Below are 72,089 nucleotides of genomic sequence, written 5' to 3'. Positions count from 1 at the left end.
ATTTAAAGAGAGAACAAGCTCAAGATCAAGATTCGGGTAAGGTCATAAGGCAGCTTCTCTTTTGGAGAGAATCATAACCGGTATGACTATACACATTTGGTCACACAATGCATCATGTATACTGGCACTAAATCTACATTTGAGATCCTTAATTTGGTATATATAGTTCCTTAAATATACACCAGTCCCATACTAAACATAGTTAAGTCAAAACATATATAGAGGGTTATTAGCCAAAAACCAAAATCCAAAAATCGTTGAAAATTCAATACCAACGGTCATAAGGCTATGGTGCCGATAAATGGATAATGTTGTGACGACAGATGAATTAAAGCTCAATGTAAATTCAGTTGGCCTTCGGGGTTAAATTGATGTGAAGCGGATGGACTAATTTGTTAGGGGAACTAGGTTTATCACCCTAGCCGCGTTGCGGCGAACTTATTTTGTTATTTAGTCTGTGTTTACATGTGTTTTGAAATCACTACGAGCACGGTGCACGCAGAACCACTAACAAGAATAAAAAGAAAATGTAAAAAACAGTAAAAAATAATCGAAAGAAAATCAACCAAAAAAGTTGTATGTTAATGATGTTGTTCATATGAAACCCGTGGTCAGAGATGAGCAAATAATACTGGGTACCGGTACCGAATTTCTCAAACCGAAGGATCCTAACTACCAATTCGGTACCGGATTTTGGCGTTCCTAGTACCGGTTCGCTACCGATTTTTACCTTCATATGCCGGTACCGTAACCGGTATTTTCGGTATCGGTTGCCACCGAGCTCATCCCTACCCCTGAAACTAAAAAAAGAAATCATTAAAAGTTGAAGAAAATCAACAAGAAAAAGTTGTACGATACCGTTGTTGTTTGTACGGCACCCGTGATCAGGGATGATCAAATGGTACCGTGTAGCAGTATCGAATTTCCCGAACTAAAAGATTTTCGAACTCAATCTGGTACCGACTTTTGGCGTTTTCTGTATCAGGCTGGTGCCGATTTTTACCTTCATGTACCGATAATGAACTGGACTGTACCTGTATTTTCGATACAAGTATTGGTTGACACTAAGCTTATCCAACTCAGAAAGTAAAGAAAATAATAATAATAATTATAAATTTAAGTATTGTTTTAATATTATAAATTTACTGTTCATTTCAATTGGGAAATTAATATATAGTAATAATAATAATAATAATATAGAAGATGATGGAGAGAAGTTTACGTGATTAGCATCCAAGTGGGAGACTGTTAAGTTTGGAGGCTGAAAATTTAATTTTATCAGCAAGTGGGGACTAATCACTACTAGAAAAAGGGATAATTTCCTACAGAAATTTCCTACACAATTTTTTTCGTCACAGATTACTACACTTTTATGACGAATTTCCTACAAAAAAAAATTTCAAGATTTTGTTACAAATTTTCGATGCATCCATGACGAAAAATAAGAAAACTCTAATTAATTGACAGTTGCGTAATAAATCTATCGGAAATAACCTACAAAACAAAAAAATAAGGGAAAATGATATCGTTTCCTACAAATTTATGACGAAAAATAAGAAAACCCTAATTAATTGACAATTGCGTCACAAATCTGTAGGAAATAATCTACAAAAGGTTAATTATTATTTTTTACCGAATAAATATTTATATAAGCCAAAAAAATAAGGGAAAATAATATCGTTTCCTACACATTTATGACGAAATAGTTATAACTTAAGCCATCCGTAGGAATTCCGTCACAACTTGTGACAAGTTTCTGACAAAAAATAAGAAAATCCTAATTAATTGACAGTTACGTCACAGATCTGTCACAAATGATCTAAAAAAGGTTAAATAATAATAAAACTAGTATATAATAATTATAAAATAAACATATTTCTATACATTTATGACAAAATGCTTATTTTTAAATATAATTGTCACAAAGGCGTAGGAAACAATCCATGTAAGAATACAATTTCCTACGCATTTATGACAAAATGCTTAAATCCATTGCACGTTGTGACACATTTGTTACGACATTTAAGAATTTGTCACAAATGTGTAAGAAACAACCTATATAATTATTTTTATTTTAAATATTAAATATACGTAACTATGTGGACAAATGGATATGAGTATAATCTGAGTATGTATGTATATATGTATTTGTGTATGTGGGTATGTATGTATGTATGTATGTGTACGTATATGCATGTTTGTATCTATATGTGTATGTGGGTATGTATGTGTGCGTATATGCATGTTTGTATCTATATGTGTATGTGGATGTGATTATATTTGTTATTAAGTGTGCATTTGTATGTATGTATGTATGTATGTATGTACGTATGTACGTACGTACGTACGTACGTACGTACGTACGTATGTACGTATGTACGTATGTACGTATGTATGTATGTATGTATGTATGTATGTATGTATGTATGTATGTATGTATGTATGTATGTATGTATGTATGTATGTATGTATGTATGTATGTATGTATGTATGTATGTATGTATGTATGTATGTATGTATGTATGTATGTATGTATGTATGTATGTATGTATGTATGTATGTATGTATAGGTTGACATATATAACTTGAAGGAATTGAAGTTTTGTACGAAACGAGCCGAAAAAGTATATGTAAGTTATCTTTATTATTTGAGTATTATTTTGCTGTTATAGTTAACTCTTATTATTTTGGGAGTCTTACATATATTCCCTTATGTAATAAATGATCTTAGTAGGGGAAAATATGTAAATGATCGTATTATTTTTATATAATTTCCGTATCGATTGCAGTTACAATCACGTTGTTTTGATAAATTGTAGGGGGATTATTTGAGTGCGATGGAAAATGTTTACGGGCCGAACTTCAGTGAGTATCCAGATGACCCTGTGGTATGGGCACGTGTGATTGGAGAAGGTCGCACGCGTCGTGTATACGGGATAGGATCTTCGGATCTAAATTACTTGGTGACCGGGACATCTTCTTCTGCCGGGTCTGCACCATCGCAAGCAGAGTACCAACGGTCTCAAGAAGACGTATCTTTATTACCATTTGGCATTACTAAATGTTAAAAATGTTGGTTCTTGTCACTAAGCCGACCCAACCATTTGATAGTTCAACTTTCACATACTAAGATCTCACTAAGCAGACGACCCATTGTGATGGTTGTGTTTTGCAAGATCTAACAATTTGGTTCGCGGTTTTACCAAACCGTGAATACCCTAGTATGTATGTATATAGAATGTATGCATGCATTATTATCTTTGGAAATTAAACTAATAAACACCTTATCTTTTGCCTCAAAACATTTTTTTATATAATATATTTACTAACTATAACTATATATATTTTAACAACTTTTTAGGCTCAAGTTATGCGAACCCGAATGGTTGATCTTGAAGCTATGGTTGAAGCTAGGGTTGAAGAACAAAGGAATCTAATTGTATCTCGTCTTGAAGAAGAAAGGAATCTACTTGCAACTCGTCTTGATGACGAAAGGAAAGCAAGGGAAGAACTTCAAAAACAACTTCAAGAGTTTATGAAGAATTGGCGTCCTCCCTCTAATTAGTTGTAGTTTTTTATATCTTTTTGGAATTACGCTGAATTGTATTAGCTTACGGTTTAAACATATTGGAACTTGCGTTGTAACGCATGATTTTTGAATTTACGTCATTGTAACTTCGGTGAATTTTGTAAAACAGGTTTTGGTATTGCAGATTATTTCTGAAATTTTTCACTAGAAATATGCAGAAATATTATTTATTTTTTTGCAGTTTTTTTAATTTAATAAATTTAGTGGTTGGAAATGTGTCACAATATAAATAGCTTTTGTCGGAAAACGGTCAAAAATAGTAGACTTTTTTTCTTTATTTTGTCAGAAATTTGTCACAAAACATACTCAGTTTCCTCGGAAATTTGTAACAACACTTCTTATTTATTTGTTGGAAATGGGTCACAAAAAATACTCAGTTTCCTCGGAAATTTGTAACAACACTTCCAATTTATTTGTAGAAAATGGGTCACAAAAAATACTCAGTTTCCTCGGAAATTTGTAACAACACTTCTAATTTATTTGTAGGAAGTGGGTCACAAAAAAACTTAGTTTCCTCGGAAATTTTTAACAACACTTCTAATTTATTTGTAGGAAGTGGGTCACAAAAAATACTCAGTTTCCTGGGAAATTTGTAACAACCCTTCTAATTTATTTGTAGGAAGTGGGTCACAAAAAATACTCAGTTTCCTAGGAAATTTGTAACAACACTTCTAATCTTTTTGTAGGAAGTGGGTCACAAAAAATACTCAGTTTCCTAGGAAATTTGTAACAACACTTCTAATCTTTTTGTAGGAAGTGGGTCACAAATAATGTTGTATTAAAATTTGTTAATTTTTTTGTTTTTTTATTTTGGTCGGAAATGTGTAGCAAAAAAAAAATAAATGCTGAAAGATAATAATAATTAAATATATTGTAGGAGATTCGTAGCAATTTGCGATGTACTAGTTTCGTAGAAAATGTGTAGGAATTTGCGTAGGAAATGCGTTGGAAACAGGTTTCCTACGAGCTGTTTTCCTACCTCAAGTGTTTGTCACAAATGCGTAGAAAAGCCAGTTTTATGACGCATTTTCTAGGAAAACTAGTGTAAGAAATTTCAGATTTTCTAGTAGTGAATGAGATCTTAGAACCATTATGAAAGAAACGATATGACCATCCGATACCATATAAGTAACATCTATACTCGGTTACCAAAATTTAATTTTATCGGCAATTCGAAGACAAAACTAATATTCTGTAGAATCAAGTCAATATTCTTGGGATATATGCTAAAAACCAAATCATCTTGGTTTGCTTTAACAAAGTATGCTTGTCATGTATATTTTTTTCTAATCCAATGGTTGAAGAAATTTCAAAACCTTTAGGTCAAAGTCTTTTCACCCTTCTTGTGATTCTCCAGCAAATTTAGTTTAAAAGTAATATGGTTGGCTCTTTGCAACTTTTCTTGCATCTGTCTATGGTTGGAAGAAACCCTTTAAGAATCCTTGGGGCTCTCAAAAGCCATATAAAGAGTTAAAAGACTTAGATAGGGAGGTTCACTTAGCTTACAGGGTAAAATGGTCTTTTCATAAATAACCAAAAGACAAAACTTCTAAAACTCACCCTACTACTGCTTCTCTGCAAAAGGCCAAAAGAATGATTTTAGATTTTTAGCTTGGGATAAGCTATTGCGATGAAAGTTAAGTTGCACGACAACGACAAACATGTGAAATACCGGTTATCTTTATAAACATATAAATTAATATAACAAAGTTGTATCATTTGCGTTATTAAAAACTTGTATAAGATGAATATATTTGTAAACGTAATAAATAATAATATGTATACTTTCTTGAACATGCTTATGAGAACTTTTATAATTCAGTATTTTATACTCCTTTATATATAACTAAGTTGTTTGCATATTTCTATGAGTATTTAACACATTTTTATAACATAGAGAAAAGAGTGTTTACGTATATATGTTATAGTGATACGATATCTTTTTTTATGTTTAACTTGTGATAGTGATGACATTTGCCCTCCTATTGCCCTCCTATAATGCTGTCATTATGCATCCAAATTCTATAAATCCACAAAGGAATGATGTGTGGAAAATCATATATGAAAGTGGGCATATCATTGATACCAAAAAAGAAAACAAACCATTATATTCTTCAACGCATATTTAAGACCACCCTTCTCCAAACCCAAGACACACAAATTAACAATGGCAGCCATTCATAACAATCAAACAACAACTCCTACAAACTTATGCTTTCTCTCTTCTTACTTCCACACACTTTCCAAAACCCCAGAAAGGCTAAGAAAGAGGGTTCTAGCCACATGGACACCAGACCAGGAGATAAACCAAATGAGACTAAGGTCTGGTGCTGACATGAAGAGAAAACTCACATGGTATGACCTTATTGCCCTTGGTATTGGTGGTATGCTTGGCGTTGGCGTTTTCGTGACAACCGGACCTGTTGCTAAAGATAAAGCCGGGCCTGCGGTTCTTGTGTCATATATCATTGCTGGAATATCAGCTCTTTTCTCTTCTTTGTGTTACACTGAATTCTCCATCCAAATTCCAGTTGCTGGCGGTGCTTTTAGTTATCTAAGAGTCACTTTTGGTATGATATGGGAAAATTAAATATAATGCACCCATTTATTTTAATAGATTAATTAAATATATTTCCACCTTTTAAGTCTGTAAACACTAAACATCCATGTTCAACATACAATATTCTTTTTTAGAAAGAATATAATCATTCTTCACCGCTGGTGTTTTTCTTTTACTATAGTAAGAAAATGACTGGTTGATTATATATAGCTGATATTCATTGTTGCAGGAGAATTTGTGGGCTATTTTGCTGGGGCAAATATATTAATGGAGTATGTGTTGTCGAATGCCGCGGTTGCAAGAAGTTTCACAGAATATTTGTGTACTGCTTTTGGGCAGGAAGACCCAAACGCATGGCGAGTCGAAGTAGATGGCTTGTTGAAAGGTTACAACATGATGGATTTTCCAGCTGTTGCTCTCATTGTTCTTCTAACTCTTTGCCTATGTCGGAGGTTCGATTCTAAAAAATGCTATCAAGTAAATTAAGGCTTAAATTTATTCCCATTTTTACTATAATTTATTTTTTGTAGTTTTGATGGGCCTTGTATAAATTTTTGCTTGATTAAACATTTGTTTCATGTGAATAGGGAATGTGTTTTGAGTATAAATTCTTAGGAAGAGAACAAAAAAAACTTAGGAAGATGTATGTACGTGTTGTGATTATTAGTTTTTTTTTATCATTTAAGTTAACCTAATTAAGACCAATGCAAAGTTCAAACCATCCATATTGATTACATTTATTCCCACTCTTTCTAGTTCCTTTTTATATATTTTTTTTGTTCTTAAAGGTATTGTGTATGAACCGGTATATATATTTTCGTCGGAGATCTGTCGGAATTTTCCTACACTTTTCCTACGCAAACCAATTTGTCGTTTTTTTGTCGCTTTTTTGTCACAAAACTAAGTCCCTTTCTAATACGTCCGAATTTCGTAGAAAATGTGTCGCCATTTTCGTTCGTAGGAAATGCGTAGGAAATTTTAGTAGGAATAATAACAGTTTTCTAGTAGAGTAGTAGTGGTATGAATTTGGAGGGTTTTGTAAATGTTGTTTAGGGTGTAAAGTTGAATTGCTTAAAGGCATATATATAATATGATCCAAATTAGAAGAAAGAGAATAATTAAAACGAAAAAAGGTATCTCATTTCGCTCTCATGGCTAATACTTAATTCTTTTGTGTTATTAAATAATCAAATACTATATGATTATTTCACAAGACAGAGACCTAGTGGATCTTGTGATATTGGCTTGTGAAAATGACACAAACATTATATATCTTTATCATTTTGATTTAACTAATTTTTTTTAACTTGTGTTAATTTATTGAATTTCAGCACCAAGGAGAGCTCCATGCTAAACATTATAATGACAATATTTCATGTAGTATTCTTTGGATTCATTATAGTCTCTGGTATATGCTATGGGAAGACAGAAAACTTAATCCAGCCAGAAGGGTTAGCTCCTAATGGTGTCAAAGGGGTCATCGATGGAGCGGCCATCGTTTATTTTAGCTACATAGGCTATGATTCAGTCTCTACAATGGCTGAAGAGATCAGAAACCCATCAAAGAGCCTTCCACTGGGCATAGTTGGTTCAGTTCTTATTGTTTCGGTGGTCTATTGTCTTATGGCTTTGTCTTTGTGCATGATGGTTCCCTATAACAAGGTATCTGATTCTTGTTTTCTTAATATAGTGAATATAATAAATTAGTGGAGCTTAAATACTGAAAGAAAAACAAAAGAATGATTAGTCTAAGTTATTCTAGTTGGATTTTGTGTCTTATAAATAGGAATTCTTCAAATGGTTATTCATAGATATCGAGTAGTGCATCTTTTTCGGTTGCTTTCCAAAACATTGGATGGAAATGGGCTAGCAACATTGTCGGAGCAGGCGCTAGTTTGGGAATTGTGGCATCTCTTTTGGTAGCAATGCTTGGCCAAGCTAGGTATTTGTGTGTCATTGGTAGAGCCCGACTAGTGCCATCTTGGTTCGCTAAGGTACACCCTAAAACGGGTACCCCTGTTAATGCAACAATCTTTTTAGGTAAGTGTCCTTCGTTTTCATTCTTTATGTAAGATTTTTATCGTTAGAGGAATTTCATTAAAAACATATTTGATGGGGCTCCATCTATGCAAACAAAAACAAAAAGAATTAAAGTACCGTAACATAAAATGAAGATATTATGTGTCACATTTTATTTTATTAAAACTGCCTAAATATCTTTTTTGTAAGAATCTTGAATGTTTCTTGATAATTGTCATCAAATAGGATTCTGTCAAGCTTCCATAGCATTGTTCACAGAGCTTAGCATTGTCTTAGAGATGATCTCAATTGGTACCCTCTTGGTGTTCTACCTTGTGGCCAATGCGCTAATCTACCACCGCTATACCATCAAGACCAACAACCCACCAATTTATACAATTGGTTTCCTCTTGATCCTCTCAAGTGCCTCCATTGGTTTCTCCATATCTTGGAACTTCACCCATCTACAAAAATGGGGATTGCCAGTATTTGGCGGTGTTGTGATCGCCACCACTGCAATTTTCCAGCATTTGATGCCATTTAGTGGTAGCCTTGACAGGCCAGATCATGAGTGGCAAGTGCCATTCATGCCATGGCCCGCTGCGCTTTCCATATTTTTGAATGTATTTCTAATGGCCACTTTGAGAAAGTTGTCATATGAGAGATTTGGTGTGTGGACGTGTTTAATAACTTTGGTGTATATGTTGTACGGAGTTCATTCGGCATATCAAGGTGAAGAAATGGAAACGGTGGGTGATGATATGAGAGCACATTGTCCGAATTCCAACGGGGAACAACCTAAGGTTGATATTCAAGTGCTTTAATGAAAGAATGAGGTTTTTTGCACTTGTTACTTTTTTTGTTATTTTCATATTAGTTAGATTTTATTTCTTGAATTAACTGAAGGAACATGAATTGTGAAAATAGTTTCTAGAGGCAATTGTGTAGCGTTAAGGAGCCAAGTCTCAGTCTCTACTGTAGGTTTTATAGTTGGAAATTTTATGCATATCTCTCTAAACTGTGTTGGATAAAAGTACTTTGAAAATAACTCTCTTAGTTCTTAGTCATATCATTCAAAAAGAAAACAACAAACATGCTTTATATGTTTTGTTGGAACATTACAAACTCTTAGTTGAAAAGTATGTTAGTTGCAGTTAAACAGTTGTAAGTTATTTGGTACATTAGAAGCAAAAATCATCATAATGAACTCCTTCAGCACTAACCTATTTATTGTAGTGATTAGCTTAACAGTAACTCAATTACCGTTGATCGTTAAAGTTCCTGTTGTTGGACTGATACTCCCAAATAATGACATTTGACAATAATGCTACAAATATAAGATCCAAAGGGTTATACCAAAAGCAATGACTAGGTAAGAAAGTTTATAGAGTTAAAGGATCAAACACGAAATTTGAAAGCAAAAGGTTGTGGTATCTATACATATAATAAAGTAAACCAATGTGTGACACGTGTCATTCATTGGATGCACCTATTTTTGGGTTTTCCCGCTTTTCTTTCATATTTATTTTCTAATAATTTATCTTCTAATTTGTAGATAATATTAAATAGAAAAATGTTTATCTGATAATTATCCCTTTGAAATTTGAAAAGGATTTCACGCTTTTTTAGATTTTATTAAAATTCATGACTACATTATATAATTATAAGTTTGAATATATATATCAAAATTAAAAATTATTCTTCAAAAATTCAGTAACATCCATACTCTATATATACATTTAGAAAAATGTTAATAATTGCAAATAATACTAAATAGAAAAATGTTAATTGAATACAAAAAAAAATATAGGATATCATCAAATGTATATCGATTACTTAAATGAGTATACACATGCATGGGCGGTGATAAGGGTGTGCGAGGAGGACCACCGCACAGGGTCTGTGATTTCGAGGGGCACGTGTTTTTTATAAAAAAAAAAAAAAAAAAAAAAAAAAAAAAAAACCCGATATCTATGTTAATTTTTTTAAAATAGCATACCAAACATGCTCTTAGTGAGCCCAATACCCATTGGCATTAGCTTTAGGGCATGTTTGGCTAAGCTTTCTGAAAAAATTTATTGACTTATTGGCTTTTTGAAAAGTCATAATCTACAAAATGATGTTTGACAATATGGGTGTATGTGAGGAAAAAACCAATAAGTTAATAAGTCACTCCATACTGATTTTTCCAAAACCCCAATAAGTCTATAAGTTGTTTTAAAAAACATAACCAAACATTCTCTTACTAAGCCCAATACCCATTTTATTTTAAAATTAAATTATAATATTAAAACATTACGAAAGAACATATGTTTTCGAGCTCAAACAGTGTAAATGAATTATTACAGATGACTCTGTACACATGTATGAGATTTTTTTACTATTATTATTAGTTTCATTATTTATCAAATATATATAAATGTCTCCGTCTTTGATTTGCATTTACAAGAAGTATTTATTATATAGTTTAAATTGTTCAACCCGTGTAACACACGGGGAACTAACCTAGTTAAGAAATAATTGACTCTATGTAATTAGTTATTGTTATTTGAAAAATTATAATGATAATCATTTAAAATACATTGAGATTATATAAAGGGTTATTTAATTAATTTTTAAATGGTTTTATAGATTAATTGCAGTAAAGTGTTTGTAATTTTCGAATTACAAAGTAAATTTATATATATACTAGGTCAGAACCTCATCTATTACACAGGTTTAATAAATGTAATTTTATATACTAAATGATAAAACAATATATCTTTAAAAAAACACAGGTTGAATAAATGTAATTTTATATACTAAATGATAAAACAATATATCTTTAAAAAACTTGTTTATTATACGGGTTGAATAAATGTAATTTTATATATTAAATAATAAAAAGTTATATATTTAAGAACCTCATGTAATGTACGGGTTGGATAAATTTAATTTTATATACCAAATAATAAAAAGATTGTATCTTTAAAACCCTGTGTATTACACATGTTGAATGAATGTAATTTTGTATACTAAATAGTAAAAAGTTATATCTTTAAAAAGCCATGTGTATCGTACAGGTTGAATAAATCTAATTTTATATATAAAATAATAAAAAAGTTATATCTTTAACAACCTCATGTATTACACGTGTTGAGTAAATGTAATTTTGTATAGAAAATAATAAAATAATATATCTTTAGAAAAAACCATGTGTATTACATGGGTTGAATAAATCTAACTATATATACCAAATAAAAAAGTTATATCTTTAAATATGCTAACGAATATACTCGATACGCTATGGATAGGGTGATTATAGAGATAGTTCTTCAAAATTATATATGTTATTCAACAAGTAAATCAATAGTTATTTGAGTGATAAAATGTTGATACTAATTCCGACAATTTGATTTATAAAGTATGTAATAAAATCGATATAATAATTTTTAATAGTGAAAATAAAAAGCAATTTGAGTGAAAAATTTTGGTACCAATTCCAACAATTTGATTTACAAATTATGTAACAAAATAAATATAATAATTTTTTTAATAATGAAAATAAAAATAAATAATATATTAATACAAATTTGGTTTTGTGATAAATAATTTGTTTAATTAAAAATAGAAGGATTTATTTGAAATTCAAAGTAGTATAAGATTTAATATTAACTTATTATTTATTTAGTGAAAGTGTAATGTACAATGTCTTATCATACGAGCGTACGCAACGTCAAGTTCGCACGTTATAACCCCTATAAAGAAATCTCGGATGTTGAAAAAAAACAAAAGTAGCATGTTCAAAAAAAATTTGCATGTTAAAAAAATAAAAAAAAATCGCATGTTAAAAAAAATAAAAAATCGCATGTTGTTCAAAAAAACTAAACAAGCATGTTATGAACCATTATTCGCATGTTGATACCACATCTCGTACGCATCGTACGTTAAGACAATTTGTACAATAACCGGTCACTACTTATTTATTTATGTATTTATTTAATATAGGATAGGGTAAATTACTTTTTGAGTCCCTGTGTTTTATGGGTTTTAACCACTTGAGTCCAAAAGCAAAAAGTTTAACGACCTGAGTCCCCATAAGCATTTTCTTTAACCATTTGAGTCCAAATTTCTAACACTGTTAGAATTTTTTGGTTAAGTATTGTTAAATGACCAAAATACCCTTATATTTAAAAATAAATAAAAAAACTCTCTCTCTCTCTCTCTTTCTCTTTCTTTCACCCTTATATTTACAGATCTTCCTTCCTTTGCAATAGATCTCAACTCCTTCACCTTCTACTTTCTACTGATTCAAACCTAGGGCTCAGATAACCATCGCGTCACCGGTTCAGACCACCTTCAACCTCCGTCTTCAAACACCCCGTCGCCGCTCTTCATCAACACCACCTCCACTTCGCCGGTCACCCACCTCATCAACACCGGTCGTCGCCTACCTCCACCCGTTTCGAAGTTCTACCGCTGAATCGTTGATTTCTTATAATGAATTTGAAGTTTTATTTTATTTTTACAGTTAATAATTTTTGATGATTTTGAATTTTTTGTGATTATTATTAATTTTGATTTCGTTGATTTTGAAGTTTTTGTGATTATTATTAATTTTTGATGATTTTGAAGTTTTTGTGATTATTATCAAATACAACAAGAACAGAAGATCACAAATGAGTGGATGTGATAAAAGCAGAAGAAAAACATTGATTTGTTGAAGGTGAGAGTGATGGTGATCAATCAAAAACAATAGCCGTAGTAGCAGAGGAAGAGATCATCGTATGAAAAAGGGAAGCCATGTGGAACAAGCTACGAGAAGAAGAACAAGCTGCTATACTGTTAATGGTAATCTCTTGTGGTGGATCTCTGTATTGAGTTTTTCAATTTAGGGGAAATTTTCAATGTTTATGTTTTGGTTAACAACTCATATCTCTACTGTTTACGGTATTTTCATTGCAATCTAGCTTACCATGCTTTATTATGGTGGGTGTTGTGGTGGTAACAGTGTAGTGGTGGTGGTGACGGTGACGGTGGAGGTGCAGGTGCAGTGGCGACAGTGGTGTTGATGGTGGAGGTGTGGTGGTGGGATGGAGGTGGTTTAGGTTTAGAGAGAGAGAGAGAGAGAGAGAGAGAGAGAGAACGAAAGATGAGAGAACAGGTGTTTAGAGAGAAATGAGAGAGAGAAAAAAATAGTTTCTTTATTTATTTTTAATTATAGGGGTAATTTGGTCATTTAACAAAATTTAACAAAAAAAATCTAACAGTGTTAGAAATTTGGACTCAAATGGTTAAAGAAAATGCTTATGGGGACTTAGGTCGTTAAACTTTTTGCTTTTGGACTCAAGTGGTTAAAACCCATAAAATACAGGGACTCAAAAAGTAATTTACCCTATAGGATAAGTACGAAAGAAAGGCGTGAAAGTCAAAAAAAATTGATGCCTCTACTAAATGACATGTGTCACATATCAATTTCTTTTATGAGTAAATTACAAGTTTTGTCCTTTATATTTACACAAAATTGTAGGCGGCGTCCTTTACCGCAAAAGTTGACAAATTATGTACTTAATGTTCCAAAATCTTGCATGTTGTCCTTTAGGCCAAATCCAGTTAGATTTTTTGGTTAAATTTGGTCATCTGCCTTGCACATGAGGGTATTGTTGTCATTTCATCTCTTCAGGGACTATTGTGTAAAAGAACTTATGTTTAGAGAGTAGTTTGTAAAAAATAAAAAGATTTATAAATAAAAAAGAATTTTCCCTCTCCTTCTCTATCTCACGTTCTTTCTCTTTTCTCTCTGTATCTCCGACATGACGGTGAATCCAATGGTTATGGTGGAGTTGTTTGAAAACGACGGCGATGATGGAGGTGTTTGAGAAGGACTGAATCCGAAGGTGATGGTGGAGGTGTTTGAGAACGTCGGTGATTGTGGAGGTGTTTGAGAACGACGGTGATGGTGGAGGTGTTTGAGAAGGATTGAATCCAACAGTGTTGGTGGAGGTGTTTGAGAAGGACTGGATTTGTTTTTGTAGATCTGGATTTTTGTTGGTTGGGAGGCTGAAGAGAGTGGCAGTGGTGAAGATTTGTGTGGTGACGGGATTGGTGGTGGTGGTGGATTAAATTGAAGGTGGGTGGGTAGATGAGTGGTTGATGGTGGTTGTTAGCGATGGTGGAAGTGGGTGGTGGTGTATTAAATTGAAGGCGGGTGGATGGGTGGGTCGTTGATGGTGGTTGTTAGTGGCGGTGGAAGTGGGAGGTTGCCGGGTGGTGGTGGTGCGATGGCAGATGGTGGTTGTTGGGTGGTGGTGTTGCGATGGCAGGTGGTGGTGGTGGGTTGATGGTAGTGGTGGTGGGAGGTGGTGGGGTATTTGTCAGGTATCGGGTATACCCTGTGGATATACCCATTAGTTTATTAAAAGATATACGTTGGGATTTCCAAATCCATTTTTTTTACTATTTTAGTTATTATATAATTTTATTTATACAACAACTGTTATAAATTATAAATGTACATTACATACATATAAGTTTTATCATAAATTAATAATAACTTTATTATATATGTAAAATAACTCACTAATAGACAAGGTTTAATAAAAAAATATAAATATAAATTAAAAAATTCGGGTATATGATCGGGTATATAGTTCGGGTAAACGGGTGTATGGTTTCGGGTAATCGGGTCGGGTATCACCTAATCCCATACCCAACCCATACCCATGAAAATTTTAAAACTAATCACATACCCGGCCCAATATCCGTCGGGTATCGGGTATACCCATCGGGCTAGGGTATTTTGTCATCCCTAGCCATCATTAAATATCGGTTAATGATCTATTTATTTCCAGTCGACGAGCCTTGCCTAGTTTGCTGCAAGGTTGATTTGGATAACTTTGGGGAGCATGCGATCCATTGTAAGGAGCTTCTGGGTTTCAAATACAGACATGACTTGGTCAAAGATGTCCTATGTGATGTGCTCAAGTGGGCTGGAATCTCTGCAAAAAAGAAGGCTCTTGTGAATTTCCTGACAAACCCACTTGAAGAGAGGTCCACTCTACTACTGGCAGATGTTCTTGTTTTCGAGTGGGCAGGAGGGAAACACGCTTGTGTGGGCCTTAACGGAGTATCCCCTTGTTGGGCTCAGGGAAAACCGCTTCGTGGCTGGTCGAGCTATGTTGAAGACAGAATCAGGGAAAGTTGCTAAGCATGAAAAAGCTTGTGCTAAGAATCAACATGTCTTCATTCCCTTTTCCTTTGATACCGTTGGTTCCCTTGCTCCTGAAGTTGTTAGGTTTTTTAACAGGGTGTAGGGGGTCGTGCACAGCAATTTCTCGACACTAAAGAACCAAAGTTTTATTTTCGGTAGAATTAGATTTGCTATTCAAAGGGGGTTGCAGCATAGCTTGTTGCCCGTTTACCTGCCATACTTATGTAATTTTTCTATCGAAAAGAAATTAGAATACATATCAAGTTTCTCACAATGTTGATAAAAACCGAAGACTTACTGTGGTTTTGTTTGGTACAGGATTGTTCACGAGTCGAACCGAACCGAAACGATCGGACCTTTACTCATGCTAAGTTCGTTTACAAACCGAACCGAACTTTTTTTCAACCAAGCCAAAGTCAGACGAGCACCTTTCGATCCGAGTATTTTTCGAACGGACGTCGAGCGAGTATTGAGCATCACATAACAAATAGAAAAGTGATGATGGGGTTGTTACTTTTTAGAGTAACGTGCAGTTTTCGTCCAATTAGAATACAAGTATAAATTTATGAAATAACAAGGAATAGAAAAACCACTCAAGTGGTTCTACCGAGATCATCTAAGCGGAAAGATGAAGCGTCGATCGATTGAAGCAGACTTTTGATCTATGAGAAGTTTGAAATCAAATGAACCGAGTAAAGCAAAACCTTAGGGAGTTGGCGTCTTGGCAACAAATAATTTGAATAATGATGGTTGATGCGAGGTTTTAATTAGGATTATGTACTTCTGAATTGAAAGACCCGTTGACACTTGAGTATCTATCGATGCTTCACATTTTGGTATTTTGACATTTTGACTCAATTACTCTGGATTATTAGACAATAAACTATTGGTATCAACCTTCAATTCTATAATTAAATGGGCTCTAGTTGGATTTTGGACAAAACATTGTTAATAGGCACCTCTAGTTATTTTATTAATAGGGGGAGGTTTATTTGAGAAGAAAATTTTATTGAGAAGAAAAGAACAAATGATACAATTGTAAAACATTAAGTAGTTTTCCTTTCATCTATTTTATTACTGTCTTTAAGTAATTAATTACTCATAAACACTATTATTCTCTACACTAATTTTTTTTTCCTACACACATAAAAAAATTATCCTACACATTTCGAAAATTATCCTACACATATCTAAATTTATCATACACAACTCGTAATTTATACTACACACTTAGTAATTTGTCCTACACTCTAAATTAATTTTTTTTCATTTTTAAAATATATATATATATTGAAAATAAGTTACAAATTTAATTTAGTTAGCTATTAAAGAGGAATACTAAAAATTAATGATCTATGTAAGTTTACAAATATATCATTACATTAAAATTAAATGCAAATATTAAATGAAGTAAAATAAAGCATTCTTATTGGTTGAAACTTCTTCTTTTTTATTCGTACAAAAAATTTCTTCTCATTTGAACCCTCCAGTTTATTAATATATACATATATATATATATATACATATATATATATATATTAGAAAATAATTCGAGCCAACCGAGTCGAACCGAACTGAGCGGATCTTTGCTCATGCTCGGTTTGTTTCAATCCGAACCAAGCGCCTTTTCCAATCAATCAGAATCGAACGAGCAAATTCCTAACATTTTTCGATCAAGCATCGAACGAGTCTCGAGCGTCGAGCAATTTGACAAGTTCTAGTTTGGTATGATAAAGAGCTAAAAGCGAAGAGGGAATCCATTAGGATGTTGAAAAAACCCTAAAATTTTCAAAACTAATATCATACCGAATACCTGTCCGAAATGTTTTAAATTTTGAGTTTACCCATGAGTTCATTTGCCATCCCTGAATATGATGATAGTGCTGATAGCAATTTCTTTGGACATTATCTGAACAACTTTAAGCATTATACAAAAGTAATTTAGGGGCCGTTTGTTTTTGCTTAACATGTCTTCAAGGAGCTTATGTCTGCAGGCGGGCAGACATAAGGGCTTAAAGACCGTTTGTTTTTTTAAAAAAAGAAGATCTGAAAGAAGCTTTTATTAGCTTAAAAAAAGCAAATATATAACCTCTTCACAAATCATCAGATCTTCTTCACATAATACGCTCTCAGACACGCTCCCTAGACGACTCCACTTCTCCTCCCGTCGCCACAGTTCGCCGCCTCCCACCATCTTCTTCCACAGGTTCGACTTATCCTCTATCTAATCGTTTATTGTTCCGATTGTTTGCGGTTTTCTAGGTTCAGAGTTTCGGTTCGAATCATTTTCTAGGGTTAGGGTTTCGGTTTGAATCACTTTTGTACAGTACATACTTGTTGCGGTTTTCTAGGGTTAGGGTTCCGATTGTGTGCTGTATGTTCACCAGGAACCACAGATATTGTAAAAGCATCAACCTCAACAAAGTAGGTCTATCCCCTAGTTCATCCTTCATATTCAATAAACTATATATGTTATACTACTTATGCTTTAAATGTATAACAATTTGGCTTTTGAATAGGTGAATTTCTTGCATATCATTGGTTTAAGTTTGGTAGATCTACTGTTTGGTAGATCTACTGTCATGTCATAGGGTTTTGATATGATGATTAATGTCTTCAGAAGTTTTACATGATTAGTAAGTAATTTGATAATGAGGTTAAGTGTTTCCCTCTAGGTAGATATGCTAAAGGATTAAACGAGTGCTCTAGGTTATGACTATCTTAGGACTTTTATTTGATTCGTGTAGTTGACTCACAGTCCTCACGTATTGTTTTTCTTTCATATTATCTTATTTATGTGGTTTCTAAGGTATATCATGGAGTAACTAGTAACATTACTATTGATGATTGCTCTCTTTTCTAGTGAGCACAATTTCATGACACAAAGACATTTATTACTAATTACGGCTGCGTTTTTATGGTTGCGTTTTAGATGGAAACTAATGATGGTCGACAACAATGGACGCATGAGGCTATCAAATGCATGTTAGAAACATGTCTTGAAGAAATAGGGAGAGTAGTTAGAAATGGACAAAGCTTGCATAGAGAGTCTTGGGGTAGGGTAGGAGCGAAACTTAAGGAAGAGTTTGGATTTGATTTGAATCAAAAGCAAATTAGAAATGCTTTTGATACCATGAAATCAAAATATGTAGGATGGTGCTATTTGAGAAACAAGACTAGAAATCTCTACAACCCACAAACAAATATGTTCACTTTAACGCCTCAAGAATGGGATGACTTTAAGAAGGTGTGATTTTTAAAAATTCAATATCTTGTTTTATATTAATATTAATAAGAATAATGAGAATAGAAAAGTATTTATTATAGTCCTTATAAATTTGGCGTAGGGTCACCCAAGGGCAATGTCATTGAGAACACGACCATTGCCTCATCCTGACCTTTTCATAGCTGTGTTTGAAGGCCTTAGTGCAACTGGTGGTAATCAATGGACATCCACCCAAACATCTGGGGTTTCATCATCCCCACAAGTCCAAACACTTCAGATAGAAGGTGCTAGTGTTCATTTAGAAGATGATGATGGAGACTCTCATGAACAAAGTTTTCGAATGGGTGATGAAGATCCTATCAATAATGAGGGACCTAGTGTTCAACCCAATGATGATTCAGAAGTTAGGCCCAAGAAAAAGGCTAAAACATCTAAAAACTCAATTACCCTAGATGACTTGGCTAGTGATATGCGTGATGCACTTAAGCATATGGTGAAAAACATGGAAGGACCATCCATTGATGAATGTTATGAAAAGTTGAAATCAGTTGGGTTAGAGCCTACAGATCCCTTGTTTTTAGGAGCATTTAACATCTTTGGTCAGTCAACATACATGAGACAAGCATGGATGACATTGCCATCAGACCCTGAGGTGTTGAAAGGGTGGATTAAGATGACTGGGATGACACTGGGGATGTTCAAGTAGGGAGGGATATGGGTATTTGTTTTTGGTTGTTTTGGTATGACATTATGTGTGTTTGGTGTAATTTGAACCATTATGTGTTTTGTTTTTTGTTGTTTTAGAATGACATTGTAATTTGAACCATTATGTGTTAAGTAAAATGGTAGTTTTTGAGTTTTTTTTTTTTTTTTTTTTTTTTTGCTTGTTTTTGACAGGTTTCTCATGGATTATAATCAAAGGTTAATGCTCCTCATTGTGATGTTCTTTTATCTTAGATACTTTTGGCCAAGACATCTTAAAAGAAAAAGAGATAATACTTCGGTTATGTCTGGACACCATTTTACTTTAGAGTTGTTGCAAGGGAATGATACGCAATGCATTGAACTCCTATGCATGTCACGTGATTCTTTTGTTCGACTTTGCACACATTTTAGACTAAAAGGTTGGCTAAAAGATAGTAAACATGTATCCCTTGAAGAAAAAATGGCTATGTTTTTTATGATGCTTGGTCACAATCAACGTTTTTCGGTTGTTAAGCGTAGATTTCAACACTCGAAACAAACAATTCATAAGTATTTTCATGAAGTATTGTCAAGAATGATGGAGTTTGCTAAAGAGGTTATTGTACCAACATCTTTTAATCCTAATCCAAATATTCCGGGGCATCATAAGAGATTACGGAAAGTTTTTAAGGTACGTTATACAAATACTTTTGTGATTTCCTTCCACGTATATTAGTAACTATTAAATTCTACATAGGGAGCGATTGGCGCACTTGATGGTACTTTGATACATGCTATTGTCCCTGTTGAGAAACAACATTTATATAGGGGGAGAGGAAAAGGCGATTGCTATCAAAATGTTTTGGCCATATGTGACTTCAACATGATGTTTATGTTTCTCGTGGCCGGATGGGAAGGAGTGGCACATGATTCTAGAATATTGTCCGAATCTTTAACAAATGCAAATGCACCATTTCCATTTCCTCCTCCGGGTATATATCTATGATTCCAACTTTATTTTTATATTATATAGTTTGAAGATTTAATTGTTTTTTTCAGATAAATATTATCTATGTGATGCTGCTTATGCACACACTCGAGGCTTTATGGCACCATATAGAAATGTAAGGTATTAGCTTGGAGATTTCCGTCGAAATCGTGCATTAAACGACAAGGAAAAATTCAACCACGCACATGCAAAGCTTAGAAATGTTATTGAACGTGCGTATGGTGTATTAAAAGCACGTTTTCCAATATTAAAGAAAATGGCTCCCTTTTCGTTGGTTACGCAACGAAATATTACCGTTGCATATTTTGCGCTTCATAATTTTATACGGAAAGAGGGTTTAAGCGATGACCTTTTTGATGAATATGATCACCCAAATGTACACCTTCAATATGGAGATGAACATGTACAAGATGTTGGTGAAAATAGAGAAGAAGTACCACGACATGGAAGTTCAGCGGACCGTGAATTTATGAGTCATATTCGAGATCAAATAGCACAAGAATTAATGCAAAACAATGTACTTTGAGTTTATTTTACTAGTTTTTAGGTTATTGATACTTGGTGCTATTATGGTTTTTTTTATGTAACTTGAATGTTAAATGACTTTTATCAACTATGATAAGTATGATAGTTAAATAATTTTCAGCTTATACAGACGATATCTAGTTTATAAAACAAACAGTATTATATTTTCAGCTTGCAGAACTTCAGACTATATCTTCAGTTGCAGACATAAAATTAGCTGAAATCTGACTGCAGACAGTTTTTGTCTGCAAAAACAAACAGCTCCTTAATTATAATTATAGTTACTTTCAAGAGAATGAAAACTTATCTGAATATGGGGTGTGTTGGAGAAAGAGCAACAAGGTCAGGTAGTTTTTTTTTCTTTTTTTTCTTTCTTTTTTTTTTTTTTTGTTCTTCTTGTGGGCTGAAAAGCAAATAAATGAAAAGTGGGCCTGTGTCATTGTACATTTGTCTGTCCTGTTTTGCTTTGCTGCTTGGGCCGTGGAAGAACTGCTCTTGTTAAAGGTAGTATTTATTTATTGAGAGTAAATTGCCATTTTAGTTTCTGAAGTTTGTTCCAAATTGTTATTTTAGTTCAAATAGTTGTTTTTCTTCTCTGGTTCCCTGACTTTTCCATTTTCTTAGTCATTTTGATCACATTGCCTAACTCAGTCTAAAAATCTGGTTATAATCAGGGGTATTTTTGGCATAACTGTTGTATAGTGATAACCAGGGGTAGTTTACAACATAATTTATAAATCTCATAATAATTTAAGGCCAAAAAATACCCCTGATTATAACCTGGTTTTTAGACCAAGTTAGGCAATGTGATCAAAATGGCAAGAAAAAGGAAAAGTCAGAGACCCAGAGGAGAAAAAAAACTATTTGGACTAAAATGAAAATTTGGACAAAAACTCAGAGACTAAAATGGCAATTTACTCTGAAGTAAACTTCTTAAGTAATTTTTTATTACTTTAAATAAGCAACAAAAATATGCATTGGAACTTGTACATTGTGCTTTGGGGTTTTTTCAAAAAAAAAACTTCATTTTTTTATTTTTAACCCAAAAGTTTTTACCTTTTGCAATTTTAACCCTACATAATTTGTTTTTTTAACTTTAACCCAAAACTTTTCATTACTTTTAACCCAAAGGTTTTTACCTTTTCCAATACATAATTTGTTTTTTTAACTTTAACCCAAAACTCTTCATTATTTGCAATTTAACTTCACAACTTTTGTCACTTATACTTTTCAACTTTGGCAAATTTTCGGTTTACGTATCGTTCTAAATTTTTCCAGTTAATACGACGCAACGTACGAGTGTGGTTCAACTTTTTTATGTTTTGTTTCAAATTTTGCAAGTTAACACGGCGTAACGTGCATGTGTGGTTCAACTTTTTTACCTATATTTTTTCATGTTTGACAGGTTCGTCATAACACGCAGATCCTAGGTCGAGTCAGTGTTGGTGGTCGATAACGGTTGTGTGGCATTAGTACTATTTGACACCGTTTTACGCCCCGCCGCAACACGGGGTGTGCTTTGGGGGTTTTCCAAAGAAAAATAGTTATGCATATAGTTGTCGTGACTTTGGATTTGGGGGTTTTCCAAAAAAATGATTTTTTTTTTACTTTTCACCTAAAAGTATTTCATAAATTACTTTTAACCCAAAACTATTTGTTTTTTACTTTTAACCCAAAACTTTTTATCTTTTGCAATCTATTCTCACAACTTTTTAACTTTCAACTTTGGTCCTTTATAGTTTTCATTTTCCGCAAATTTTTTGTTTTATGCTTGGTTCTAAATTTTGTGACTTAACACATCGCAACGTCCGTCTTTGGTTTAACGTTTTTAAGTTTCGTTCTAAATTTTGCGATTTAACACGACGCAACGTGCGTGTGTGGGTGAACGTTTTTACATCATCTATTTTTCCCCGTTTGACAGGTTTAACAAACGTGCGGGTCCTAGATCGACTGCGTCTTTGGTTTAACGTTTTTACGTTTCGTTCTAAATTTTGGGAGTTAACACGACGCAACGTGCGTCTTTGGGTGAACGTTTTTACATCGTCTATTTCTTCCCCGTTTGACAGGTTTAACATAACGTACGAGTCCTAGATCGACTTAGTTATAACTAAAGAATTCCCGCCGCATTGCGGCGGGTCTCAATCCTAGTTTATACTAATTTATAAAAAATCAATTAATTATTCTTTGGTATGCCTATGAGATAACTGGCATACCTTTAACTTAATTAGGTAAGTATATAATGGTATGGGTTCTGGTTTGCAGATTATAAAATATTGCTTAGACATTACACAACTTTTGAGCCTAACAACAACTTTATCTACTTATAGCTTTAAATCCATTTCAGATCAGTCAATATGAGTCTAGTTTAAATGTGTAAACTTATGGACTTCCTGAGCTCGAGCTCAAGCTCAGGCTCACCTAAGTTCAAGCTCAACTCAATTGGCTTAACAGAGTTCAAGCTCGTAGGAAAAGTTTTCAAGTTTAGCTTAGGCTCGAATCGCTTATTAGTTATTAACTGATTAGTTTTAATATTTTATATATTATTTGGTTAATGTTATCGTAGTTATATATAACTAGTTTTACCATGTAATATATATTTCTCAAATAAGAAAACATTATTATATGTATAAAACGTGAGTCTAGATGCACTTTGTAAATAAAGCTTGAGCTCATGCCTAGGCCCAGACTAAACGAGCTTATTTTAAAGCTGCAACTTAGACTTGTTTATTCTCGACTCGATTCAAGCTTTTAGCACACTCATAGTCGTACTAGGGTGCAATATGTGGCTTTGATATGGTCATCGGCAAGATGATGGGTCGCCTCGGTACCTATGAGAACAGCGTCCCACCCTACTAGTACGTGGCTTGAGGTATCGAGACAATGTGGTGATGTCGCTGATGATGCCATTACCCTATACAACTTATTTTATTTACCAAACTTTTTTTCAGACAAACTACACCCAACCTAGAAGTTCCATCAACATGAGGCTCAGAAGAGTCCACAAAATACCAAATGTTTTATCATTTATGAGTAGAAGTGTGTGGGATACTAAACCAAACCAAACCAATTACCTAATTACTTAACCAAATAACAGATTCTAACAATACATAAAGACGTAAAGTAATCACTAAATTCCAACTTCATGTTGAAGAAGAATAGATCTAATGATCTACAAAGTTCCCTTCAGGCAAGAATCTGAAAGAAAGTTTCGATCAATTGCACGTTTACAGGATGCAAATCTTCTTGATCAGATTGACATACATAAACAACATAAGTTTGAACCCCTTGAACCAATACTAATATATTTTTACAACAACTAACCAAATCTATGTTAACCTTAACCTTCCAACCAACAACACATTATTGAAAGCAAGAACTAATCACATATCCGATTATCCGAACCTACAACTCCGCGACTGTCTCTCCTCTTGCGAGCTTCCTAGTCTCAACCAACCCCTTCACGAACGCGTCCACAATCTGCTTCTGCGAATCCAAGATCAACTGGTTCCGCTTCATCTCCGTCTCCATCCGCATCCTCTCAATCTCTAGAACCATATCTATCTTCATTTTCTCAACTTTCATAAACCCATCACCCAACAACTTAATCGACGCCACCACGTCACGAATCCCACCATCCCCCCTCTTCCTCCCCTGACTAACACCACTCTTCCTAGCCACCTTAACCCACATTTCGCCGTCCTCGTCGACTTCTCGAAACTTTCTCGGAACACCCGAAAAAACCGGCGGGTTCATCCGACCGGTGTATGCCGAATGCTTATAATTCTTACGGGTTTCGTTGATACCCGAATCGACAAGATACCCATCTTCGGTATCATCTTCTTGACTTTGATTGTGATTATGATTAGGATTGTGATCAACCCAATTGTTGGTATTCACATAAGTGTGACTTGAAACAGGTATGGTCCGACCCGGGTTATAATTGGTGGGGTTAGAAGCTAAAGTTACCAAACCTTGAACATGTGAAGGTTTAAACCGGATCCCACGACCCGGGTTCAAACCCGGATGCTCCGAAACCGGGATCCCAGTTCCAATTTCTGAATTGGTTTGATCATGATCATTGATTGCGGGTTTTTCATCGGGTCCGTTTTCCATGGCTTCCATGGCTTCGAAATAGAACCAAGAGGAGAAAAACCGGCCGCCGGGGAAGGAGGAGGCGCGTAGCTTTTCGGCACGGTGGCGCTGGCGGAGTTTCTCCATCTTGTGGCGGCACTGGGCGGAGGTTTTGGGCGGGGTGACATCGGGGCAGGAGGTGGTGACTTTCTCAGCGACGGCGTCCCAATCGGGGTTTTTTAGAAAGGCACGGTGGAGGGCGTACCAGCGTTCACGGTAGGCTTGGATGAGGACGAGGGCTTCGTCGCGGGTCCAGCATGGTGGTGGGAATTTGCGTTTGACGGCGGCGGTGGTGGCGGTGGTGGACATGGGGGTGAGTGTGTGGTGGAGAGGAAAGGGTGAATGATAAGGGAGAGGATTGAAGTGGGGGTGAATAATGGGAGTGGGGGTAAGGGTGGGGGTGGTGGGTGGGTGGTGATAATGGTGAGGGGGGATGGCGATGGTAGGTGACGTGCATCCACCACCAAAACACCAACCAAACCCATTGACTTTTCAAAGTGAAGATGGGTGGGGTTCGCCTTTGCCTCCATTGTCTCTTGTGTGCTACTCACTAGGGTCGCTCTGTAATTATTATTGGTATTAACGTCATTCAAGTCCAATAAGTTGAGGCCTTGAGGTAAATCCATGAAATTTGTCTTTCTATCATCGTCGTAAAAGACGCTAAATGTTCGTTAGTCGGATTTGAGAGTACTAGGAAAATAATCAGCCTAAACGGAGAGTACTTGAGAGTAATTGGTCTAGACAAGGAGTACTCGCGCCTCGACAGCCTAACTTGTAGAGAGAGTACTCGACCTTTGAGACCTTGTTTTACAATCGTGCTTTCTATATAATAAAACTTACAATGAGACTTTGAGGTGTTAATGACTAAGAAAATGTTATGTACCGTTTAATAACTGTTTAGAAATAATAACGGAGTACTTAATTGAATTCACACTCGTATTTTTTTTTTTTTTTTCATTTTGTTTCTCAAATGAAACCTGGATAGATTGATATTTCTTCTACTCGGGGTTGGTGTTTAAAAATCTCAAGGGTCATGGGTAACAGTTTTGTACATCACAAATAAAATTTAAAAAATATATATTATGGGGTCAACCTCGGTTGACCCTGCACCTTGTATTGTAGGCATGACTAGCCCGTTAGTCTTTTCACCCTAGGTACGGGTCTAGAGCTACCAAAAAACAAAGGTCTTCAATTTTTATATAAGTTTTATATATTGTATATCTATTAAGTCAAAATAAAACCAAAACTATATTGGTTTTTTTTTCTTAAAGGAGCCCAAATAAAAATTGTTTAGGAAAAAATCTCACATTCAAACTCAAGTAAAGGAGCGTTTTGTTATTAAATATATTGAAAATGATGATTTGCAAAAGGGTCTCCACTTCGTAGTTCATTTAGGGTCTCTGAAAACGTTTGAACGACCCTAATTGTTACTCTGCACTTATTTACACGTATACATATGGCGTAATAAAACTACATAGGGTTACTTAAAACAAAACTACAAAAATACCTAGTGCCTCGACTTGTTGAGATGAAATGAATATATAGTGTTTTGACTCAATCGGTTCGAGGGAGGGGACAAGACTTTGGTTGAGGCTAACGTCGTTTTGGTTCAAATCTTACCTTTCTTTATCTTTCTTCATCTTTTATGATATCGTTGCTTTGACACAATAATTGACTGCAAAATATTCAGCTAGTAGTTGTGTTAGCATGCCTTAGTTGGTCCATATATTGATGAAAATCGAACTTTATGTACCTATGTCATCTAATGTTTTGGACCATAAGTGTAAGATAATTAACATATGACAACGTCACTAATAAAATAATGACATATAATCATCCTATTGAATCACATCACATACCAAACAGAATTATCAGGAACGCGTAATTAACATATGACAATGTCACTAATAAAATAATGACATATAATCATCCTATTGAATCACATCACATACTAAACAAAATTATCAGGAACGCGTTTAATTATGATTTAAACGTATATTTCTCGTACCAGATTACATCTATTATTATCCAATTAAAATAAAATATGTAGATATTATAAGATCATGTGATGTGTGCGTCGCTACCAACTACCACATCAACTCACCCGGGGCGTTAAACCGGTGCCAAGGCGGGGCGCAAGGGGGAAGATGATGCAATTTGTTTTATTATTGTTAATATTATTATTATTAAGTAACTAATTAATTAAGTTTCAAATCAATCATTTAGCTCCACATCATGATTTCCTTTTTTTTAACTTTTAATTATTCATCCCACCATATTACTCTCATAACATACCTTTAGTGAAAGGTAGTATCTGAGAAACCGTCATGCCTACATGGCAATACATTTTCCATTTCTTTTCGTCACAACACATAGTCTAATATCCCAAAATATAAATAATTGTTATTTACCAAAGGGCTTGTAGTCTTGTGTTACCAAAGAGTGTAGTAAGGTGTTGGCCCTCAAGTAGTGAGGGTCCTAGTCACTTCTAGTCCCATCATGGACAAGGCGTAACCAAAGAGTGTAGTAAAGTCTTGCTATTCCAGATGTCGGTACCGTCCCGGTAACATAACGAAACGAACCAATGCGGACCGAAACTGAATTCCTGTCGCAACGCGCGGAGGAATCCCACTACTCCACTAGCATATATTATCTTTTATTTGAATGATTTAATACAACTATTTGAAATGGTTTATATACTTACAATCCTATTCCAAATTTGATGGTTCCGTTTTGAGTTCTAGTTGCAAGATTTATTGTAGAAAGACAAAAACTATATAGGGCATGTTTACACCTTATGTATTTTATTTTATCTTTGTTAATTTACCTTGGAAAGACCCATGTGGTTTAACGAATGTTTTTATTTGTCCTTATTCCACTCTTTTTGCCGATTCCTCACATCTTTCTGATGTGCGAATCGTGGCTTTTGCTAGTCCTAACAGTCGAGGCTTTTTTATTTAAATAATGAGATACAATGGTGTGTATGACCCTTACTAGACCAGTAGCTCATCATGAGTACCATTTGGTTTGGTGTGTGATAATTGTTTTGATCTTACGACTTATTAGGGTGGAGGAAGTCGTCCAATCACTTAGGGTGTTTGAGTTATTCTCTAGCCAATAATATCATATCATGTCGAGTCCTCATTCCACTCCCCATTTTGCACTCAATCACTGGCAATGGTTCAAACACATGGAGAGTAGTAAAGAATTTAAAAAAATTTGTGATGGGGCACACTATTAACCCCCTCACTCTCCTCTACCCCTTCTCTTCCCGCATCGGTGAGTAGTCACCGCTGAAGCTCTCCCCGCTCAGCGATCCAACACCCGGCACTCCATCACCGATCGGTAAAACCCCTCCCCGCATGTGTTTACTGCAATGATACCGTCCACCCTTAGTATTAAGTATTTGAATTAATATACAATAGACGTTTATTTCTTGAAAATGTTCACACAAAACAAAAGACTTTGGAAACGCAACACCTTACCGGATATAATCACGCAAAGCTCGTGAATGGTTTTTTTAATGTTATTTTAGTTTTAAAAAGGAATCTTTAAATTCTAGTTTTATATATTTCTTGATACAAATCAAAATGGAGAAGCTTTCAATGCTCACTTTTTTTCTTGTCGTTACTTTAATGACTACAGGTTAATTATACTCTTGCGTGCTTGTATTTTGTTTGTTATTACTTTTGAACGAATTTTGCTGTCATTTTAACAGGTAATGAGATGATGAGGGTTAACGCTTTTCAGTGCATAGAAGAACGTCAAGTGTTCAACTGTGATGGCTGCAACTTGGTGTGTCAAGTAGCCCATTTTCGCACAGCTGCTACCGGTCGTTGCTATTCTGTAGAGGATGACCCTGCGACCGCTAGATGCTTTTGTTTTTACGAATGCGCTTAGCCACTTCTATGAAACTATTGATAAGAAACTATATAAATGATAATAATAAGACGGCCCGGATCAAGTGATCAACTGATCTAAGGTTACTACTATTACTAAAAATAGTTCCATGTTATGTGTTTGTCCTTTGATCCTTTAAACACCAAAATTCTTTTGAGACTTGTGATGTAGGATATATGGTAATATATAGAAACAAACCTTAAATATCCATCAGATTATTGTTATTATATAGCATCAATCGAACGTATGCTTTTTAAACGTCACGTTAGTTGTTATATCATATTTCCACCTATCCTTCAAACACACTTATTTTCTATTTAAGTTACAAATTCAAAGATTATGGTCTTGGGGGAGAAATAAGTGGGAAGGGGGAGATGAGAAGTTATTTTTTTTAACGGCAAACTGCTGTCACTAGATCAAAAGACTATTGACGATTTGGCGGTCAGACGGTAGACAGGGCCGTTTATCAGGGGGTACAGGAGGTGCCTGCGATCAGGGCCCAAATTAATATGGGGCCCGAAATTTTTTATAAATTATATATATAAATAAAAATTCTGGATGTTTGTATAAATAAGGGCTTGCTAAAAGACCCAAAGTTTTTTAAATAAGGGCCTGTTTAAAAGTTTTAAAAAAAATGACCCAATTAACAAGCCCGAATGACTAGTCTAAACAAAAATAAGGGACTGCTAGATCAGGGAAAGAAAACAAAGTGTCGTAGTATTTCATAACAATTATCGTAGTATTATGGATTTTTAGTATTTATATATTTGATTGAATGATTGATGAGTTTATATTATATGAAGATTTACGAATACGACCCAAATTTTTTATCTCAAACAGGGCCAAAAAAAATTTTGTGATTTTCGGAGACGGTCCTTACGGTAGATAGATGAGAAGTAGGTAATAAGAGAAGGGGACCACTGGATAGGGTGGGGTAAGGCTAGAATGCGCTAGTGCACCCCTAATGCACACCCCTAATGCACCCCCATTTCCTCTAAAACCAACCAATCCACCGGTTGTACATCCCCAACTAATTGCACCACTATTTTCTCTCTCTTCATTCACACTTTCTCACACTATAAAAATGTTTAATGGGCTTAAATAAATTTTAATATAGAATTGGCCTTTTGGTCTCATTGGAAAATTTTGTTGTAGGCAAATGGGCCTGGGGTATAAACTATAATAAGAACATGCAAACATTTGACCATAATGTTAAAGTAGGTAAGAAAGAATAATCTAGAACTTACTGTTGCAAATGGTGATTGAAGCTTCGAGGATCAACCAAGAGGCGATCGGGATTGTTACACATCATCGAGAACCCGTTAGAAGAGGTTAGAGACCAAAGTCTCTAGACCACACACCAACACTCAAGCCAATATAATATTCATCATAACAACACGTGTAAATATGAGAGTGTATAGGAATGTGATGGAGCAGGTGAGACCTCATCTATCTAACTAATATAGAAGATGGGGTGGGCAAAATCAGAGGGCGGACTCTCAAAATCTAATATTTTACACTATATTTTTTTTTCTATTTTTTTAAATGTACACTACGAAATGAAAAAACAGGAGGGTTGTCTGGCCCATGGAAAGAACCGCACAAAGCCCTTGTTGATCCATAGCTATTGGGCCGGGCCTAGTTGATAATTACCGACAAAATTTGAAAGAAGAGAATAAGTGAAATACCCGCATGATTGAATTTGTCCATGCAACAATATTGAATTTGGGTTGTTTTGTATTCCACTAAATATTTGAGTGAGTATATTCCAAACTATGAGTGGAGATACAATAGGAAGTTTATTTGGCTAGGAAGGATAGGAAGTGATCTTGACCATCCATTAAGTTAATCAAGTGTTAAGATTAAATCAGAGAAATTAAAAGGAAGAAAAGAGGCGCGTGAGTTTGTTCAAGGGCATTCTAGTCAATCCAAGCCAATAGTTTCTCTCCTCCAATTCCCCTCCATTTTTTAAACGTTAATAACTCTTTCATACGACATTACTTTTTTATAAAAATGCACAAAAAAAACGAGCGTTTTTTTATCTTTAAAACGAGTATACTATTGCTATATTTAAAAAAAAATTAAAACCCAGTTGCGTAAAACGCAATAGAAAAACCACCAGTTACATAAAACGCAATGAAAAAAAAAACCTAAAAAATGACATTTTTCTAAAACGCAATGCACCAAAAACACAAAGAAATGACTTATTTGTAAAACGCAATGGCCAGAAAACACACAGAAATGTCTTATTTGTAAAACGCAATGGCCAGAAAACACATAAAAATGTGTTTTACCTAAAACGCAATGCAACAAAAACACAAAGAAATGACTTATTTGTAAAACGCTATTGCCAGAATACACTTAAAATGTCTGTTTTCTAAAACGCAATGGACTGAAAACACATAAAAAAGTGTTTTACCTAAAACGCAATGCACCAAAAACACAAAGAAATGTCTTATATGTAAAACGCAATGGCCAGAAAACACTTAAAAATGACTCATTCTAAAACGCAATGTACTGAAAACACCTAAAAAATGTGTTTTACCTAAATGAGCCAATTTATGGAAAATTAATTATTCTAAAACGCAGCTCAACCCCAGCCAGGGGCTCTGCCCCTTGGACCCCGCCAGGGGCTGCCGCCCCCGGACCCTCGCAAAGATCGTAAAACGCAATGACTAAATCAAAAACCCAGATCATGAAAATGAAATTAAAGAATTTCTTACATGGATCGAAGCCGATTTCTTCATCAATTGACAAAATTTGAATGATAGAAACACTTATCAACGCTCGAATCGAACGAATCGAGTGATTATCTCCAAAATCACCGAAAAAAACGAGATTTTTTTATGAAATTAAACTGGGTTTTCTTCAAAAAAAAGCTGAAGAACACGTTGATCGGGTTCTGAATCATTGATTGGTGATGAAAATCGCACTATAATGTAGTGATTATTGAGATAGAAAGTGAAGAAATAGTTGAAGATGGTGGGTTTTGAAAATGGTGGGTTTTTGAATTTACTAGGTTTTGAAAAAGGAAGAAGAAGGAGTTGGATTGACTAAAATACCCTTTCTCTTTATTTTAAAATTTGCCACATGTCATAATCCTATGGCTTCCTATCCTTCCTAGCGAAAATTAACTTCCTATTTGATATTTTCCCTCCAAACTATTAAGTCCATAATAAATTAGCATACTTTATAATGTACACACATATTTAACTAACAGTAGTATACTTTCTATGAGTAACTTGTAACTTGTAAGTCATAATTATAATGCGGATGTCTGCGAACTCCCATTGCCATACCATGTGATCGGCAATTACATCAGAACCAATAAAACATATTAACAATCTTTCAATTAATTTAATCAAGGTTTTACTCTTTAATATATGTATAATTATTTAACACCATAAATTCAAGTATTTTTTAATCTTTAATATATCTATAGTAAGACCATGCGTAATGGGGCGTTTTTTGTAAAATTTTTTGCCCGAAAACGCCCTATAACGCCCCACCCCCCATTACAGGGGGCGTTATGGAGCGTTATTTTCGAAAAAAATTTACTCCGGCGTTTTAAAAATAACGCTGAAAATGGTGGGGGCCCACATCTTTCGACCGTTGCCTTCAACGGTAACTTTCTTTAATTTTTTTTTTTTATTTTAAATAATTCCCACTATATATATTTAACTCACATTCACCATTTTTTATACAAAACTTCACAAACTCTCCCACTTTCTTCCCACTTTTATAAAAAAAAACCCACCTTCTTCTTATTTTTTATACAACCATGCATCCTTTCCGCCCTCCTTTTGGTGTCCCCGCTAGACCCGCAAACCCGAACACAACCCAACCGCAAACGCCATTCAACCTTCAAGACATGGACCCTAGCTTTTTAACTTACGCGGCTTTCTTAAGTGGCGCCCCTCCGTTTGTTCCTCCAACTTTCGGCTATGGTCAAGCCGGCGGGTCTCAACCGTCACAACCCGAAGCCGAACCCGATGTGGAAGTCGTACCGGAGACGCAACCCGAACCGGTGCAAGAAACATCGAAACGCGGCAAAAGGTCGCATAAGAAAAAGGATAAGGACGCACCGAGGCGTACAAAAAATATAATCAAGTGGACGAAGGAAGAGGAATACACGTTGACTCGGGCGTATGTCGACATTTCGGAGGACGAAGAGACGGGTAAATATTTTATATAAATATTATTTTACTTACTTTGTTATTTTATTTTTTAACAAACAACTTATTTTTTTTTTTTTTTTTGTAGCAAACTTTCAAACGGGTCCGGTTTTTTGGGATAGGGTTCGTGCACTCTTCTTTAGCACGTGGGGTCAAGGCGAACATCGGGACAAAGACTCGATTTCTAGCAAATGGACCGACATAAACAACAAGTGTCATTCATTTCAAGAAGTCTTCCAACGTAACTACGATAATCGCCCGAGTGGTGAAGGTGACGTGGGGGTTTTAACGAAGAGTTTGGAGGAGTTCGAAAGGACAAAAGGCCCTTTCGCCTACTACAAGTGTTGGGAGCTACTTCGAAAAAGTCCAAAGTGGGCGGTAGTTAACCCAATGACGTCTAGTAGTAGACGTCGGGCTAAAAGGTCAAAAACATCATCCTCCGTTGACCCGTCAACTCCGACATCGGATGCCCGCAATGTTGATTTAAACGAGGCGGTGGACGAGGGCATTCAAGAAGAGTTGGCCCGACCCGCCGGTAGAAGAAAGGGAGCCGGGAAAAAAACGCTCGAGTCGTCTTCCGATCTCGAGTTAAAGGATGATTTCGAGGAGATGAACCGTCGTCTCCAAGACATTCGAGATCTCGGCCACCAACGTTATGAAATTATGAAGGAACGAATGGCCGAAACAAAAAAATTTAACGAGATGCAAGAGGCGAGGCAAATGGAGAAGGACATCGAGTTTTTGTCCAAACCTATCGACCACCTACAAGGCGATGCGTTGATCCTTGCGCAAATGCGTCGCCAAAAAATTAAAGAAAAATATGGACTCTAGATGATATTAATTTTTAATGTTTTTTTTTTATTTTTTTCAGTTATTTTTCTGTTTTTTTTATTTTCAGCTTTTTTTTTCAGTTTCGGTTTTTTTTAATTTTTTTTTTAATTTTTTTTTCAAGTAATGTAATTTTTTTTTAAATTAATGAATGTTATTTTATGTTTTAAATTAAAAAAAAGATAATTGTGAAATGATTGTAAAATGATTGAATGGGGCATTATGGGGCGTTATACCACTACACCACTTTTTCTATAATGCCCCCATGCTGACTAGGATGCCACATGGCGCAAAACGCCCCATGGTGGGGGCATTATAGTTGATCACCACTACACATGGTCTAATAACAGTATTGCTATACTTTTTATGATGGCATTTTTATAAAGTATACCACATTATGCGATATAGGGTAGTGTTTGGTATGCAGGAATGAGAGGTAGAATAGAATGGATGATTACGGGGGAATGAAGAAAAGAGTGTTTGGTTGGTAAATGGAATGGAATCACTAATTCCAAAACGCATTTCATTCCCTCAAAACCATTCCTTCCAACCCCCATGTTTTTTTTTCCATTCCATCCCCTCTTGTACCATTCATCAACAACACCACAACCCACCACCATCGCCACAACCTACCACCACCCACCACCGACGCCATCGCCGCCACCCGCCGCCACCTCACCCCGATAGCCACCGTCACCACCGCCACCGTTATCATCCACAGTCGCGACCAACTGCCGCCGCCCACCGCCATCGTCGCTGCCACCACCGCCACCACCAACCGCCGCCGCCCATCACCATCGGCGCCGCCACCACCACCGCCACCACCAACCGCCGCCACCACCCACCGCCACCTCTGTAGCCACCCACCACCAACGGCCACCTTACCGCCACCACCGTTCGTCATCACCGCCGCACAGGCACTCGCCGCCACCACCACCACCCATCGCCGCAACCGACACCCACCACCGCCACCTATAACCACCCACAATCACTACCACCGACCACCACAACCACTCACCGCTAATTTTATTACTCCGTTTTTCTTGCCTACCGAACAATACACAATAATAATTCATTCCATTCACACATGGTAACCAAACAAGACATGGAATGGTAATGATCCATTGCATTCCCTCGTCCATTCCATTCCTTTTTTCATTCCATTCCTTTGTTCATTCCATTACCCCATACCAAACAGACCCTAGATGTTTTGATAGGGTGGGATTTTAGAGTGAACACTAGTGTATTTGCGAACTGAGTGAACAAATCCTAGTCATTGATCTACACACGTGTATGGTCAGGATCTCATCATCAAGTCGTAAAATACACTAGTGTATTTCAACATCAAATCCTGACCATTGATCTACACACATGTATGGCCACGATTAGTTCACTCAGTTCGCAAGCTACACTAGTGTTCACTCGTGAACCTAATCCTGTCTTGATATACTATTTACATAGTGATGTTGTCCTATTTAAACGGTGTCGATATATATATATATATATATATATATATATATATATATATATATATAGGGAGCCGCTAGAATGAACCCAATTCCAATTCCCCTGACTTTTTTTCTAACTTGTCCTTCGGTAGTCCAAAACCAATTACGCTTGTATTTCATTTAGTACCGAGTGAACTAAAATCTCATCTTGAGTGCAGCCCCAATACAATATGAGGCTAGTATCAATGGGGTGATGGTCTATTGATAAAGGCAAAGTCTTTAAACATATTGGGAAAGGGAAGTATTGGGTTGAAGTCCCACAAACGACAGAAATAAAATAAATTTACCTTTCAAAACAAAATTAGGAGCATATAACATACTCTCAACCACGTATCACGATTTGATAGATCCTATTACAAATGTAAATTACGTACTCTAGTAAATATGCCATTTTTATTGGTTTAGAAAATAAATATAAAATTAAGGAATATTGGATTTTAATAATCTCAATTATTCGCCGTTGTCCGTCAACAGTCCCAACTTCAAAAATAACCACTGGCAGTCCCAACTATTGACATATTGGCCACCAATGAACCCTAACTAACAGAACCCTAATGCAGTTAGTCTCCGGTCGCCGGAAAACCGTTTTTGGCCAGTAAAAGGTTTCTAAATGTCCGATCTAAGGTTACAAAGAGGTTTGGGACGAGGATGTTAAGTTTTCTGCAAAAAGTTGAGTTTTCCAGCAAAAAATAAATTTTCCGGTGAAAAAGAGAGTTTTCCGACGAATTCAATAATTGGGGCTATTACTAGAAAAAGGTTCATAAAGTTCCGTAATAAGGTTACAAAGAGGTTTGGGACGAAAATGTTGAGTTTTCCGGCAAAAACGTTTTTCCAGCGACGGGAGATTAACGGCGTTAGGGTTCTGTTAGTCAGTGTCCATTGGAGACCAATATGTTAATAGTTGGGACTGCCAATAGTTATTTTTGAAGTTGAGACTTTTAGCAGCCAACGACAAATAGTTAAAATTATTAAAATCTAATATTCCTAAAATTAAAACTAAGAAGTTATGATTAACATCACATTATCACATTTCCATTTTAGCAATTTTCCTTTTTTATTATTTCAGCCGCCCACCCACCAACACCACGTTAAGATTTCAACAAGTTGCCGATATTGAATAAAGAGTGCAATGTGGGTAACCAACTCATTTGAAATGTGTCTGCTTATAACTTATTTCAACGTGTCCCTTCACGTGCACGAAATAATTTTCTACAAATGGAATATATATATATACATCCTTGTAAAAACTTTAAAAAGATGAGTGAAGTACCAGGAATAAGATGATAAGAAAAACAACAGGATTGATCAAAAGTTTTGTATGTTTTGTGACAATAGTCATTCATGGAGCATGATGAACCAAAACCTTTATTATCGGCTAACTGAATAATGACTGTTGATGCCAACTCCCGATTGATGGACTTGATCCAATAAGATCCCTTGGAATTCGAGACATTATATCTCCGATTTGAACGAATGGAAGAAAATCATGTAAAATGACTTTAAAATACCAAAAAAGGTGAGAAAAATCGTGATACTTTAACCGAAAGATCTCAATGTTTGATATGCATTAGGGTTGCATGTTGGATTTTAAAGGTTTGATGAGTATAATTTGAATAGCTTACCATTCTTGATTTTTAACAAATTCCTTTGTTATCTTAAAAATGTTAATAACTTTTAAAAATGTTAATAACTTTTTCATACACACTCTAAAATTGAGCATTTATTATCTTTAATTTGGGTATATAGTGTTGCTACGTAAAAGAACTACAATGGTGAGTCGAGACTTTTTACAATGATGAGCCGATAATTATATATATATTGTTGATGAGGGTTAATGAATAGTAACTTTATTTTTATAATAATATATATAGCTTTTTATTATTTTATTATTTAATATATTATAATAGTTTATTATTATATTTACTTTTAACAACAAATTTTTAATTTTTTTCCTTTTTAAAAAAATATATATTTCCTTTACCATTTTTAATAATTTTTTTCTTTTTTTAAAACATATATTAATTTATTGATTAATTTGATACTTCTTTAATAATTTAAATTATAACTTTTTTTTAAAAACTTAAGTACGTAGTTGTGTTTAATTTTTTCCCTGACATTCTGTTATAAGTTTTGTTAAAAACGAATTTGTACTCAACATTTATTTGGTATTATAAAACGATACGATGATAAATTAAATCGCTCTAATAGACTAGCTTTCTAAACAACATGCTTTATTTTCAAATCACGTTTGTTTTACATTATCATTTACTCGGTTTCGCCGCAATGCGCGACATAAAAAAACTAGTTTCACATAATAGTGAGTCCAAACTTCTCCCTTATTCATAACCATATAACTCAACTAAAAATCACATTCACATACAATAAAAACCAACTTACAAATTACGCCCTTTATATTTATGATCACTTACATATCATGTAATTTAAACTTCAATTTTTTTCTCATTAATCTCTTCCCCAATTACAAATATATATAAAAAAAAAAAGCTCTGACTTTCAGTTGCTAATTCAAATCATCATTTCCCCTTTGTACATTTGGTTTTGATTTGATCACCAATCATGTTATGGCTGGCTCATTCAACCGCTAACTCTCTCCATATCGACGTAGAAGCCATTAATAGTTATCATTATATCGTTATGCAAATAAAAATGAGTAGGTTTTTCATTAGCTAAACACATTTCTTTGATTCTGTTTTTCTTGCTGCTTGTCCAGCTACAAATCTGTTTTCTTAAACCAACCAAAGGAGAAACACTCGTGAGGTCCACATAAGCATGTTTCCCCCAGCCCAGCCAAAGACGAGTAGATCCTTTGGTCGTAGAGTAGATCTCCCTTCCATAGGGTCCGTGAGGAAATTCACAGGGGCCTCTTTCTTTCTCAAGATGTCCCACAAAACATCTCGCACCCAATCATGCCGATATTTGAACCTAGAGAGCTCTTTACAATGAACTACGTGCTACTCGTATTTATCCATACAAGCTTTATGGCATATTGGGCAGGTTTCATCTATATTCTTCCTATGTTCTTTTGATTAACTAACTAGAATTCGATCCAGGAATCAGTTTTAATGAATATATTTTGAATATCAACTTCAAAGATTTACAAAAAAATAAAAAAAAATAAAAAAAAATCCAATTTCATTAACTCGATGATTACTCTCGAGTTGGACAAATTGAATTGTTTAGCTAGACATTTTGATTGGACTATATGATTTAGATTTCAAATTACTGGATTAAGAATTATAATTTTGTGCTTGTCTTTATATTGAATATTATTTAAATCATTGTTAAAAAATGATAGAAGTAACATTAGTCGTTTAAAAAAATAGTATTATTTATTTATTTCTCATGTATGTTTCATCAGTCTGTTACTGATTTATTACCTTACAATGATAACTTTTTCTTGATTATGGACCATGCACACTCTATTAGTTTCATGTATGTAATTATGTATTATGAATTTATGATCTTACCAGTTAAATAGTAAAGAAAAAGTTATTCACGGAAATAAGTTATTTTTTAGTAAAAATTGGTATTAGTTTTAACAATACAAACTTAAACAAATCAAACATACATAACTAATATAATACGTTTTAGAGTTAAATGCTCGGATAGTCCCTGTGGTTTGCCTTTTTTCACCTTTAGTCCCTAACTTTCTAAAATTACAGCTATAGTCCCCAACTTTTCAATTTTCGTTCCCGGATAGTCCCTGTGCCTAACATCCGTTAAGTTTCTCGGTTAAAAGGGTGTTAAATGACAAAAATACCCTTTCCTTAGAAAGGGCATAGCACTGGGACTATCCGAGCATTTAAAAATAAAAAAAAATAAAAATCTAATTAATAAGTCAAATTTCATGTGGGCCCCATAACCTACCCCACCCTCACCCTACTCCTATCATCTTCTTCTTCTCGATTTCGCACTACCGTCAGCCACCAACGGTTTCGCAATCACCGGAAACTTCAAGTTTGTGGTATACGAAGCCGGAGATTAGAAATTAGTAGTTATTTTATGCAAGTTTGTGATTGCGAAACCGTTGAAAAGAAGTAAAGAAAAGACAGATCTGATGTTGTTATTTGTACTCAGTAATACATCAGCAAAACAACATAAACGTGCAGTATGATTCATGTTTAATCTGAATTCAAGTTCGAGAATATTTCGATTTGTTTTCTGAATCCGTTTTGAGTTGATATTAGTGTTTCGAATCTGAATTATTACTGAATTTCGAAGTTTCATGTCTAAGTTGTTGTTCATTGTTCGTCAGATATTTTGAAAAACGAGAGCCAAAAATTGTAGTTTTGATTGTCGCGATTGCAGGTTATTGTATAATGATTCAGTTGAAGTTGATCGATCGCTATATTGCTATTGCATAGTATAAGAATAATTGGCAGTAGTGAAGTGTTTGAGGATTGAAAGTATTAAAGTTTTTGAGTTGCAGTCTGTTGCTGTATGAAATAGAAGGAAATAAGTGTTTTTTTTCTACGGCTGATTATTGTTGGTAAGTGTTTGCTGTGTTTAGATTTGAAAAAAATAGAGGCAGATTGATCGAAGAAGAAAGGAGGATAAGGTGAATTGTTTGGGATTGAACCTGTTTAACCCGTGATTGTGAAACCGTTGATGGCTGACGGTGGTGCGAAATCGAGAAGAAGAAGATGATAGGGGTAGGGTGAGGGTGGGGTAGGTTGTGGGGCCCACTTGAAATTTGATTTTAATTAGATTTTTATTTATTTTTATTTATTAAATGCTTGGATAATCCCTGTGCTTTGCCCTTTTTTAAGGAAAGGGTATTTTTGTCATTTCACAGCATCTTAACTAAGAAAACTAACTGATGTTAGGCACAGGGACTATCCGGGAACGAAAATTGAAAAGCTGGGGACTATAGATGTAATTTTAGAAAGCTAGGGACTAAAGGTGAAAAAAAGGCAAACCACAGGGACTATCCAGACATTTAACTCTATGTTTTATTTTTCTAATCTTTTTGACTCTTGAGTACTATGCTAATCAAGAAATGCTATATAGTTAAAAGCTATCGAATCGAATTGTAACTTGGTTGGCGTGGTTTAAATTTTAAGATAATTTGGCAGGTTCATTTCGTTATTTTCGAAAGTGACATGTAACTAAACTCACTTAAGCGAAACAAGTTAAACCGATCCATTCAAATTTGTACTTTTTTAAAACAATAACTTATAAATATCTAATCCACAGTTCACAACATGACTCATATGACATATCCTTGTACCAATTATTTTTTGGATTAACAATCTGAGTGTACGTTAAAACTCACCGAAATTTGTAATAAAATAAATTCTAGAAAACTCGTGGAAGTAACAAACGAAAAAAAAAAAAAAGAAGAAGAAGAGTAGTTAGAGTTGGTAGGCTGACCTAAATCATAAACATATGGGTTGTTAATGTCAGACAAAAAAAAAAGTGGCTTGCTCTACACGCCATTTAAATAATTGGGTGTACCACAATTACTAAATCAATGTAGTAAGACTAAGGGGTATGGAGAGCCCCATCCTCTTGAGGATGGGCCGCCACGTAGGAAAGGCTTTAAAGAGATGGACCTAGAGGGGTGGGGGATGAGCCCCTTTATGTATATATATATGTATGTATGTATAGGTTATTGTGAGAGAAGAAAGTGGGGCGGCAAGTTCAGCAGTTGGTTGCTGGGGACGACGGAAAAGGATGGGGGGGGGGTGTGGGGGACCGGTGCCGGTCCTAGCCGGGCCTCAGCCGGCCCCCATACCTTCTAGTCTAATAAAGATATGCTAAATTGCTGCATGTTTAAATAAATTGATACTGTTTACATTTACTTGACACGTTCGGCTCCTTGGCACCATAGGCGGTTCGGTTCTTAGCTAAAGTTCAGCGTGTGGTCCACAACAACTTTTCGACCCCTCAGGGGCAAGGCTTTGCTTTTAGTAGATTAGGGTTTTCTATTCAGAATGGGATGGCGGCGCAGTTTGTTGCTCGTCTACCTGCTATCCTTATGTAATTTGTCTTGATAATTGGAATGAAATAGTTCTCTTGTTCTATAAAAAAAAATGAATATTTACTAGAGATGATATTACATGTTTTAACCGAAAGGGGCTGTAATTTTACTATTAACGATATCATTACTCACATGTTTTGAATGCATGCACAACATTTGCACCTTTTGGGACTAGTTATCTACTTTTAGTACCATTTTCGCTAAGGCTGATTGTTATCGATTCATGCCCTGGTGGCGTGGCAAAATTGGTGGTGTGAAACGACCTTATACACCGGGCCAAGGGACGTGAATGGACGGTTAAAGGGGAGGGGTGTGGATTGCTTCATGGTGTAGGAAGAAGAAGAAGGTGGGCCTCATTGGCTATCAAACAATCATGTTAAGCTTTAATTTTTTTTTTTACTTTATCTAATTAAAATATTATTTTAATGGGTGATGGGTAGTGAAAACTTGTGAAATGAAAACAAGGTGCAGTGAAAGTGAAAAAAAGTGAGTGAAAGCGGTCTAGCAATGTGGCAGTGAGAGAGTGAAATGATAACAAATAGACTAAGTATCACTAAACGACAATCTATATACCGTATGATAAAATATTATGACTTTGATAGCTTTATTAATTGTGTGAATCAATTTAAGGTTAAAGTATTTTATTGGTATACGAATCTATAATCGTACAAGAGTAAGACAACCAAACATTGCAACTCTTCATGAAATAGTATAACTATTTATCTATTATAACTATCAACAACTAGCATTATATCACTGGGAAAATCGATATTGGAAATCAAGTATGTCATTGTTGCATAGTTGCAAGTGATGATCAGCTCCAACCGATCATTAGTGAGAACTAGCCATCAGTTCCCACTAACCATCATTTTCATGCAGCTTTTTACCATTTGTTTAAATCCGAATCAATTTCCATTACTTTTTTATCATTGGGGCCAACCCTGAACTCCGTGTTAAGGGGGCAGTGCCCCATTGGTAGGGTTGAAATAACATGTTTAATCGTCTTAAACAAGTCACAGGCGACAAGATTATCACAAGTATCAAACACGAAAATGACTCATTTAACTACTTTATATCTCATGTCTATAACTTTTTTTAAATGTTTTATATACCATCAAGGAGAAATGATGAAGTCTAGATTCCTAATTTTAATTATTTTAAGAAAATATAAAATTACATAGTACACCTTTTATTAGATAGGTCAGGGTTTGCCAACCATACCCTTGGAACCCCCATGGTTTAGGGGTTTTGTCCCATATAACCATCAAGGTTTTATTATCTTTAAAATTATAATAGACTTGATCGAGCCCGTGTTCTCTTCATCTATCTCCTAATTAATATTAACATTTGTGCTGATTTCTTATTTAGCTTTTAAGTAAACTAGTTTTTTAATATCGCCGTCTTTTATTGTTTAGTCTGTGTTTACATGTGTTTTAAAATCACTACAAATGCGTTGCGCACGGAACCGCTGACAAGAATAAAAAGAAAATATAGAAAAAAAACTAAAAGAAAATCAACCAAAAAAGTTGTATGGTAATGATGTTATTCGTATGAAACCTGTGGTTAGAGATGAGCAATTAATACTGGATACCGGTACCGAATTTCCCGAACCGAAGATCTTAAGTACCAATTCGGTACGACTTTTGGCGTTCCTGGTACCGGTTCGCTACCGGTTTTTACCTTCATATAACGGTATCGTAACTGTTATTTTCGGTACCAGTTCTGATTCGGAATTGGTTGGCACCGAGCTCATTAAAAGTTGAAGAAAATCAACAAAAAAAAGTTGCACGATACCGTTGTTGTTCTTACAGTACCCGTGATCAGGGGTGAGCAAATGGTACCAGGTAGCAGTACCGAATTTCCCGAACTAAAAGATTTTCAAAATCAATTTGATACCGACTTTTGGCGTTTTTCTGTACTAGGTTGGTGTCGGTTTTTTACCTTCATGTACCGATAACCGTACCGGTATTTTTGATACCAAAACCGGTTGACACAAGCTTATCCAACTTAAAAAGTAAAGAAGATAATAAAAGTATTAAAAAAAACTATATATATTATTATAATATTTAAAACACTATTCATTAGATTATATTTTTAATATATATATACTAGTGAGATTCCCTCCGCGCTTTGCGGCGGGAACTCAGTCGGTATCTATTCGTTTCATTACGGTATTGGTACCCATAATAGCCTACTGTAATCGAAATGGAAGGCCTTTTATTGATCGAAAACAATAAAAACGAATATCGATACCGGTACCGATGTTGTTCAGTTAATATTGGTTCGGTTGGTTTGCATTCTATGTTTATATATGTTTTCAATATTGAGATATAAATTTTATTGATAACAAATGATGTGCCGCTATCATACCAAACCGAACTGAAACCAACTGAATAACATCTGTATTGGTACCATTATCTATTTTTAATTGTTTTCCTTTCGGTAAATTGACACCGTATCGCTACCATACCGTACCGAGAAACATCATTTCGGTACAAGAGTTTCTTTATATTGTTTTTTCTAACGATAAACTGACATCGTAGTGCAATCGTACCATACCGAACATCGATACTGGTACATGCATTTATTTTTATGATTTTCAGTTTTGAGAAAAATTTCATTTATACCACCCTCTCTATGACGATAAATGAATAACATTACCAGTATCGTGACACTCTGAACCGATCGGTGTCATACAAACAATATCGGTGACAATTCGGTGTTCGTTTTTATCGTTTTTGGTCATGTAAAACATGTGTGGATTTCGATACCAAGTGTACGTATCGTACTGGTACTGTAACGAACCGAACTGATATCGATCTAATGCAAACGATAACGTACCACCACATCGCATAGACAAATAACTTGTAATGTTAAAAAAATAAACATAGATGCGGATTTTGTTAACAAGTTAACACTAAAAATCAAATTTCCACTTAATATGTATAATGAACACTGTTCATTCACTTTCTAAATTAATAGATAGTATTCGTTGTTCGTTTTTATCATTTTTGGTCATGTGAAACATGTGTGGATTTCTATACCAAGTGTATGTATCGTACTGGTACTGTAACGAACCGAACTGATACCGATCTTATGCAAACGATAATGTACCACCACATCACATAGACAAATAACTTGTAATGTTAAAAAATAAACATAGATGCGAATTTTATTAAAAAATTAACACTAAAAATCAAATTTCCACTTAATATATATAATGAACACTGTTCATTAACTTTCTAAATTAATAGACAGTAATAGACAGTAATTCTGATTAACTAAAATAGCTTGATAAAATTTAAATCACCAACAAATAACAACAATATACAACCATGTTTGTGTTATATGTTTTTAAATAAATGTATATTATAGTTATTTATTTTTTTCATTATAATATGTACTAGTGACTTTTTTTGAACTGTAAACTTCACTAGAACTACGAACTCGAAAACCGGGAGGCAAAGCAACGCACACTTACATAATTACAAATTTACACTAGTTTTCCAATGTAATCATTTAATATTTCGACCTAGTCTTAAACCAAAAGAAGCTCATCGACTGCATATCTGCAATAATCCTCTCAACCCAAACTGAAATGTTGTCGAACTTCAGCTTGTTACGCGCTATCCACAGGCTCCAACAACCTTCAATAATAAGGCCATGGACCGCAATCCTGTCTTGTTCTTTTAAACCCATGAAATTATGATAATCCAATAAATCGCGGAAAGAGAAAGCCACAATATCCGGCGTCCGACACCACCTACTGATGTGATTCTTTGGAAAAATCAAAAAAAAAATTCATCTTATTTTCGACTGCCGATGATGGAATGCTGATCTTCAAAATCCAAAGCTGCTGAACAGAAGCTGAAGAACAACGGGCTGGGATCTAATTTAAAATGAGAAATGTTTTGAAAAGAATACAAGTTCATTAGTTTGAACTTAACATTGATAAAAAACATCAGTTTATTCAAAAAGTGTTTAACCAAGGTCGTTAACTTGGACTTGGTTAACTGAGTGGGTTGTTAAAACTGGAAAAATGTTTGAAATTTGAAAAAGTTGGAAAATGGAATTTCAAGTGAATGAGTTAGTCCGCACGGACTTAACACATCTGCACGGATGTGTTCATCCTCACCAAACCACATGTATAAATAGGGTCATGTGTTCATTAGTTGTTTAGTTTTGGAGATCCCAAAGAGAGAGGAAATGCTGGAGAAATTTTGTCTCCAACTTGTAAACGATGTAAACTCTTTCAGTATAAATGGAATCATTCGACTTATGACTATTATAACAAGATTTCTCCTGAATTAGTTCTACCCTATCCAAATTTCCGTCTAAAACTGCCCGATCCGGAACTTTCAGGTCTGAGTAGAAACTAGGAAGCGCCATTAAGCACGCATCTGGCCACTTATTAAGGAATGACGAACAGACACTCTATCAATCTTACTATGTTTCTTCCTGTTATCCCTAGTGCAAGTGAACCTTCTGCCATGTAAATTGTACTCCAAAAGCCCCATATTATGAATGAAAGAATTAGAAATTTCTAGCACAATTTAGTCTTTCTTCCGAGAAGCAGACTGCGTTGAAATCTCCGGCAACTAACCACATGCCATTCGAACCCAACATCTCAGACTAAATGAGATCCCATAGAACTTCTTTGGTAGACGCCCCCTGCGGCGCATACACGTTCACAATATTAATAGCTTCGTTACACCTTTTAAATCTCCCCTTGATGGTAAGGAAGTTTATGTGATTAATCGCACTACTAAAAGCAAAATGGCCCGAGTCCCATAGACAAACTAAACCACCAGACTGACCCTCCGACGCCACAAATTCCATACCAAACATCGCATTACCCCAACAACTCAAAGCACAACTATCTGAAAAACTTTCCAATTTAGTTTCTTAAAGATTAAGAAAGTGAATATTTTACCTCTCTTTCATATCTCTGACCCACGGATTTTTTTCAAACCCTCCCAAACCCCTGACATTTAAGGATAGAAAATTCAAATCCTCCTATTCTATGAGGTTAGCTCCCAATCGAACCCCTACCTCCACCGTAGCTTCGATTTCATTAATCATCCTTACATCAAAAAACCTACAACTATTATCCATCCATGTATCTTCCTTCCGACTGCATCTTGTCTCCACTTTGTACAACAATCGTGTCCTCCTTTGAATTCGAAATAGCCCTGACATTAAGATCGAGCGAACCTTCTTCTCTATCCCCTCTATCTCGTTAAGTCATTGTGTCACAAGGAACCTGATTCAAATACGCCTGGTCCGTATTATAGTAGATAAGCCTCTTTTAAACTCTTTAATACAGTTTTTTCTTTCCAAAGGGTGATTCTACAAGAAAAATAATACTATATATCATATATATGGTGTTTCACGTTTTAGGGGAGAAGTAATCAGTAAAACCCTTTTGAACCCTTTTGGGTTAGATAAATCTGTAAAATTTATTGAAACATTTATTATTATTATTATTATTATTATTATTATTATTATTATTATTATTATTATTATTATTATTATTTTAGCATATGTAATATATGTTAGTTTCATCTAGTGCACAAAAAACATTATAGGCTCTTTAAAACTATGTGTAACACTTTAGTTACAAAAATTTCATTTATTTATTATAACTATAATAATATAAATTACATAAATATAAAAATTTTGACTGTTTGATAAGGCGTTTCACAAAGTTTTTAGGTTTTCAAATTACACTTTCCCTCACGTTCTAAATGGACAAGTCTTTAACTTCATCATGATTGATTAAATGTTTATACGTTTACAATTATTTTTTGCTCAAGCACGTCTATTTTATATAACCATGCATAAAAATTATAAATAATAAAAATAAAAAATGCAACCGCTTAAGATAAACATAAGTAGGTTTTTTTTTATGACCAACCTTTTCATTCTCTTTTCTCATATTAACATTTTGTATCTCAAAACTCTCATATTATACTATTTCTAAATGTATAAAGCAGATTGTACAAGTGGATTGATTATTTTTTCCTTTTAATGGTTTTTTTTATACTTGCACCTTTGTACCTTTTAAACTTTAATAAAATAAAATTATCATATAGTCCTTAAGTTTAATAAAAAAAATTCTTCAACTAATTTATTTTTCTACCCTTCAACTTAAATAGAGTTATCATACGATTCTTAAAGTTTAATAAAATTATATTTTATTTTTTTAAACAATACCTTTCTTTTATCTTTGTTATACGTTGAACTTTTTTATTAACTTTTTTTTGTTTAACTTATTATGGTTGAAGGTAACTTTTAACTTTAAACATGTTTACTTAACCACGTGGATTGCTTATGTTTACCGTCGTTTCAACGTAATTATTTTAAGTGTTATTGTAGAAGTTGTCAAAGCTGGCCCTTACATATTTCCCACCAAATCTACACAAGCAACACGTTACTAATATTCGTTATTATCGTTTTTCAGTTGATTTAAAACACATGTCCCAATCCTTTTCGACGCCGTTATATGTTAGGTTTTCTCTTCCGGTTGCTATACTGAGTATCAGTACCATATTGATACCATAATAAACCAAAAACCAATAGTGACCGAATTTCCGTCATTAACGTTGGTTTTAAGATTGCGTTTAAGTTTGCATTTAATTTTTAAAACAAATTGAGCCGTCCCAGTCGCGAAGTGCGAATGTAACCCACTAGTTAGTTGTAATTGTAAAATAAATACTACACACATTATAGTTCTTAGGAAAATTGTAGAATAAATACTACACACATTTTAGTTCTTAGGAACTAAGAATAAATATGCCAATAAAAATAGCGTCGTGTTTTAATCATAAAAGAAAAAAAGTCCAAGTTCAAATGATTAAGAAATTAGTTTGACAAGTATAATTTAAAACTAAAAGAGATTACATATCTTTTCTGATCACCTAATTCATTGGATAGAACTTGAACGTTGACATTATTGTTATTAGCAAATCACTAACGATTATTATATTATAGGTACCATATCTTATCACATAAAGTGTTTTTTTACTGTGGGAAATGATTTAGAGTTTGATGATAAATTTATATATGGAAATATATTATTTTTATATAATGCTATTTTCTATAATAAATATAACTATAGAAGGATATTTGCTAGTTTTACAATAGTGTGAAAGTGTAAAATACATAGTTGTTAACTTGTTATATTTGTATTATTTATATAGATATATTGGAAAAGTGGGCCTGTTGTTTAGTGCAACGAATCATGATGTATAATCTTAGACTTTAAGTCATGGAACAGTAGTCATGGAACAAAAGTCGACTAAAGTTAAAAGATTCCATCACTTAATTAAAAAACTAGTTTTAAAACCTTATATAAGGGTGTCTAAACAACACTTATCTTCACAACTTCAATCAAACCATTCTTTCTCTCTTCTCATTTTTAACAAAATGAGATCCAAACATCAACTTTCAACTCTTTTCCTAACAATCTTCTTATTGCTCATTTTAGGATGTAACGCTTCACCACCGAGAAAAAGTATCCGGTCACGCCGTCCTTGTAAGGAAATGGTGTTCTACTTCCACGACATTATATACAACGGCAAAAACTCCAAGAATGCAACTTCCGCCATTGTGGGTGCACCTGCATGGGGTAATCACACAATTTTAGCGAATCAGAACCATTTTGGAAATGTGGTTGTGTTTGATGATCCCATAACGTTAGACAATAACTTGCACTCGCCCCCTGTTGGACGAGCACAAGGGTTCTATATCTATGACAAAAAAGAAATCTATACCGCATGGCTTGGATTCTCATTTGTCTTCAATTCCACTGCCCATAAGGGTAGCATTAACTTTGCAGGGGCTGACCCTTTGATGAACAAGACGAGAGACATTTCAGTTATTGGTGGAACGGGTGATTTCTTCATGACTAGAGGTGTGGCTACTATCATGACCGACTCGTTTGAGGGGGAGGTTTACTTTAGACTTCGTGTTGACATTAAATTGTACGAGTGTTGGTAATCAAGAACCTAACTTTCTTTTAGGTTTTGTTTTACGTTTTCTTTTATCATATATCTTTTTCGTTCTACAAAAAGATAGAAATTTTATCTATCTTTTCTAAGAAGGCAAAACATGCCATCAATTGTCGTTACGTTTTGTATCAGAAATGTTTGTTTGTTACGGTTTTCTTTTATGGATAATTAAACTTTTGTCGTTTACAATATTTTAAAAATTGTTAGTTTCAATTTCACTTTGCCTCACCATTGATTGGTTTCTTTTTGTGAACTTATGGATATTGGTGAAATATTTTGACCCTTTTTAAAGTTATCATTCATTTGGACTCAAAAAGAAAATCTTACTTCCTACGATATTATTTGTATTGTGTATTTTTCAGTTTGTTTAACTAATACCAGATATCAACCTAACAATATTTTTGATTATATAGTAATACATTTCTTTGTTCATTATTAGAATGTATCCTAATTGAAGTGCATTGGGTTTACACATCTATCTTTCACAAAAAGCAATATGTTTTATTTTATTAATTTCTGGTATAACACCAACTACTTCTACGAAGAAACATGACAACCATTGATGTGTCTTTCAATAATTCAATTATTAGAAGTATGATGTGTACTTATTATAGTCAAGAAGTCAACAGTTTGTTAGGTTAGTTGTTTGTGTTAGTTCAGTTAGTTGTATGGCTAAAAAAGGGTAACAATGTAATAGTGTAGGGTATCAATCAAATAAAATAACAACTTTTTTCTCTCTTAATTCTCTCAAACTGCCATTAACGGACTTTCAAGAACCATTCGAGTCGAGGTTCTTCTGAGCGTTAGTCCACTCGACCATTGTTAAATCAATCTCGAGTTCACTAAATTTGAAACCGCATCAAAGTATTAAATGCATAATTTGTTGGGAATATTTTCAAAGTGATAAGAACACATGTGCATTTTCAGTTCTGAGTCTTCGATAAATAAGACGCGTAGAATTGACTTGCAACAATTTGGTTGGTTTAAAGATGGCAACGGGTTGTGTGATTCGATTCAAGGAACACGGGTCTGAGCTGCCTGTGTTGGTTGATTTCATGGAACACACAGGTTACGACTTACCAATGAGATGATGTGAGAATCCAAAAAAGTACAAATTCATGTGGTTGTTTTGGTACCTTATAGACGGCAACAAAGACGACCATGTATAATAGTGACTAGTGACCAAGAGCTTAAGTGAACACACACAAACCAAAAGTTTTGTTTCTCTTATACTATTGAGGATTACGTTATACCGAAAATGATATCTAATTACTTGAAATCCTTAAAATTTAAGTAAGGTTAATTAACTTATCACCACCCATACAATGTTGATAAGAAATATAACTTGAAATTTCATTGTATCTTGGGAAATGGGAAGTGATTTGTTACAAACCCAAAGCACGTTATTCTATTGATCGGTGTGGGTGAAATTGTTTTAATGATAAAGATTGCTCGTTTTGAAACAATAAGATATGGATTAACTCTTGAGTGGGCTTTTTTATTAATGTAATAATAATACGACCAAAAGAGAGAATGTTAAAAATACTCAGGTTAAGTGACCTAGACTATTAACTTTTTTGAATGGTGAACATACACCTGCTTAAATATATAATTCTAAAATTAATTATTCTTTTTTTATGGAACTTAAACCCACACCACTTTAATGAGAATAAACGTCTTGATGGACAAGATTGATACCTAAAACTAACTATATATGCACTACTATTTGAAGAAGGCTTTAGAACACACAACCAATAATCAACCATTACATGACACTAAAGTGATTATTGCTGATTTCATACTACATATTGTCATTTATGGAATCATCGGACTATATAACACATTTCTTGATAGTAAGGGGAGGGGGGTGGTCACTAGTGATAGAATTCTATCACTCACAAGCACCAATCAAGTTCCGCCATGTCATCAACCATTTTTCCATCACTCACAACCTTTTTTTAGTGGGGGTGGTCATCACTCACCACCACACTCAAAAATTTCCCCCCAACCAACAACTACCCTCACAAAAAAACTATCACAGCCGTTAAAAAAATCACGGAAACTTGTTTCGTTAATGTATCACGCGTGGAAATTTATGCCGGCGGTGGGAATAACGCGTTGAAAAATGGCGGTCTTGATACTATAACGCACCGCCCCTCATGCCTAAGGGTGTGTTCGTTTCACATAATGGAATGGAATCTGGATGGAATTGAATCTGTTGGGGTAACAATGTGTTTAGTGCTAATTGTGATAAATTATGAAACATAAATGATCCCTAATTTTGATATGACTGAAATTCGGAACTTATGCTATCAGGTTATTGTTAAATAATGTGTTTATACCACATACATGCCCCAGTACACTTAATGTATACATTAAGAATATAGATGAAGAGTTATAAGTTAAATTGAGATGAAATTAGTTAGGCATTGAACATCAAACAAGAACAACAATGATGAATTGGAAAGAATTGATTAAAGATCAGATTATGATCCACATACATCAATTGATTGAAGATTTAAAGAGATCAATGGCAATTGACATCAATTGAATGGAGAACAAGGTGGATACAAGTTAAAGATGATGATTTGAGAGCTTACAATGATCAACATATGAAAACAGACATCTCCAAGTGATGATTAAAGTCGAACCAACAAATGAATAACATGGGAATCAAGAAAGATGTAACAAAACCGTTTTCATATAATCACAACTAACTTATAATAATCCCATTTTTATAAAGTCAAGATGTTTTCCCAAAGGAATTTTATAAACCGCCAAAATATTTGTTATAAAACAAATGCTTTCAAGTTTATAAAATTTGTTATTAATTTGAATCTTGAAAATAAGTAGGTGGATGTAACTTACTAATTGAGATACGATTCAAATCACATTCACATAGAAAACACAGCAGTGCTTTCAATACTTTGTGGACAAACAAATTGGGAAAGCATCAAAACCCTTCACAAGATCTCAAAAGTAAACTTGCCATTTTCATGTTAAATTTGTTTTCAACTTGAGAGGTTAAACGATAACCCCCTAAGACTGAAAAATCTGATGAAATTATGTTAAAATGTGTTTGCAAAAGTGGATGGGACAATTCATAACGTTTACAACACAAAACAACAAACAAACTAGGATAAATCGTCTGCCAGATCGACCGCTAGACCAGTAGTTCTCTCTTTGAATTGATGTTTAAATCATAAGTAATAGTAATGAGAGAGATATAACTTAGGATGATATTAGAAAATGTGTGTCTATATTCTTAATATAAAAACTTATCATATTAATATTAAACATATTAAAAACAGGAGTCCATTAACCTACAACTACAAACCCCATATTGGGGAATAGTTCTGGACTTCTGGGCTACAAGTGGAAGATGTGGGCGGTTGGCAAATCCAGTTACTTTTTTTTTCGGTCTCTGATTTATTATATATATTCACGGAAAAGAAAGTTAAAATAAAAGAGGCATATGATGTAGTGGGAAATGGGAATGTTGTTGGTGGTATGTAAGCTGTTCATTACTCTGGCCCATTTTAGCAGTTTCTTTTTCTTATTGCAAGATTAAAGAGACCCATTATAACAGCCCAATATTCTTTTAGTCCAGTATTAGAAGAACTATTTTGTTAGCCAACTTTTATTTTGCACTGAAATGAAAATAGTATATAAACTCAAATACTAAAGTGGATACTAAAAGTTAAAAAGATATTATTTTCATTAAGTTGTAAAAATGTAACCAAATTAAGGTTATTTGCATGTGCAGTTAAATAATAAACTCTTTATAAGTGATTGCTTTGTTAGGTTAAAAAAACCGAAATTGTGTGGTTTGTTTTACTTTTTTTTTTTTACTTTTTTTTGAACATTATGGTATATATATATATATATATATATATATATATATATATATATATATATATATATATATATTTGAAAGCAGAGTTGTATTCAAACTCGGATATTCTTTTTAGTATCGTAGGCTATAACGAGTGACGTTACCGTTCTGCCGTGACAACTGGGCGCTTATAAGTGAACAACATCGTTGCTAGTACAATATCGGTTTTCGCTTTTATGTTTTTTTACAAGTCAACGTGTGAAATAAACGACCGCACTCCCGTCGTGATGCGCAGGTGAAAAACCCTAGTTTTATGTATGATATGTGATGGAAACGAGAAGTGTTGTAATTGGCTAAACCACTGGGGCCAAAATAGTAATTTACTCTATATTAATTGTATAATAGATAGACTTAATTAATGGGTCATATAATTATCTTGGGCTAATGGTTAATCCAAAACTCAATCTTTCAGCCCAAAAATGAATTTTTTAACATATCAGACCCTGAGCTTGCATTTTATAACGGTTTTGGTCCTTGACACTAACTTTGTTACTTTTTTGCAATTAAGTGTAATGGGTCAAAACTGCAAAAAAAGTAACAAAGTTAGTGTTAAGGGCGAAAACCATTCTAAAACACAAACTCAGGATTTGATATGTTAAAATATTCCTTTTTGAGCTGAAATGATTAAACTGGCTAGACCACATGGACTAAAACAATAATTTACTCAATTAATCTATTTATATAAGTTATACCCTAAATATAAATTGTGAAATTTGCAGCCGTCTCAACTAGGAGAAGAACAACTTGCACTCGCTAGTAGAGATGAGCTCGGTACTAATATCGATACTGAATTTTCTGGTACCGGAAATACCGATACCGAATTTCGTCAAAGATGGATAACTCGCTAGTCCCATTGATCTAAGCATCAATTATCTCTATTTTTTTTTACTTTTAACTTATTTATATTTTTAAACTTTTTTTCCACATGTTACTTTTAACTTATGCTTTTATATTTTTGAACTTTTTATCCACGTACAAGTGATGATGCACAATGTACAAGTAGAAGTAGATGAGGGTGGGAAAGTAACGGTCTCACTATCTATCTTCTTGCTTATCCACAACAAACAGACACCAATCAAAATCAAGACACACACACACAGTGTAAGGAGGTGAGAATGCGAAGCATGACGACTCTCTGTTCATCAGAGAGCATCTTGCTGACCAGAAGGAGTCAACCCGCTAAACAATTTCGATCCTTTGTCGATTCTACTGTTTTCTCCAGGTATCTTTAACATGTTTCAATTGTTTTCTGTTATGAATTTCGAATTTCCTGTCAGTTTTCTTACATATTTAGAAATGTAGCTTGTCATTTCTTCCGTTGTTCCCAGGGTTTTAAAAACCGGATACCGGAAGCTTGCCCGGCAAGGGCGTAGGATAGTGGGGGCGGGAGGGGCGGCCGACCCCCGAACTTTTCGCTTAGTAGTGGAGAGTATGTAGTTTTCGTATAGAAATTTTTGGGTATATACGTTTTTGACCCATGTTTTATAGAAATTTTTGGGTGTGTCCGTTTTCGACCACCCGGTCGGAAATCTCAAGCTTCGCAACTGTTGCCCGGTAAAATAAGGGAACGACAAAGAAATTGTACAACCAGTAAATTATGTTATACTAGTTTATGGGCTAAAAAGGTGAGGATTTACATAAAACCCAGCGTCCACAATCCACATTAATCATTGGGTTATTTTTTTATTATGGATTAACTTTTGGAATATTTTTTTTTTATCATGGAATGATGTTGTTTTGCATTATCTTTGTTGAAAATGTATTTTATGGATTTATAGGTTAATTAGTCAACCCGGTTGAACCATATCTGAGCCTAACCCGATACGATTTAAAAACCGGTTTTTAAAACATTGGTTGTTCCGGTCTAAAAGTTACGACAACTATATTATAATTCATGTATTCACAAGTAGGGCTGGCAATAGATATTTGTATAAGAAACGATTAGACCTTTTACTGAAAAAGTACACAATGTGATTTTTTACTTTTTTAAAAATAAATAAAATTATGAGGTTAGGATCCATCCTTTCTTTTTCTTGGTACATAAAACTGTGTTATAGACATGAGATATCAAGTAGTTAAACGAGTTGTATTCATATTTAATACTTGTCTTATACGCGTCGTCAGATACCTGTTAAACCCGATAAGACACGATTTGTCAGCTCTATCACAAGCTCCCTTACCTTTCAAGTTGAATGTTAATTAGTATATTTACATAATTTTAACTCCATGGTTATATCTAGTCACATTATTTTTCAATGCCATCAGAAAGTTTCTTAAACTTCTGAAAATTGTTTAGAAATCTTGATGCCTTGCAGCAATAAAACTCTCATTTGTTGCAGGCAACATCGGATCAAATTACATGATACTCGTTTCAGACAAGTTCGGCTCTCAAGAACACATATGAATGTTAGTCCCTTCTTAAGTGTATCTTGTATTTTTAAATTTTCTACAAACATGTGTTATAATCTTGGTTTAAAATAGCGTGAGGTGCTTTGAAGCGTTTTGGTTCCAAACGCTTTAAGCGAGGTGAGAGCTTCACGTATGTGAGGCGCTCAAAATAAAAAAATATATATATAAAAAATATTTATACACATTAATATGACATATTCTACTTGTTAACAGTAGCGGACTGAGAAATTATTTGCTGGGGGTGCGGATGAGTGGTTCAAGCATATTTTCAGGAGGTGTGGTCGGGTTTTTTGCCTAAAAAATACACTAAATTTTTTTTCAAGGGGTGCGCCCGCCCACCCTGGGCTTCACCTAGGTCCGCCCCTGCTTGTTCATCAATAATAAACACAAAAACATGATTATAAAACACACTTAAACACATAAAAAACATAGTTAGAACATACACTGAAGTCGAAACACACTTAAAAAAATAAAGATAAAAAAAATAGTTTTTAGTCAATAATCATCATAATCAAGTACGTATTCTTCTCCATCAACGTTCTTTTTTTATAGGGTAAAGAACCCAAATCTGACGTGATTAAAAGCTGTTGGGCCCCTTATAGCTGAATGCTGATTTAGAATATTGGGCCCAAATAAAACCGAAATCTGACCTGATTGGGCCTGAAGCGTCGCTTCACACACCTAGCGCTTCAGGTTTAAAGCGTCGCCTCGAAACGCTTCACGTAAAACAACGCTTCCGGGCACAAAAAAAAAGCGTTTTTCGTAGCTCTTCGGGCGCTGCACGCTTCAAGCTCGCCTTTTTACACTAAGATACAAATTTCTATAAGAACATGCTTTTTTTCGGATATGATTTTGTATAACACGCTGTCATGTACATCGGGATTTTAAGGTACTTCAATCTGACGGCGACGATGCAACAAAACTGCCACACAATACGGATCACCGGGAATGCAGTACTTCAGAGAAATTATATTCAACAAATAAACCGACACCAATAACGCCACTTCTGTTTAGAAACTTATCAACCGACGCATCATGGAACACCTACCTAAAATTTATGCTGTTTTTCGGAATTTTAACTTTTCAAGACGCTGAAAACGCCCTCGCGAGTTCAGACGCTGCTAGTGTAATGCAGTTTAGCTCATTTTTCGGAGATCTCGATGATTTAAGCACAGGTTTTGCTTCAGTTAGTATAATCTCCCTACCACTCATGACATAGTTATAATTATAACTCATTGTATCGATCGTTTTTTACCTTACAGAGTTACAGGCACACACGCATACTGAAATTGACCTCTTTTATGAACAAATATTAAAATAATATCTTTTTTTCCAGGCATTCTTGTTGATATTTTTCTCTGAACTGGGAGACAAAACCTTCTTCATAGCGGTAAATAATATCATATTACAGTTATTTCTTCGAGTAAACTGCCATTTTGGTCCCTGTAGTTTGGTCAATTTTGCCACTTTAGTCCAAAACTCAAACTTTTTGCATCTAGGTCCCTGTGGTTTCAGTTTTATTGCCATTTTGATCCAAAAATGAAATCAGGTCATATTTGTCTTATAAAATCCTGTTATTTTGTCATTTTCCGCAGGGGCAAAATGATCATTTCTTTTTTATAAATAAATACCATATTTTATAAGACAAATATGACCTGATTTGCCCCTGAGGAAAATGACAAAATTGCATGATTTTATAAGACAAGTATGACCTGATTTCAATTTTGGACCAAAATGGCAATAAAACTGAAACCACAGGGACCCAGATGCAAAAGGTTTGAGTTTTGGACTAAAGTGGCAAAAGTAACCAAACCTCAGGGACCAAAATGGCAGTTTACTCTATTTCTTCTCTTCTAGATTCAAAGCTTCGTTGCATTACTTTTTCAGGCGCTTTTAGCAGCTCGGAACTCTGCTGCAGTTGTCTTCCTGGGGACTTTCGGCGCACTTGGGTTCGTAATATACATTTTACGGGCATTAAAACCTTTCCATTTAAGGGTTAACCATATTATTTATTACATAAATGTGTTAAGTGTCAACCACATGCAAGTAACATAGAGAGCTTACATATTAGTGTTATTTATTTTCTTCACTAAATCGTCGCCTTTGCGGATGAATATCATGCAAGCCCCGTGTTACGAAAGTCAAAGTCAAAGTCAAAGTCAAGATTGAAGTCAAAGTCAAAGAAGTCAAAACAGTAGTTGAGCAAGGAGTGACAGATCGCAATTAGCAATCTTTTCTTTCCTTTGACTTCAATTTTGACTTTGACTTTGACTTTCTTCATGTCTAATTTCGTGTTAAATTTGAGTTTTTCATTTTGTATTTGTGACGATATCTTGTTTCTTGATCAGTGTAATGACCGTCATATCTGTTGTTCTTGGGCGGACTTTTCACTATGTAGACGAAATCCTTCCCTTCAGGTTTACACTATTTATTATTAATCATTTTATTTCCTTCTATATCATAACAGCAAATGGTAATATCAGTTTATTCTTATCATCCTAATTTACTATATTAACGTCAGATTTGGCGACATGGACCTACCAATTGACGATATCGCTGCAGCATTGCTTCTGGTAACATTTGAAATCAATATTCATCAAGACAGTACTCTATCTATCAACCTCTAAAAAAATAAAAAATAAAAAAATAAATAAATAAACTCTGAAATTGAACATGTTATAGGTTTATTTTGGTGTTTCAACGTTGCTCGATGCCTCTTCTGATGACGGTCTTAAAGCAGAAGAAGAACAGAAAGAGGTAAATTTTCAGTTTTTTTTTTTTTTTGCTTGATGTTTTAAAGTTATAATATTCATAAGCATATATTGTTACAGGCGGAGATAGCGGTGTCGGAAGTTTCGGGAGATGGTGCTGGGATTTTAGCTGCAGCTAGCACAATAATTAGCACTTTTCTTTTAGTTTTTGTAGCTGAATGGGGTGATAAATCATTTTTCTCCACAATTGGTAAGTAGCATATTAAGAAGAATAAATAAATAAATAATTGCCAGCTGTATAATAATAATAATAATGGCCATGTTATTGTGTTTGTGTAGCTCTTGCTGCAGCATCTTCACCTCTTGGAGTCATTGGTGGGGCACTAGCAGGTCATGGGCTTGCAACTCTGGTAATTTACTTGAAAAGTTACTTATATAGTTAGTTATATCTAACTAATTAAAGAGTGTTATTTTATTCTTATTACAAGGGAATGAGTAAATACAATACTTTTAGTGCTTTTTAAGGGTATGTATTATAGAAGAATGTTCGCTACATAACCAATTTTAAGTAGAGAACTGCGTTATTCGCAAGCCCAGAGGCTCGAGAGCTACTTGTGATCGGCTCGGTTAAAAGCTCAAACGAGCCGAGCCTTATAGAGCCCGAACCTAAAATAGAGCTCGTTTAGTTATCGAGCCCGAGCTCGAGCCTGAAATATAAAGCTTGTTTAGGCTCGACAAAATTTTGTTTTTTTGATATATAATATAATAATGATGATAACACTGGCGAGCCAAACACGACCCGAGCTTCGGCTCGTTAAAGCAAGATTGAAGCGAGCTCGAGCCGAGCATTTAGCTCGTTGAGGTTGTTCTCAAAATAGCTCGAGCTGAGCTCGAGCTTCATAAAAACATGACGAGCCAACCTCGAGCCTAGTTGGGCTCGGGCTCGGCCCGGCTTATACCTATTGCTCTCTTCATCATCATCATACTCAGTAAATCCCACCAATAGCAAAGCTAGGGTAGGGTTTGAGGAGGGTAAGATGTAGACAACCTTACCTCTACCCCATAGAAATAGAGAGGCTGCTTCCAACGAAACCCCCGGCTCAATAGTAGTTTTGCATCAAGCCTTGAACATAAGGCACATAACTGATAACACTCATCAATTGCTCTAAATGTGATAAATAAGACGTATTTTCAACCGCCTCCGTTTCTCTACTAAAAATTGGTTTTGTAATGAAGGTTCCCTAAATATCATCTTATAAAATTTGTGACATGTATGAAACTCTAAGCTTTTAGGAGTATATATTGATAATGCACCATTTTCTAACCTTAATATTAATCTCCTATTTTCATTATTGTCTTAAGTTGCATGTACATGATACTTTCTCATGTTTGAACCTTTTTTTTTATAAACTTTAGTGTTTGAATATTTGGTATGTTATGAAACCGGTGTTCGCTTCTAAAGTTAAAATGACTGTATGCAGCTGGCTGTACTTGGAGGCTCGTTACTCGGAACTTTCTTATCCGAAAAGGTTAGTATAAGTATATTACCATGACTTTTCATAATACAATATAATTATTATGATAATAATCGAATGGAATCCACTTCTCTTACGCGACAAAAGCAACTAAATGACGAATTATTAGGTAAAATCGCAAACAAAAATAAACACTCTTCATTCATGCTAATGCTGCCAAAACTAAAACCAGAATGGTCTGGATGGATGTAATTAGAAATTTAATGCACTTAACAGAAACATATATATATATTCCTGACAGAAAGACAACAATTAATTCTTAAATAATGATCCAGTGGTGGTAGTAGTTATTACATTTGAAAGATTGTTAAATATTTCATGTAGGTTTTATGTCGGATGACACTTTATGTCCAATAGTTAGTCTTATTATTACTCAAATTTTAAAGAAATGCGTGTTAAACTATTAATAGCTATTTATAAGCCCGGTAAAACTAACGGGCCGGGTCGGGTAATGCTCAAAACGGGTCGTTTAAAGTAGAATCGGTCTTATTCACTTCAAAACTTGCTCTGACCAGAACGGGGGAGTCGTTTTAGGTAGAGGATCCTGTACATTAATCCAGAAGTGTGAGAAGTGTATTATAACACTATATAAAACACTATATAACACCATATAAACACAGTATAACAATATGTAACACCATATAACACTATGTAACACTATATAACAAATATAACACTATAGTTTGTCTGATAGCATGTCTATGATAGATGTATATTGTTATATAGTGTCATATAGTGTTACATAGTGTTATATGGTGTTATATGGTGTTATATGGTGTTTATATGGTGTTATATAGTGTTATATATAGTGTTATATAATACACTTCTCACACTTCTGAATTAATGTACACTATCCCTACCCTTACTTGCTATATCTTTTTTTATAATGGATATATTATTATTATTATTGTACAGGTGATTGCATATGTTGGAGGTGTTCTTTTCCTGGTGTTTGCAGCAGTGACTGTTGTTGAGATTGTGAGTTAGAACTTAGAATAGTTTCTTTATTCCTTCCTTCCTTCATTTATTATTATATATTTATTTATGTTCATTCAAGAGATTTAATTAACATATAATCATCATAAATATAAATTTATTTCTGTATATGATCATCTAAGGTCTTTTCAAGATAATTAACACCACACAAATTAATAAATTCAACTATGTCTCTATCAGTCTATCCCATGTTCATTCAATCTCTATATATAAGCCATGACTATTGACCAAGTGAAGTCAAAATATCAAACACATTTGACCATAATTTTGTAATATTTTGTATACATGTAAATACACGTAATTCTAACAACAGCTTTTGAATATATTCGTGTGTAAAGACTGTTATACTTATACCACAGTTTTGAATATATGTTCCATGTGTTGTATTTAACTCTGTATAAAACTATACTTTTTTTTTATAATTTTTAATGCTGGCATAGTTATAGTTATTATTAAGGAAAACAATTATAACAATTGTTAAAACATAACATCATTACCAATGGGATAGTGGTCCTTTGGAAAAGTAAGGTATTGGATTCAAGTCACATAGACGACGAGAGGAATAAAAAGAAATTTGTCGTTAAAAAAAAACATAACATTATTTTCTGATCTTAGATGTTATGTTTTAACTTTCCACAAATAAACGAGTGTCATTACCTTTACACAAGTGCCATGAGAGAGACAACAGAATAAACCGAATTATTCGTTGGATATTCTCTATCCTTGTCCCCTACAATCTTTTTAATAATATTATTTTTCAGTGAAACAAAGGCTGTACACGGAATATTTTGTTAACTTAAAGAAAATCAACATATTATATTTAATGATCATTAGGGAGTGGTTAAACACTTTGGAGTGGTAAACTAAAAAACCGACCAATCAGAGCGCGCCATGTCAATCAGACAAAAGTGTTTAAACTTTGGTGAAAAGTGTTGGCAATGGTTTAGACACTTGGTGAAGTGGTAAACTTTAAAAAAAAAAAAAAGGTGTGATTGGTTGAGAGATGGCATGGACCCCACCCACACACACCCTCTCTCTCTCTCTCCTTCCTCCCCACACCGAATCGTCAAGCCACCCACGATTTGGTAAACTTTAAGTGGTAAACTAGTGTTGGCGGTGGTGTTTACCACTCCTTGCCGATCACCACACCGTACACCCTTAGGAATCATATTATTCATTGATAAATACATCATTTATTAAATCATAAGAATGTATCGTTGTACATCATTATATTACTATTATTATTATTATTATTATTATTATTATTATTATTATTATTATTATTATTATTATTATTATTATTATTATTATTATTAAAATTTGTATTCATTAGTGAATTCATATATTCACAAATGGACAAAATAATTTCTAAGACTATCTTCAACGGTATATCCGTAGATATGCCTGAGATGACATGGAATTCATCCAAATTTTGAGTTGCATTGGAGCATAGCTGATGTGGAAAAATCTAAAAACTTCATCCTTATGCAAGGGCTTAAAAACATAGGTTATTGTGCCATTTTCACATTCTTTTTGGACAATTTTATTAAAGAAGTATTAAATGAACTGATTAAAAGTCATGCATTAATCAACTTCATCTAAAACTTTAATTTCTAAAAGTAATAAATTATTTCAACGGTAAAACTTCAATTTCATATAAAACTTCAATATATGTTTTTATTTACTTTTTATTTTGATATTACTTATATTAACTGTTTAGAAACTTTTTTATGTTCTTTAAAATTTAGTTTACTTTATATTTTTATATTACATATTTATCTATATTAATTGTTTATAATAATTTAATGATTTAAATACATTTTAATAACTCAAGTAGTTAAATTTAAAGAAAAAATGGGTGATGATGTGGAAAATATAAGGATATGTAAGGATGTTTATATGGTTGGATTAAGGCAAAGTATAACATGGATTGATCGAGAGTAGTTTATGTTTATTTTTAAAATGTTTGTTTTTAAATCTAGTTTACTTTTGTTTTTAGGTAATGTAATTTCTATGTTTTTATTTTTTTTTATTTTACTTAAATTATTTATCTTAATTATCTAATCATTTAATTTATTTGAATATATTTTAATAATTTAAGTAAGTGAACTTAAAAAAAATTGGGTAAACTTAAATAAAAAATGGGTGATGATGTGGAAAATGTAATGATATGTAAGGATGTTCGTATGGTTGGAGATGAAATTGGTGGTTTTTAAGGATTTTTAAGAATATGATGTGGCAGCTGATTAGGCAGCTAAGGGCGTCGTTTGCATTGGAGATAGTCTAAATAGATGCTAAATGTTTGGTTGTCATTTGAACTTATTGATGCATGTATGATTTCTAAATACTTGGTAATTCTCATTTAAATGTACAAGGGAATTCAAATGAGAATTGATGAAATTTTAAGAATCATTTTATCCTCAATGGATTTGCTTAATGGGTCCGTTTTTATGTTGTGACGTTTTCGGTATTAAGGTAAAAACATGTTTGTGTTGGGTGAATACACTATATTTTCTAATATATTATTCATGTGTGTTTAATTTTGTATTCATCGGCAATACATTGTATTTGTATTCTCTTTTGAATACAACTTGTTTGTATATTATGAAATATTATAACATTCATAATGTGTATTCATCGGTGAAAACACTCCTAATTATTTGTGTATCTTGTCAAGAATTGACACCCTATGTTGTGTGAGAACTTGTAAGGAAGTTAAGACGATGCATGACATTTCCATTAGGAGATCCAATCACGTGTTTGTGAAGGAATTCTTCGAAGAATGAGAAGTCATTATATGACCTAAAGATCAACTTATGTGTATGAACGTGTGTAGTATGAAAGCGTTTAATTTGAATGTAGTAAGAAATCCTAAAAACGTACTAAAAACTAATATTCAACACATGTGTATTAATTAAAAAACTGACAATTATATATATAGGAGTGTTTGCTGAGTTATTGAAACATTCTTTGTGGAATAAATTCAAGAGATTCAAAAAAAATTGAATGTGACGTATTGTAAATGTATGTATCAACTAAACTTCTTATCGTAGTGTATACCAAATTATGAAAATTTTACTATTTTATAAAGGGTAGTTGGTAGTTTATTAAAAAAAATGACAAAGTGTAGTGAATTTGGTGACTAGATTGTCATGCCATAAATTTTGCTCCATATCATCTTTTCATTACTATTAGGGGTGTGTACGGTTCGGTTCGGTTCGGTTATTAGCATTATCCGTAACCGTAACCGAAGTTATCGGTTAATCGGTTCGGTTAATTCGGTTAATTTGTCGGTTTTCGGTTCGGTTAATTTTCGGTTAATAACCAATTCAAATAAGGGCTAATTTTTTTTGCTTAGAAATACATGAAATATATGTATAAATACATGAAATGGATGTATAAATAAATAAAATGGAGGTATAAATGCATGAATAGATGTTTAAATACATAAAATGGAGTTATAAATAAATGAAATGAATGTATAAATAAATGAAATGAAGGCATAATAAATGAACTAGAGGTATTATTACATGAAATGAGAGTATAAAATATGAAATACATGAAACAGAGGTATAAAAGCTAGAAATATATAAAAAAAATAAATGATTCGGTTCGGTTCGGTTAATTTCGGTTAACCGATGGTAAAAAAATTATCCGTTAACCGACGTTCGGTTAATTCGGTTTCGGTTAATTTCGGTTCGGTTTTGTCGGTTTTCAGTTCGGTTTCGGTTAACGGTTCGGTTATTGCACACCCCTAATTACTATTAACTAGAATTAACCACCCTCGTGTTGCGGCGGGGGCCTAAAACTATGCCAAATAACATCAATGCCACACCAAGGCAGCGACCACCAACACTGAAGTTGCGGCGTGTTAATACGGAAATATAAGACCGAAACATATAACATGAAAAAAATAACTATGTCGATTTAGGACACACGCGTTGCGACAAACTTGTTACATGGAAAAAAAATAGACGTAAAAACGTTGAACCACACATACACGTTGCGTCGTGTTAACTCGCAAAATAACGTAGAAAAGAATAACTAAATCAATGTAGGATCTGCCCGTTGCAGCGAACTTGCCAAAGAGGGAAAATAGACACATTGCGACATATCTCTCAAATGTGAAAAAATAGACGAAAAACGTTGAAACACACACGCACGTTGGGACGTATTAGCTCGCGAAATGTAGAACGAAACGTAAAACGAAAAATTTGCGAAAGATAAAAAGTATGGGACCAAAGTTGTAAATAAAAAAGTTTTGGGTTGAATTACAAAATATGAAAAGTTTTGGCTTAAAACTTAACAAATTAAAAGTGTTAAAATACAAATAATTAAAACTTTTGGGTTAAAAATAAAAAATCATTTTTTTTTTGAAAACCCCCATGCTTGGGGTACAACACATAATGCAACAATTTGTTGCAAATTTATATTATATTATGGAAATATTAATATTATTACAATATATATTAATAAATTTATAAATATTACACTATAAAGAAGCAAAAAATTTAGGTATAAGTGGTTGTAACTTGTGCTTTAGAACCTTTTCAAAAAAAAAACTTAGATTTTTTACTTTAACCCAGAGATTTTTACCTTTTGCAATTTTAACCCTACATAATTTGTTTTTTTAACTTTAACCCAAAAGTTTTCATTATTTGCAATTTAACTTCACAACTTTTGTCGCTTATACTTTTCATCTTTCGCAAATTTTCGTTTTACGTATATTTCTAAATTTTTCAAGTTAATGCGACGCAACGTACGAGTGTGGTTCAACTTTTTTTATGTTTTGTTTCAAATTTCGCAAGTTAACACGACACAACGTGCATGTGTGGTTCAACGTTTTTACCTCTATTTTTTCATGTTTGACAGGTTTGTCGCAACACACAGATCCTAGGTCGAGTCAGTGTTGGTGGTCGATGACGGTTGTGTGACATTAGTACTATTTGCCTCCTCTGTCACGCTCGTTAGTGATTCCAGGCGAGATGGTAGTTGGCGCATGTGGAATGGATCCACGTGTCCTGACGATTGTCCTTGTTTTCTGGTCTGTCATCAGTAGTTAACTGGAGATTATGGAGCAGTGGTCGGCGCAAGCTGATTGGTGCCACGTATGTGTCCTTGTGTACTTATGTCCCCTGCACGATTGTTAATCGTGCAACATCATCTGATACTGTTGAGCGCCTATTGGCCCACTACTCTGCCACTCGTACTTTCTGTACTTGTCCAATGTTACCCTACGCTTCTTGTCCCCGCGCAACTTGGATACACCTCGTGCAGTCGGCGCAAGGTCAAGGAAGCCAGGTATTTTGTCAAAGGTACTAAGAGTCAGGATTGATTTTATCCTGGTCTTGACCTCGCGAGCGATTTGGGACATATGCTTCTAGTCGGCGCAAGGTCGGGGAAGTCATAATTTTGGCTTACTTTGGGTATCGACGCGCGTGCGGCTTGAGGTTAATTTGTATAGCCGGCATAGAATTTGAGACCATACCCCTTTAATCATCTTGTTTAACTAGTTAATCATTTATAAAAAGAATATAAGGAGGATATAATAGTTTATCATTTATAAAAAAGAATATAAGAAGGATATGTTGAATTTCGGACTTTTTATATAGCGTTTTAGTAAAGCAAAACTTTAGCCACACACATTGTACGGCACACCTTCTACTACATGTATTTGAAATAAGGGGTGGGTTGGTTGGCCTCGATAACATATTTTTGTGTATATTTTTTTCTAAATTTTAAAATTCATAATGTGATAAATCTATACATATAATAAAGTAAATCATATTGGGGACACATGGCACTCTATAAGGTGATCTCAATAATTTTTTTCCGCCTAAATAAATAAATATTGATAATATTTGTTAATAAGATTTAAATAAAAAATATATTATTTTAGTCCCCAAATTTTATCTTTTTATCTTTTACCCCAAACAACAGATTGATCACATAAAACAAACTTATAATAATAAAACAGTTTAATATACTTTTTGTAATTTTTATTATTTTAATCAATTTATTCTATTAATCGCATAAAACAAATTATAATAATAAAACAGTTTAATATACTTTTTTTGTAATTGGGTATTTTTTTCATAAGATCCAAATAAAGAATATAACATATATAAAATTACATTTATTCAACCCGTGTAATACACGAGGCTTTTTAAAAATTAATACACAACGGATTTTTAATGATATACAAAATTACATTTATTCAACTTGTATAATACATAGGATTTTTAAAGATATAACTTTTTTATTATTTGGTATATAAAATTACATTTATTCAAACCTTATACTACACAACGTTATATAATAAAAGAAATAAAATGGGGACATTTTCCATTGGATTGAGATGCATGTATTGATACCAAGACTTTTCTTTTCAATTAACGCATACAAAGTAGTAAAAGTGAGTAAAAAGAATCAAAACAGTTGCATATTTCTTTAGGGAATATTGGATTTCAATAATAACGACTATTCGTCGTTGACCGCCAATAGTCCCAACTTAATAAGTAACCACACTGGCACTCCCAACTATTAACATATTGACCTCCAATGGACCCTAACTAACAGAACCTTAACGTCGTTAGTCTCCGGTCGCCGAAAAAACGTTTTTGGTCGAAAAACTCATTTTTTTGTCTCAAACCTCTTTGTAACCGTATTACTTATTTTAGGAAGCTTTTTCTACTAAAAGGCCCAATTATTAGGAACCTTTTTCTCAAACGTTTTTTGTCGTAAATTCTTTCATCGCTAGAAAACTGCTTTTTGTCCAAAAAACTCAAGTTTTTGGCCGGAAAACTCAACATTTTCGTCTCAAACCCTTTTATAACCTTATATCGGACCTTTCAGAACCTTTTTCTGGCTAAAAACGTTTTTCCGGCGATCGAAGACTAACAACGTTACGGTTCTGTTAGTCAGGTTCTCTATTGGAAGCCAATATGTTAATAGTGGGGACGGCCAGTGGTCATTTTTGAAATTGGAACTGTTAGCGGCCAACGGCGAATAGTTGGGATTATTAAAATCCAATATTCCTTTCTCTAATTCAACTTTTCCTAAGTTTTGTTGGTGTGAATTTTAATGACTTTATTTTTTTATTTTAAAATTTTAGGATGTTTATCCCATGAAATTCATTGTTATTAGAGGTTTGCCTCGAAATTCAATGTTATTAATGACAACCTATGAATTTATCATGTATGTTCAATTAAAACTATCAAGAGTAGATTAAAAATAATAAGTATTTACAAATAATAAATTATATCATTTTCACTAATCAGCCCGTATAACACACAGGGCCATAACCTAGTATATGATTATAATTTGTATACACTATACACTACAAAAAAATTAGAGTATTATAAAAGATTCAGGAGATTATAATAACTTGAATTCATTTTAAATGAAATTAAAATGAGTTTCTCCTTTAACTCTTCAATTTACTTGACGTCTTTTACTCTTAGCATGTTTTATCATAAATTTTATATCAATCCACATGAACAAAATTAAATATTTCAAGGAGTTAATAGCCAAAATGGTCCCTGAGGTTTGCTCACTTTTGCCACTTTAGTCCAAAATCCAAATTTTTTAAATCTGGGCCCCTGAGGTTTGCATTTTGTTGCCATTTTAGTCCAAATTTCAAAAAAGTTTAATTTTGTCAGATTTCTTACTGAATTTTGTCTTCTTCCTCATTTCTCATAAGGGCAAAATTGTCATTATACATTATTATAAACTGATTTATATTAATAAAAATGAAAAAAAAAAGCCTCAAACAACTTTAAAAACCCTAATCAATTTTGTCTTTCACTCTCACCTTCCCCATCATCTTCTTCCTCACTCTCACCTTCCCCCACTCTTCACCGGAGTTATAATCATCATCCAAATCATCATCGTCAGTATCTCTCCTTCGATTATCCGCATAATCCTCTTTCAGTATCTTTGACCAGACCGGCACACTCACCGGTACCGACGCCAGAGTTCCTCCGACCGGTTTCCGGTTTACAGCAATAGACGAAGATCTCTTTGAGATCCGTGGAGACGGCACCGGTTTACGTAACTCCGGTGAGATGGAGACGTTGTTGTTCCAGACGTCTGATTCGTTGAGTTCGAATTCGAACATTGGATCAGATGTGACGGAATTGTTTAGTTCGCCGGAAATGAAGCGGTATTGTGGTGTGACGAAGTGGCGATTTGATGCTGCCATCGGTTGAAAATGGTGGTCTGAGGAAGAAGATGATGGGGGAAGGTGAGAGTGAAAGTCATAATTGATTAGGGTTTTTATAGTTGTTTGAGGCTTTTTTTCATTTTTATTAATATAAATCAGTTTATAATAATGTATAATGACAATTTTGCCCTTATGAGAAATGAGGAAGAAGACAAAATTCAGTAAGAAATCTGACAAAATTAGACTTTTTTGAAATTTGGACTAAAATGGCAATAAAATGCAAACCTCAGGGACCCAGATTTAAAAAATTTGGATTTTGGACTAAAGTGGCAAAAGTGAGCAAAGCTCAGGGACCATTTTGGCTATTAACTCATATTTCAAGTCGAATAGTTTTTTGAGTTTAACGTTCTGACATTATCATCTTTGTAGCAACGACAATACTACGACATCATATAAAGAGATGAAAACCTTGTAATATATAATGTGGTTTTAATTTTTGTTACGAGTTACACGTATCTTCGATTTTACAAGTCACATGTCTAGGTGCTTGTTTAATTGTTTAAGTATGCTTTATAACCAACTAGATTATATATCCGTGAGCTTCACTAGTTGTGTTAAGAAATTTCCAATACATATATAACCATTAAAGTAAGGCAACATTTGATCAGATAATAGTTTCATATCACATGGCTAATAGATCAGTCAGGGGCGGACTAACCCCTAGCCTAAGGTGGGCGGGCGCACCCCCGGGAAAAAAAGTTTAGGGCTATTTTCCGTTGAAAATCCCGTCCGCACTCCTTGGATTTTTTCGTTCGCACCCCTTGAATTTTTTCATCCGCACCCGTTGGAATTTTTCGTCCACACACCTTGGGTAAAAAATGTTATTGATTTATATTTTACATTTTTTTAGTAAACTCTAATTAAAAAACTACCTAAATTATATAAACTTATACTACCCAACTTAACCCATATATCCAATACCTTAACCCACTATTTCATTAAACATAACTAGCCCACTAATTACTGGCCCATTAACCAAACTCAACCTAAGTTCAAACTATAATAATTAAAATAAGCCCAATAGTCCCTTAGAATTCCTCCGGCCCTCCCTCTCTTAGGTCATCTCCTGCCAGCGATCATCGAACACAACAGCACGTCATCAGCAGCTGCGAACCACCGCCGTCCGACACCAAAGGGTAACAAAATTCTTAAATAGGTTTGAAATTTCATGTGTTTTGACGTTGTTTATGGTTGTTTAGATGATTTTTAGGGTGATTACACACGATTTCTAGGTTGAAAATTAAAATTGAAACATTACGTTATGGAGCGATGAACTTATGGATCAATTTGTTTGTGATAGGAACCATGAGTAGGGACGTTATGGCGCGATTTCTTTTGTTTTACATGACCCGACCTGACCCGATACGAACCGATTTTTTTACTTATATACCTAGGGGCCTAAAATTTTTAAAAATGTTCCGCACCCACATGAAAAAATTCCTGCGTCCGCCACTGAGATCAGTATAATGTCGGGTTGATTGGTATTGAAGATTAAAAGGTTAAGACATTTGAGATAATACATCAGGTTATTAGAATAAATGAAATACAAAACACATCTTTGAAACAAACAAAATCTACAAAAACTTGTCAGCTTTGGATCAAAATGATTTAACTACAATTGTCTCACGCAACAAAATACATATAGAAATACCAATACAAACTACAAGTAAAAACTTCTTTGTATACAACTTCTGTAATTGTTTAAGTATGCTTTATAACCAATAATTCAATCCAAGTAAAATCGACTGGGTTACGTCGCTCAAGCTAGAATACCTGGTTTTTACATCAAAATCATGTATTTTAGAGATTAAACAAAGTTCATAGAGCTTATAGTTATTTGATCAATACTTGGATGATGATAATAATAATGCGTTTATGGTTTCGGCTCAAACAATACGTCTAGAAGTGTCCTTAGAAGACTTGAATTGGCCCAAGAGCATACGGGCACATATAAATGCTATTATGTCTTTGTAACACAACATTTTAGGCATACACCGACCTACAAATTATGTAAAACCACGATACCTTCAAATTACACCTCATAAAAAAATGTATCCAATTTTACTTTTTATAGATTCGCTAAATGAAGTGTCTTGTCATGTGTAATTGGGAGCATGGAGCATTGGAATGGCCATCACGTTTTATGAATGGGCACCATTGGTGGACAATAATGATATCTTCTCCAAGACGACAAGAAGGTTACTAGAGAAAATCCACAACACACTTAGACAATTGATATTAGGCTGTTTGTTTTAGCTCTTAATGGTTTAGACATCTTAATATTTTACTGATTCAGCATTTAATGGTTTAGACTTTTTTTTTGTGAGCAGATGTCTGAATGGTTCAGACATTTGTCTCTGAATGGATAAGCATTATACATAATTTGAATGGTTAAGACCTCTTATCTGAATTAGTCAGACATTTGTCTCTGAATTGTTAATCATTATATAGGCTTTTAATGGTGCAGACCTCTTACTGGTTCAGCACTTAATGATTCAGACCTTTTACTGGTTCAACACTTACCCATTCAGAAATTGCCAACCAGCCCATAAGTACTCTCAAACTCCTATGTTCGAATAATTTCATTAGAGAACAACACAGATGTCATGATCGTAAACATTAGTGACTAGCATATTCTTTATGGGAGGTTGGGGAGACTTGATAATAATCCCTGATAAGTTATGCTTATTTTTTTTTCCTCTACACTTTCTTAAAAACTCTAGAGTGGAATCACAATGTTGACCCCTCATATGGAATCATAAGGCTGACCCTTATGCTCCCTTAAATGCTTTTTTTTTTAATCGACGTTTCAAGCCATGTAAAGATTCTCGCCAAGATATTCCACAAATAAATACCTTGAGCATAACACACTTAGATTTATGTGCATGGAGAAGAAAGATTTTGCTTGAATATCTATAAAAATTAGGCCATGAGGTATGGTATTTGGGAGGAGGTCAGGG

At 34.1% G+C, this 72,089-nt stretch overlaps 6 protein-coding genes and 1 long non-coding RNA gene across 8 annotated transcripts; 5 read left to right on the top strand and 2 right to left on the bottom strand.

The window, feature by feature from the left end:
* The first annotated feature begins 5,721 nt into the window (after window positions 1-5,721).
* On the top strand, window positions 5,722-9,216 carry LOC110922894 (cationic amino acid transporter 6, chloroplastic). Its single transcript, XM_022167086.2, has 5 exons — window positions 5,722-6,159; window positions 6,379-6,601; window positions 7,481-7,811; window positions 7,961-8,189; window positions 8,415-9,216. The coding sequence occupies exons 1-5, from the start codon at window positions 5,757-5,759 to the stop codon at window positions 8,990-8,992; spliced, it is 1,764 nt and encodes a 587-aa protein (XP_022022778.1). The 5' UTR covers window positions 5,722-5,756; the 3' UTR covers window positions 8,993-9,216.
* Window positions 9,217-23,917: 14,701 nt separating this feature from the next.
* On the bottom strand, window positions 23,918-25,457 carry LOC110921163. Its single transcript, XM_022165438.2, has one exon. The coding sequence runs from the start codon at window positions 25,239-25,241 to the stop codon at window positions 24,204-24,206; it is 1,038 nt and encodes a 345-aa protein (XP_022021130.1). The 5' UTR covers window positions 25,242-25,457; the 3' UTR covers window positions 23,918-24,203.
* Window positions 25,458-28,422: 2,965 nt separating this feature from the next.
* On the top strand, window positions 28,423-29,040 carry LOC110923309. Its single transcript, XR_002583956.2, has 2 exons — window positions 28,423-28,577; window positions 28,651-29,040. It is a non-coding gene; the product is annotated as an uncharacterized LOC110923309 (long non-coding RNA).
* Window positions 29,041-32,613: 3,573 nt separating this feature from the next.
* Window positions 32,614-36,464, top strand: LOC118489220 (glutathione S-transferase T3-like). The gene is made up of 3 exons (XM_035986921.1): window positions 32,614-33,010; window positions 33,096-33,744; window positions 36,410-36,464. Exons 1-3 carry the CDS (start codon window positions 32,614-32,616, stop codon window positions 36,462-36,464), a joined length of 1,101 nt encoding a protein of 366 aa, XP_035842814.1.
* A 12,261-nt stretch (window positions 36,465-48,725) lies between these two features.
* Window positions 48,726-49,550, top strand: LOC110921207 (disease resistance response protein 206-like). The gene has a single exon (XM_022165495.2). It carries the CDS (start codon window positions 48,776-48,778, stop codon window positions 49,346-49,348), a length of 573 nt encoding a protein of 190 aa, XP_022021187.1. The 5' UTR covers window positions 48,726-48,775; the 3' UTR covers window positions 49,349-49,550.
* A 4,764-nt stretch (window positions 49,551-54,314) lies between these two features.
* LOC110921683 (protein PAM71, chloroplastic) lies at window positions 54,315-61,065 on the top strand. 2 transcript variants are annotated; one of them, XM_022166035.2, is made up of 12 exons: window positions 54,315-54,476; window positions 55,594-55,660; window positions 56,553-56,849; window positions 57,000-57,053; window positions 57,521-57,612; window positions 58,012-58,080; window positions 58,185-58,236; window positions 58,346-58,420; window positions 58,495-58,624; window positions 58,714-58,784; window positions 59,856-59,903; window positions 60,825-61,013. In XM_022166035.2, the coding sequence occupies exons 1-12, from the start codon at window positions 54,370-54,372 to the stop codon at window positions 60,894-60,896; spliced, it is 1,134 nt and encodes a 377-aa protein (XP_022021727.1). In that variant the 5' UTR covers window positions 54,315-54,369; the 3' UTR covers window positions 60,897-61,013. The 2 variants fall into 2 exon arrangements, with proteins under 2 accessions (XP_022021727.1, XP_022021729.1); XM_022166037.2 differs by having other exon boundaries at window positions 54,316-54,476; window positions 57,551-57,612; window positions 60,825-61,065.
* Window positions 61,066-68,691: 7,626 nt separating this feature from the next.
* LOC110921291 lies at window positions 68,692-69,108 on the bottom strand. Its single transcript, XM_022165583.2, has one exon. It carries the CDS (start codon window positions 69,106-69,108, stop codon window positions 68,692-68,694), a length of 417 nt encoding a protein of 138 aa, XP_022021275.1.
* Window positions 69,109-72,089: the final 2,981 nt, after the last annotated feature.

Source organism: Helianthus annuus, chromosome 17, assembly GCF_002127325.2.
Source record: "Helianthus annuus cultivar XRQ/B chromosome 17, HanXRQr2.0-SUNRISE, whole genome shotgun sequence".
Classification (NCBI taxonomy): domain Eukaryota; kingdom Viridiplantae; phylum Streptophyta; class Magnoliopsida; order Asterales; family Asteraceae; genus Helianthus; species Helianthus annuus.
This window is presented reverse-complemented; position numbering and strand designations above follow the sequence as displayed.

What these genes read in the sequence shown, in the direction of transcription:
- LOC110922894 (XM_022167086.2), top strand. Translation starts at nt 5,757, where the DNA reads ATGGCAGCCATTCATAACAATCAAACAACAACTCCTACAAACTTATGC. An exon ending in TGATGGTTCCCTATAACAAG is followed by an intron (nt 7,812 to 7,960) that starts GTATCTGATTCT and finishes GGTTATTCATAG; the next exon opens with ATATCGAGTAGTGCATCTTT. An exon ending in TAATGCAACAATCTTTTTAG is followed by an intron (nt 8,190 to 8,414) that starts GTAAGTGTCCTT and finishes GTCATCAAATAG; the next exon opens with GATTCTGTCAAGCTTCCATA.
- LOC110921163 (XM_022165438.2), bottom strand. Translation starts at nt 25,241, where the DNA reads ATGTCCACCACCGCCACCACCGCCGCCGTCAAACGCAAATTCCCACCA.
- LOC118489220 (XM_035986921.1), top strand. Translation starts at nt 32,614, where the DNA reads ATGCATCCTTTCCGCCCTCCTTTTGGTGTCCCCGCTAGACCCGCAAAC. An exon ending in TTCGGAGGACGAAGAGACGG is followed by an intron (nt 33,011 to 33,095) that starts GTAAATATTTTA and finishes TTTTTTTTGTAG; the next exon opens with CAAACTTTCAAACGGGTCCG. An exon ending in CAAATGGAGAAGGACATCGA is followed by an intron (nt 33,745 to 36,409) that starts GTTTTTGTCCAA and finishes TTATTATTTCAG; the next exon opens with CCGCCCACCCACCAACACCA.
- LOC110921207 (XM_022165495.2), top strand. Translation starts at nt 48,776, where the DNA reads ATGAGATCCAAACATCAACTTTCAACTCTTTTCCTAACAATCTTCTTA.
- LOC110921683 (XM_022166035.2), top strand. Translation starts at nt 54,370, where the DNA reads ATGCGAAGCATGACGACTCTCTGTTCATCAGAGAGCATCTTGCTGACC. An exon ending in TCTCAAGAACACATATGAAT is followed by an intron (nt 55,661 to 56,552) that starts GTTAGTCCCTTC and finishes CGGGATTTTAAG; the next exon opens with GTACTTCAATCTGACGGCGA. An exon ending in GACGAAATCCTTCCCTTCAG is followed by an intron (nt 58,081 to 58,184) that starts GTTTACACTATT and finishes TATTAACGTCAG; the next exon opens with ATTTGGCGACATGGACCTAC.
- LOC110921291 (XM_022165583.2), bottom strand. Translation starts at nt 69,108, where the DNA reads ATGGCAGCATCAAATCGCCACTTCGTCACACCACAATACCGCTTCATT.